At 30.8% G+C, this 72,089-nt stretch overlaps 2 protein-coding genes across 5 annotated transcripts; one reads left to right on the forward strand and one right to left on the reverse strand.

The window, feature by feature from the left end:
* Positions 1 to 9,620: 9,620 nt before the first annotated feature.
* LOC107436425 (insulin-like growth factor 2 mRNA-binding protein 1) lies at positions 9,621 to 59,671 on the forward strand. Of its 4 annotated transcripts, none has more exons than XM_016048154.3 (14): positions 9,621 to 10,009; positions 27,005 to 27,062; positions 41,891 to 41,997; positions 42,076 to 42,139; positions 45,358 to 45,519; positions 45,829 to 45,915; positions 46,410 to 46,452; positions 47,186 to 47,280; positions 49,533 to 49,649; positions 50,487 to 50,916; positions 52,074 to 52,160; positions 53,732 to 53,860; positions 56,175 to 56,288; positions 58,520 to 59,671. In XM_016048154.3, the coding sequence occupies exons 2-14, from the start codon at positions 27,016 to 27,018 to the stop codon at positions 58,628 to 58,630; spliced, it is 1,593 nt and encodes a 530-aa protein (XP_015903640.1). In that variant the 5' UTR covers positions 9,621 to 10,009; positions 27,005 to 27,015; the 3' UTR covers positions 58,631 to 59,671. The 4 variants fall into 4 exon arrangements, with proteins under 4 accessions (XP_015903640.1, XP_015903639.1, XP_015903638.1 ...); XM_016048153.2 differs by lacking the exon at positions 9,621 to 10,009 and adding an exon at positions 17,688 to 17,982; XM_016048152.3 differs by lacking the exon at positions 9,621 to 10,009 and adding an exon at positions 21,678 to 22,064.
* Positions 36,475 to 37,678, reverse strand: LOC139425047 (uncharacterized). Its single transcript, XM_071178042.1, has 2 exons — positions 37,586 to 37,678; positions 36,475 to 37,497 (listed from the first exon to the last, which is right to left on the reverse strand). The coding sequence occupies exons 1-2, from the start codon at positions 37,676 to 37,678 to the stop codon at positions 36,505 to 36,507; spliced, it is 1,086 nt and encodes a 361-aa protein (XP_071034143.1). The 3' UTR covers positions 36,475 to 36,504.
* Positions 59,672 to 72,089: the final 12,418 nt, after the last annotated feature.

Raw genomic sequence — 72,089 nt, forward strand, 5'->3', positions numbered from 1 at the left:
ACAGTGCCATGTCGCAACATTTATAGGACACCCTGTATATTGTAATTAAATATCAATGGCTGAAATGTCTTAATACTAAAAACAAATTGATAAAAATAATTAGTATATGCACAGGTTTCGTTATTCATAACAAAACTTGTGTAAACTTATAATATTTAATTAGTTGCTCCACCATAGAATCGACCATCAAATTCATGGTTACAGATAAAGTTCAGCTAATACTTCTATCGAAATAGAAAGTAATTTGAATGACGGTAAAAATAACAAAAAAAAATTAGTTTAAGATGGTAGTCGGATGAATAATAGCACTGCAGGTGCTATTTAAGTTCGATTCCAGATGCTATCAAAACATGACTTTGATAGAAATGACACGTAAAAATGATTAATTTGTGGAATATAGGCTTAAATAACAGAAAAATAGGAATCGACCATAGAAAAACCCGAAATTCAAAAAACCCGACGTACTCAACGTACCGAAAACAAATGGTGTTATGAGTTAAAACTAACACAAAAACAAAGGAAAAAACAATTAAAATAAAAAGGGAAAACGGTACCATACATGACCCAAACATAAAAATTCTAAAATATATATAGTTAGAAATCAAAAATTCGAAAAAAAGTCTGATTATTTTAACACATATCCCTCTGGCATTATTTGCACCATCATTAACCAAATGACAGCATTTTTTAAAAAAAACTTTCAGTTACGTATTTTTATTGAGAAATAAATAAACCACCTGTATCTGCCGCTATTTATAAATAATCATTGACGTTTCACAAATAGGTATGAAAAATGAAGGGAAAAAATGGTTGCCGCAGACGATTTATTTCTTCTGAATAAAAGGAAGAATTGAAATGTTCTTTACAATCAATGCTTAATAAAACTTAACAAATAACGAATTTTCGTCTTTTGTCTACTCGTGATTGACTGTGAAAAGTATCATTTTCGTCATGATAGATAAGTTAGATTATATCCAATCCAGTTATAATCCAGAAAAAAAAAATTTATAAGTGTACCAAGCATAATTTTGGATGGATTCTAGGAGCCAACAGAGTTTCTTGTAAAAAGTTTATGTTATTTTTTATTTTATTTATTTACTTATTATCGCAGGTCTTAATGTTTAAGTGATTCAGTTATCGATTCGCTGTATCTGTTAATAATACAATTAGTGGTTCATTGATTAACTTATTGTTTCTCTTATTGATTTATTGATTATTAATTGATTCTGTAAGTGATTCATTGGACAAGTTGGGGATTCATTGATCAATTTATTAATTAAATTATAAGTTCAATAGTTAAGGAATTATTAACCATTGATTTATATCAGGCCTGCTGTTATAAATCAATTATTCGACCATTCTAGAAAGAAAGAAATTTTTTATTATTATTTTTAATGTTCCATATTATTATTATATTATTAGTATTATTGTTGTTATTATTTTAGTAATATATTATAGTCAATTATTTTTAAAAAATTTTATTATAATTTTTAATTTGTTTATTTTTGCACCAACAAATAAAATTTATAATAGTATAATCCATATTTTTCTTCGCATGCATCAAAATGCAATTTCATGAAATTATTTCGATAGTATTTTGAAATTATTTTGATACTTTTGATTCTCTAAAAATTTCAGTGATAAATTGCATCGGAATGGCTCCCTATACCTAAATTTATTAACAAATTTTATGTGTGACGTCATTCTGACGCAGCTAATTGCTAAGCATTTCTTATTACCTGATTACAGTGTAAGCCTTTTGGTAACCATAGAAAAACAAATAAAAAATAATAACTCATAAAATGCAACAATTCTAAGTTTTTCTTCAGAAAAGCTGTGAGTTATGCAAAAATAAGCAGTTGAATATGTTTCGCTAAAATACGTTAAACTATTGCTCAAAATTTCGAGGTAAACTTAACATTAAAAAGTAGCCGATACAAAAAAATTTGAATTACTGTCATTGTAATCTGTTATAAAACTGTGCAAATTGCCATTTCCATGATATATTTTCAGATGTCCTTAATTTTTGGTGCAAGCAGTTAGATTTTTTCTAAAATATAAAAACAACAATTAACTTCCTTCCCCCTTCCCCAATTAAATTTTACGTCATCTAAATCGCTGGGGAATTGCGTGTCCCGGTTCATCCGGGCACCAGATCAAATATTGCATAAGAGTCAGGAAAATTTCTCTGCCTCTCCACCTTTTAAGATTCGCTCTTACGAAACCGAAGAAAAGGTTATATGTCAAGTGCCCTTATTTTGTCTCTTTAATAAAGAATATCTCGCCAAATGTGGCGGTCCTTATCTACAAGATTGGCGGGAAAACGACGTACTGTGAACGGAGCGGATTATAGGAGGTGAGAACTTCTAAAAATAGAAACTCCGGATTCTCCCGTTTCCACATTTAGAATTCCGCCCTAGAGATGGGTGAGTAGGGGGAATCGATAGAATCCTGGGTAGGGGCAATCGACTGACCCCGTGACGTCAGAGTTTCATCGCAGCTGATTTCGGGAGCAGCCCGTTTCGGTTTCTCTAAAGCGCAATTTCCGGATGCGGGATTAAAAATGTTAGAAAAGTTTTTCGGTAATGTGCTTGTTAGGGAAAGTTAGTTAACTTTCGTACGTGAACTCGTTTAATATTGTAACGTAAATTCAAGCTAAATAAAACTTTATGATAGTATTGATAATTATGTTAAATTATAACGTTTATTGAACCATTAGGGAACTTTTTATTTGTTTATCAACTTGATTATTTTAATAGAAAAAACGTTATAATGAGCTACTCTAAATCAAAATTCTTCCATGAAAAATTTCGTTATTTGATTTTAAAAATAAATAAATAAAATAGCTTTGAGGCCAATGATGATGTCACGCTTGCGGGGGAGGAGGGAGTTCGTGGAATTGTGACAAGGGAAAGGTTACAGTTTGTGGATGAGTGAGTGACAAGAAGTGTGACAACACATTTCGGTAAAAATAAAAACATTTAAAAAAAGCAGACTAATTATTTTTAAAATTTTTTTATGAAAATAAGTGCAAGTATAATCATTATTATTATTATGCACGCAAATGTCATTTAAGTGTGAATTAAGTGCTTTATTTGTGAAGTACAATTATATTTTTATGTTATATAGCGCGTGTAACATGTGACAAAGGGAAGGAGGAGGGCAACGCTTTGTGTGACAAAGGAAGTGACGAATTTTAAAAATAAATAAATAAATAAAATGAAATAAAAATTGAAAAAAAGTTAGCTTTTATGAGTGCCGTTTTCAAGATTAATTGTAGCAAAAAATAAAATTGTTTACAAATGCTGCGTTCAATGAGAAAATAGATAAAGAAAAGACTAACAATTCTAAACAATTTTGAAGATATTTTGCGTTTAATTACGTTTTGGTTAATACAAATTCGGTCAGGCCGAGATAGCCTGAGTTTCCTTGTCTTCTAGATTGGTTCAAAATTACAAGGCTACGGAGTTGAACATTAGTAGTCGTAAACCCAAAAATTGGGTCAGCTGTTCAACGACGGATATGAAAAATAAAATTAAATACAAATTCGGTTACTAAACATATCCAAATAAATACCACCCAGGCAGAAGCAATAGGAAAAAAAAAATTTTTAAGTGAAATGGGTTTTGTCGAAGTGTAAATATTCGCTTCGCTCTGAAGAATGAAAAATACAACGTGTTTCGTTATTGAAACATGTTTTTTAAACTCCACCTCAAAAATAAAGTTTAAAAAAGTATGCATATTGGGTGTCAAAAATTAATATTTGAAGGGGGAAATAGCAAAAATTGTTATCAAAATCTTTTGCATCACTCGTGAGGAGGGTGGGATGACAATAATGAAAAACAGTTTGATTGCCTGGTGAAACTTGGAAGTGTTTCTAATAACACCTTTCAACCTCTTTTCGTTTTCCCTAACAAGCACCTATCAAACAGCATTTGTTGCAGTGGTGATTCATTTAGTTTTGAAAAATTTTTGTTTTTTCTTATAATTAATTAGTGAAACGTAATACTTAAAACTCTTTAATGCGTTGTTCTTTATTTCATTTTAAACAAAGATTCTAAGAGTTAGGAAGTGCATAAAGGCTATGAAATACCCTGCGTTTAGAATGAATTTCAACCTTTGCCATAGCAATTCACCGTGGAGCCATCTATGGCCAAGAATTCGACTTCTGCCACATCCATACGTCACACCCGTTTATATGGCGGACCCATACATATATCCATTCCTTCGTCCACAGATTGTAATTTTGACCAGAACCAAAGAACGATCAATCTCTAATTCAGTACCCTCAGAGGTATTGATTTGTTATACTGACATGGAGGACTTTGTGACCAGACAAATTTAACTTGCACCAGTCAGCATTAACTGCACGGAAAGTCCTCGGCCGGCTGTATTCGAACTCCCGTTCTTACAAACGTGAGTCCAACGCCCTGCCAACTTGGCTATGTCGGCCATAATTACGAATTGAAAGTAAGAATTAAATTACAAGGATGCGATAGGTTCACCATTATAACTTTGGAAATTTTAGTTTTACCAAACAGCAAGAAACTAATTGATTTAAGCTTCATGAGAAATACGCCTATATGGCAATACTTTGAGCGTTGTGAAATATGCAGCAATATTTACGATCACCACCGGCCACAGGTCAACTATACATGACAAATGGTGTTTAAAGAATTATCTGCCAATCCTCACTCGATCACCACTTTTTCGTTGGTAATGTACGTACCCCATGTGCTTTTTAATTATTTTTTTTAAATAAATTTGGAATTAATATGAATATTTTATAATATTCTGAAAATTGCTTAATATCAGGCCTGTTATTAAAAATTTGCCTTTCTTTAGGAGAAAAAAAACTTAATAATATTTACTATATTTTGAGAAATGATTTCAAAGAAATGTCTTACCTTATTGATATCAAAATTTTTTATGCTTAAAATTTTATATTTTTGAAAAAATAATTACATGTTTTAAAAACTGGCCACTGGCCGGATGCAAAATTTCCTAATTTTGTCCTATAATTTGAAATAATTAACATCTTATACTGAAAACAAATCGTTGAGATCATTTCTTTTATTCGCCTCAATTCTTCTGAGCTTTTAGGAGAGGCTATGATCTCTCCATCAAGAGAGGAACACTGGGTAAGCTGCCAGATTTACTGTCGGAAGTTCATTTCGCTATGGGCTGACAATGGACACAACTGAAATCTATGAAGAAGTTTTCTCTCGTATTAGATCAGTGGTTTTCAACTCAAACTCAAACCACTTTCAATTTTTTTTCTCCAAAGATCATCTTCATTTCATTTTAAAACCGGGGTTTAAAATTAAGGAAATCATTTGGATTAATAATATACAATAATTTGGATTTTCGGTGTTAATTTGAATAGCATTGTAATTTTGAACCCAACCAAGAAGACAAGGGAATTCCAGAATCAAGCATTCGGAAATGTTCGTCTTTGGGAGTACTTTTTGATGGAACTAACTTGCATTTACGCTGCGTGGATAAGAAAACCGCGAAAATCTCTCATAGTTAACCCTATGGCAAGGGGTTACTAACCTTTTATTCGTCAACCTGAGGGGAAATTTTTCATCAATTGAATTCGAATCGACTAGTCATTGCTGGGATCCGAACCTGGGTTGCATCATGGGAAGGTAAGTGCTTTGATCCCCTGAGTCAATGCGGCACTTGATTCTTTGATTGTCGATGATTCATTGATTCCTCCTGATAACTCACTTGCTTAACTTTCCATACTTAGAGTCAGGGGAAGCCCTCAGCAAAGAGGACTTTAACCCATGACCCGTCAACTATTAAAGATATTTTGTGTCAGATCTTTGGTTTGGTGCAAACCTGAAGTAGTATTTGAATCAACCAAATGTCGCCAGGGTTTGAGCTTGTGTTGGTTGATTCTGATCGGAGGTGAGGACTCTGAGCTCTCTCAGCTTCTGTTACCCCTTCAAAATATTTTCATGACTTACAACCAAAAGCGTGAAAAAGATTCTTTCTAATACTTTTCTAGATTAGCCTCCTCAATAGTTCGAGAGTATGTGATGAATATTATGTACCCTATTACATTACAATTTATCTCAAACATAGATTTCACAACGCTTTTGCCCTATTTTTAAACGTTGCTTCGAACTTTTCTCACCAGCTTCATTTTTCCAAATATGTCAGAATTTTTCTTTAATTCCAAGTAAGTTTTTCTAAAAAAAAGTATTTCCAGTAGTTTTTAGTTTCTGACTTTAAAAATAAAATAAAAAGTGAATTTTACTTGAAAGTAACACAATACAAGGCCCAAATGATCCAAAATGGGCACCCATAATGAAATTTTTTCTGTGGTAAATATTATGAAGTAAAAAAAAGGTACATATTAGGTCTCACAAATCAATATGAAGCTGGAAAAAAAATAAACTTGATATCAATATACTTCTTACTTAAATTTCGACCCATTTTATTTTAATTGCCGAAATCCAGTTTTGATATGTACATTTTCGCGTTAATCAGTATAGTTTCGTTAATTTTAAAAGCGTTTTTATTTTGTCTCGCTTCGATATTAATCGCGCTTTTGGTTGTAAGTCATGAAAATATTTTGAAGGGGTAACAGAAGCTGAGAGAGCTCAGAGTCCTCACCTCCGATCAGAATCAACCAACCCAAGCTCAAACCCTGGCGACATTCGGTTGATTCAAATACTACTTCAGGTTTGCACCGAACCAAAGTGCTGACATGAAATATTTTTAAAAGTTGACGGGTCATGGATTAAAGTCCTCTTTGCAGAGGGCTTCCCCTGACTCTAAGTATGGAAAGTTAAACAAGTGAGTTATTAGGAGGAATCAATGAAGTATCGACAATCGAAGAATCAAGTGCCGCATTGACTCAGGAAATTAGAGTACTTGCCATCCAATGATGCAACCCAGGTTCGAATTCCAGCAATGACTAGTCGATTCGAATTCAATTGATGAAAAATTTCCCCTGTGGTTGACGAATAAAAGGTTAGTAACCCCTTGACATAGGGTTAACCATGAGAGATTCTAGCGGTTTTCTTATCTAAGTTAGTTCTAAGTTAGTTCCATCAAGTACTCCAAGTCGACGAGGATTTCCCAATGTTCGATTCAGCAATTCCCTTGTTTTCATTGCTGGGTTCAAAATTACAATGCTATTGAAATTAACACCGAAAAACCAAGTTATCGTATATTATTATTCCATTTGATTTCCTTAATTTAAAACCTGGTTTTAAAATAAAATGAAAATGATCTTCGGAGAAAAAAATTGAAAGTGGTTTAAGTTGAGTTGAAAACCAGTTGATCTAATACGAGAGAAAACTTCTTCATAGATTTCGGTTGTGTCAATAGTCAGCCTATAATGTTTTTAAATGAAATACCGACTGTATAACAGTATTTTATTTTGTCTTGCTTCGATATTAATTAACGACTTCGACTGTTCTTACTATTTTTATACATCATTATTGGTAATTAAGTAACACCTTATTTAAACAGAATTTTTTTTGAGGATATCAAACCGGTTTACTTACTGTAAGCATTTAATAAATGTAACAAAATTGTACAACAAAAAAAAATTTTTGATTAAAAATGTTGAATTCCATTTCATTGAAAAAAATTTTGGCAAAATTAGGAATTATTCACATTTTCTTTCTAGTTTGAAAAAAATATACCTTTTCCAATTTAAGCCTTAACGATTGCATTGAGTTCATAGCTGTTGTATTGGTCGGAATTAATTTGTGTTGGACAAATATGATATGCGGGTTTATAAAGAAAAAAATACCTTTTCTTAAGATGGAAAAACGATGTTTCCTTGAAACACAATGTGCAAAATATTATTTTTAATTGTATTCATCTCCAAAGCCTATATCAACTTAAGAGGTAGCTATATAAATTCTGCTTATCAAAACTTTTTCAACTACACTATAGTGTAGTTGAAATTTAAATAATCAGATAGTCCAAAAGTAAACTATGACGAAATGCTGTTTTTTTTTTTTTTTTTTTTTTTTTTTTTTTTTTTTTTTCAAAATATCAAGTTGCAAACAAATTATGGCGGAATTGGTTATTGCTGTGGAGAGAAAAAGTTGGGAAAAAAATTTCTAAAAAATTTTTTCAGAGCACTTCTTATTCCCTAACCAGAACAACACATAAACATTTTTACTCCAGGCAGTGAAAGAAATTTCATATTTCCTAGATAGATCATCGAATTGAGGCTTTTAAAGATTAGCCTTTCAGGTTTGATGGATAATATAATATTTGAATGCTATTCCAAACAGCTTCTTCCTACGCAAATTCCTACGCATTCCTACTGTATTTTCTCCAAAGATTTTTAGCTTGTGAGTTCGAAGAAAACGCAGAGAATCTAAAGGTTCGAATCCTAGTTTTGACTAATTATTTTTTCCTGACAGATAATAAGGATAGCATAGATATCCTTAGTAATAAACGGATTAAAGGTCAAATTCTATATAATGTCCAGTTGACCATAAAATATGAGATTTCCGCGATATTTCTTTCCATATGGTATTCCAAACAAATTAGTGTTTAAACATTGAAGCTACATTTTACTAGTTACATTGTAGATAGATACTAGTTACATTTAAACGCCAAGATGATTCTGCGACTGGATGAGATTCTAAACTGGATTCAATAATACAAGAGCAGCGAGATGAACTTTCAATAATGCACTACGTGGAAAGTTTGATGATCAACTGTGGCCAAAGTTTAAAATTAGATCGTATCATTGACTTGATTGTATGCAGCCATGGTCCTCATCTCTAGCAAAAAGATTGCTTGTCCAATTCTGAGCATGGCAGATATACATACAGGCGGTTGATAAACATTGAATCTTCTTTGCTGATTATCTTCTTGTTCCCAAGATGGCCCAGGATGGACGAATCCCAGGATGGCTGGTCAATTCGCACTTTGCTCCCGGTTTTTTCCGTCGGGCTAATCGTGGAAGGGTGAGTTGGTACCATCAAAAAGGTCTCCATAAATGTGAGTTCATTCTGATGCTTTATTCAGGAGTTACCTTATTTTCTTAGTAGGTTCAGAATCGCAAAGCTACATAGTTAAACACTGATTGAGCCCCGCTGTGGACTAGACTGTTAAGACACGATTCGAAGCAGATCACCGATGTCAAGCATTATTGTCTGCGTTCAGTGTGCGGGTGGATGACCACTTGGATCAGTCTGTGAAGTGTCCAGGGATGTGCGGTATTGGTGGTCGTTAAACTGTTCTACCGTAAAGTGCTCGACTTCGCGTGCCTGTCATTGAGCTACCGAAGCGAGGGTGCAATCCTCTCTGCAGAGGATCAAAATAATGATGGCATGGTTTATGTTCATCCTCAGGGATGTTCCCCAGACCGTCACCAATAGTCCATTGTGCAGCTCTAGTGTGACGTAAATGAACTACAACAACAACAAACATCGATAGTCGTAAATCTGAAAGCCATCAGCTGTTCAAAACTGAATATAAAATATATAAGTCTGAAGGAGTAATCATCAGCTAAGAAAAGATCACACCAGGATTTCAATTAGGTACGTTGTAGAAATTTCCGGAGACCTTCAACAAGGCAGAAATAAGAGACCGGAAGCATACACTACAACAAACAAATCCATTTAAAAAACGAATATGACTTGATTTCAACAAAATATACTCAAAATAAGATTTTATTTTTATTTGTCTATGCATATTAATTACCTGGTTCTGCGGTGCTCAAGCACTAAACGAAAGTCGCACTGCTTATCTCGTCAAACCTAACGTCACATCCGAATTCTAATTGTTTTTATTTTTCCCTTCAAATGTGTGGCATTAAACTACAAATACGTAATGTTTAGCAGCAAATGTTAAAATGCGTTGCACATCTAGCTTGTTTGTTGAACCGAAGTAACGCATGCGCAATTGACTCGAATTTTATAATGACTACAGAAGACTTCATTCAGTTTTGAAATTCTCATTCTTCTAACAAGCTTTTAAAATCATTTTTCTTAAAGGCAACTAAGTCGTTGTCGAACAGGTAATGATTTAAATTTAATTCTTGTTGCACTTCTCTGTTTAAACGATTATGAGTAAATATTAAATTCCTACCTTCAGAGAATATTTTTTTTTGTTTTTTGGACTACGTAGATATTTAATCTGATAGACATTAAAATAATTTAATAATCTATTTTTTAAGCATAAAATATTTACTATTTTTGTTTCAAAATACTGTTATTGAATAATTGCTATTTATTTGTGTTTTCAATTGTTAAAAGAGAGTTTCATCAATGTTCTAAACACATTGAAAGTTTGCTGGAGGGGGGGGGAAGGAATTTGTAAGTTTTGTCCTAGATAGTTGCTACGAATTGCGAAGATAATTTTTCCTTTAAATTTTCTACTTATTTAAGATCGGTTGGGAAATTTTGATATTCGAAACATTATGCACCTCCGAAAGATCGAAATTTGATGCAATCTACTAATGTTTATGTTATTTAATGTTATTTAGTGTTTGGTTAAGTGTTATGATTCTATTTACTATCGCAAAGTTTGGTAATATTTAAACGCTTTTAAACGAAAAACCGCTTACGTCTATGTGGCATAGATATAGATTTTATGTATTTATTCTTTATTTCTTAATATTAAAAGCATTCTTAGAGGTAAACGGCTTCTTTGTTTATAACTATTAATTTAGAATTAATAGTTATAAACAAATATTGTTCTATAGATCACATTAAATTCTTACCAAACTCGTACACAGTAATCACTGAAACTCAAATATCCGATTTAGCACGACAAATTGGGAATTTTTCTTCAAAAATCGATTAATTGCCTCAATAAATATTTCATATAACTATAGGATATAAAGTTTTCTAACAAAGAAATTGTACTTCAGAATACGCTAATAAAATATTCTCAGTTGGTTAAAACGTATGCTTTTCTAGTGTCTAAAAGGAATAGAAAGTGATACTGTACATCATTATCCGTTTTATGATTAACTTAATGTGTTATTCAAACCAGTAAGAATTTAAGTCTTCGAAACTTAAACCAAATGTTTTAACTAGAGTTAACAACTTTTGTATTTCAAAACTATTTTCTCGTTTTCGCAATAGCAAATATCTATTTTATAAAAATTACATAAATGCGATGGTTTGTTTTTTATTCGGCAGTTACTATGTTTTTATGGTTGATTATTAAAACAGAATAGTTTAGTTTGAACTAAACTATCTTATGCATACTAAATTCATTTTATACCTAATCTGTGCCAATAAAAGTAATTATTGATTACTGGTTTATAACAATAAATATTTTTAAACTGGATTTTTGTCTCATAATTCGGTGGAAATTTTTTTTATACAAAATGAATAAATTAAATAATATTAAAATAATAAATTATGGGAATGGAAACCATCAACAGCTGAACAAAATCTGGAAAACTTTTATTAGAATGCCAACAGAACTTTCTTTTTTTTTTTTTCTATCTCAGCTTCTTCCCAACTAAAAACTTATATTTAACTTCCCTAATAAAATGAATGAATGTGTAACTTGTTGTTTCTATCTTCTCACCCTTCGAATGAAATAAAAGTAGAAGTTTCTAATTTTGAAAAAATTAGTTTAAAATGTACAGTGCGCAAAAGAGAGTTCTTGAATAACTTTTGATCGAAATAATCGAAATTTTATAAGTTACAATACAATCTTAAATGTGCTAATTTATTTGTGAAGAATATTTTTTAAATTACGAAATTAGACGTTTTTTTATTTAGACTGGTTTAGTAACGTAACTGATTTCATTACTCAAAATATCGTCTACAACAAAATATCTACCGCTAATCGTTTAAATATCGTCTGCAGCAAAATATCTACCGCTAATCGTTTAAATATCGTCTGCAGCAAAATATCTACTGCTAATCGTTTAAATATCGTCTGCAACAAAATATCTACTGCTAATCGTTTAAATATCGTCTGCTACCCATCTAAAAAATTAACACTTTACGGAAGAGTTTAGTAACGTTATTAATTTCGTTACTTAACATCATCTGCAAATAAAATTAGCATGTTTAATCTCGAACCATTAAGATTGCATCTTTTTGAAATTCCGATCACTAAATCATAAATAATTCAACTGTTCCATTTTTTTATTTTATGCTCTCTACTTAAATATACTAAAACTGTTATATCTTTTGCCATTTAAAACCGTATTAATTAACTATAACTGAAGAGAATGAATAAATGCTCAATTTTTACATCTGATCATGAAACATTCTTAAACTCAGAAATTCAAATATTTCAATGAATTATTCAAATATATTTTTTTTTCTAAATTTTTCAAATCTAATATTTTCTTAAAATGCAATATAAAGATGTACTTTATTCGAATTCTTCAGTTACTAGCTAGTTTCCTTTGTAAAAGTCTACTTTTTGCATCCCAAATTTCAAGGAAATCCTCATGGTAACACATTATGATAAAAATAATTATTTTCCGAAATCAGACTATTTTTAAAAGAATAACCAAACAATTTTGAATAATATAATAGGTATAATTTTAAGCTTTTTGAGTGCCCTCGAAATTTTTTAAAATTAGTCTGAATTATTATAAACTGAAATGTCTTCCATATATAAACATGAAATTAAAGATATTTTTTTCATTTAGTTTTGAAATAGATGTGTTATTTTTTATGGTATTTTGAAAGTTAAGACTAATAAAAATGTTACTCGTAGAATTTCCCCTTGATTTTCCAGTTTTTTGAAGGTATTACAATAAATCATTACTTGCAGTTATTTTCTAAATATGGTATAAGTTTTTTTGGAAATATCTAATACATCAAAACAATTAAGAAAGATTTTTAGAGATAAAAATTCTCTCATCAAAATGTGCTTTACATTTAAATTGATTTGAATTTTTCTTCTAATTTTTACAAGTTGATAGTATAATATTTTTATGAATTTTTTTTTAAAATTGAAACTAGATCAAAACACTGAGATATGCAAAATTTGCTTACGGATGACTATATATCGCTTCCAAGGGTTCTCATAACTTATCTTATTTAGAAAAAAATAAGAACGCAAAACATTCAGATTCCGATATCTTTATTAATCAAATAAAATACGAAGATTAAAAACAATTTTAATGACAGCGTGCTCTGTTTATTAACTCCAGTATTATATAAAAGCTTTGGTTATTTTATATTTTATCAAAATCAAATATTTAATAATAGCGCAGAAAAAGACTATGATAGGATGATAAAGAACTCTAAGGAACAATTTTTTTTCTGTTGCATGATACTTTTTGACAGATCTCAAATAGTTTCGTATCGCTAATTTCAAATCTGCGATCAGTATCTCTTCCCAAAGCTGAAGTTTTAAGACAATTTTTGTCTAATTTTCGTCGAAATGAGTAAAATTAAAAACGTTACATATAACAGGGGGTCGATAAATGTTGCGAAGAACTCTTAGGGGAGTCTGGGAGCAACATTAGGATTAAAATTGTATTTATTTGTCGTTGTACGCGGCTAGGAGCGCTCTCCCATTGACTGTTTCTTCATGCGCTTCTGAGCAGGTCATAGTAGGGAAGCGCCACTAACCCCGTACTATGACAATTCAGGGCATGGGTTCCTATACAATTTTAATCCTGATGATGTGCCCTAACTCCTAGAAATTTGCAGTGACATTTATGAGATCGCTTGTTGTATACAACTTTTTTAAACCTGTACAGTTTGACAAAAAAATAGAAAAAAATGTTATTTTAAACAAATTTGTATTATTAGGAGTAACAATTAATTTTAGATTTGAAATTTCCACACCCGATTTCGCAAGTTTTATTATTCGTAATAAAGGCACCAAAATATTTGTTCCATAGGGTAATTACAGGCAAATATTGATAAGTAAAGAATATTTTACTGCTAAAAAGTACTTTTATAAATTTTATTAATTTTTTGCTGATGGCAATCAAGGAAACCTAGTTGTTTATTAAGAATCCTATAATACGATTTTTCTGGCCACTAATAATGGAAAATGACAGAAATGAGAAACTGTTTTTGACCATTTTCTTTTTATTTTGTACAGAGATGCATTTAATTCTAACATAATTACGTTTTCGTAAATTACGCGTTTTTTCCCCCAAGAACAATTTGGGGGGGATCAATATTTGATAAGTTCTACTCAGATAAAACATTAAATCTCACTTTAGCGATGTATGCACTTTTGCGAGAGACATAAAAAAAAATTATGTCTCCAGTACAATTTAACATACACTAAAACTTCCACAACATAATATTACAGTAAGCCCACTCCTGAGCAGTCTTGGCTCAGGGAATAGTGTTCGCCTTCCAATGAGGTGTACCTGGTTCGAATTCCAGCAATGGTTGTTCTATACGAATTCTGCATCCGCCTTGCGCTGACCACAGTGCTGCCATGAAATATCCTCAGTGCCGTCAAGCTAACCGTGGGAGGTTCTCGTGGTCTTCCTCTCCATGTAACGCAAATGCAGGTTAGTTCCATCAAAAAGTCCTCCACTAAGGCAAATTTCTCCAAATACCAAATCCAGGAGTTCTCGTGTCTTCTGGATTGGATTCAAAATTACAAGGCTGCGTAGTTGAACATTAGTAGTCGTAAACCCAAAAATTGGGTCGGTTGTTCAACGACTGTTATAAAATATGAAAAAGTAAGCCTACTACTAACTGAAATTGGCATATAAATAGCAATACTACCTAGTAAGTTGATGACAAACGCAATGGGGAACGAAGTCGTTTTATTATAATGTTGTCTTATCTTTTGCCAAAATCTGCTTCAATTGTTATGATTCTTACCAAAGTATCAAATTTATTTGAACACGATGTAGAATGAGGAATTATCTCGAAATGTGAACTCTGGTAAAACTGGGTAAATATGTTCAGAACCTTCATTTGAGCATACAAGTAGTGTGCAAAAATTACCCAGAATTACTTAAAAAATACTGATCAAACATAACAAAGGTTTAAATCTTCTATTGTCTGTATAACCATCTCAAAACACCAGAAACTAAATCTGGTAGAGGACATTCTCTGTTAAAAAGGTATGGTTATTCCGAGAAAGTACGTTTTTGTGTCCGATTTCGTAATTTAAAATATCGTCTGCACATATTAATTAGCATATTTGAGGTCTCCCCCCCCCCGAACCAATAAGATTAAGTCCTCAAATGTGAAGATCCGACCATTAGATCAAAATTTATTAACAGAAGTCCGTTTTTTTTTTTTTTTTTTTTGCGCACTTGTACAATACTATGTTTTAAAAAAATTTGTCTTTGGTGGGGAACGTGATAACAAGATCAGCGGTTGTGTTGCTGTTGTCGGAGTGGGAGCTGGGTGGGGTCTGGTGCGGGAAGCAGCAGTCTTCAAATTTTGAGAACAATTCTCGAAGTTCTCTAGAAGTGCCAAAAAACTTTCAAATTCTTTCAGGATATAAATGTCCTCATCTTAATATAATGAAGTACTTGATTTTTTCCAAAAATATCAAATAATTTTTTATATGCTGTGTAATATCAGAAATCAGAAACGCGAATGTATTTTTAAACAAGATTATTTTCACTCCCGGAAAATGAGAGCGAAAAGTAAAAGAGTACCATTCTAAAACGGAAATTTCTATGGGAAGTCCATACTGAAAATTTAACCGAAATAAAAAAAACTAATGTACTCTATTTTGCAAGGAATATATGCATCTCAAAATCGCTTAGTAATGAAACAAAGTTTGATTATGGTTTTGCATCTGATATTAGTTATTTTTTAAAGAAAGCTTTGTTGCACATGTAAATTTTTTCCATAAACAAATTGGCATCCTCGAATCGTAAAATGTTTCAAGGAGGCTCCTCAAATCATGGTTTAAAAATCTGGTTATCTTAGCTAAACGGAGTTCCTATCTGCCTCTCCAGTATCTGTTCCTATCTGTATCCAGTATCTGTACCTATCTGTCTCATAACAGTAATCATATCAGATCAATAGATGCCCCCACTGGTTAGTGGTATATGTGCGGAACTGAGTGATAGCGCTGCTGTTATTCTGAGATGAAAAATAACTTCTCTTCCAGCTCGTGTAACGACCATGGAGAAGAACTCAAAACATGTATGCTATGGGTAATCTCAATCTATAGGAATTAAGTCTGAAGATTTGACAGGTCAATCCATCCGGCAAAAATATTCCGCGACGCCATGTGCTACAATCCATTCACATGAAATCAGAACCATTTGAATCTCTAAAAATAAGCAAACATAAGAACTTGCTCAGTGGCCCCCATCCCCCTGAAGCTCTTGGGCGCATGTACTTAAAAAAATTCTCTCGTCTAAATTCCCCCCCAAACTATTCGTTTTATTTAGTGTAAAAATCCCCCCCCCCCAAGTTTTAAGTGGGCGCATCGTGCTCCCACCTTCCCCCCTGATTGGGGCCCCTGAACTTGCTGATATTCATACAGGTAACATTGCTTCTTTCAAAGTCTGGGGGAGCGTTCATTCAACATACCTCCTAAACGTTACTTTCTAGACATCGGAAGGCAGGTAGCATGTCACTGATTTATATTTTTATATGATGAGAGACATTGATCTTTTGCCAATCCTCTAATGTCCAAAAACATATTATTGCAAAAGCGAAAGTTTGATATTTTGGGAAAGTATATCAGATGGTTGCACGATGGTTGCCTTTGAAGGAGGCAATATTCGCATATGAGTATCGAGGTGTGTTCTTGGAGTACTATGTTCATTCTTTTCATTCTGTTGGTTCTCGTTTCATTTTAATGGACGACAGTGCGGCAGAATAGACTCCCTCATTTCGACGATTTTCTTAAAGTATGAAAATTGTTGCAAAATGGATTAGTCGGCTTGGTCTCCAGACCTAAATGCAATAGTGTTTCGGGCTACTTTAACAACAAGTTGCTGATTTGAATCTTTATTGTCGTTACACTGAGAACAAGGATAGCACCGTATCTAGTCATCGCTTCCCGTTGCAGTTGCCGACAGCTTATTTGGCATCATTAAAACTTGATTTCACTATTGCATTGCATCTGTACTAACTGATTAGTATATTTGAAATCCCCCTCCCCGAACCAACTATTGACTCCTAGTACATGAAAATCCAATCACTTGACCAAAATATATTTAGTATAGGTTTTTCCCCACACTAACTATTGTAGGGTTTGTGTCTTTAGTTTAACAATTTTTTTACCACATGAACAGCTTGTTAACACCTAAATAAATACCAGTAAATACCTAAATTGCCCAAAAGCAGTCAGAATCACTGGAATGTGAAAGAATAATGTGTAAAGAAATTTGTTTAAAATTAATTTTGAATATTTTTTTATTATTTACATTTATATAACAAGTTATTAATAAATATTAACAATAAAAAATTTGTTGTACAAAAAGTCACAAAATTCGCAGAAATTGTGTCATTATTGAGAATTGAGTCATTGTTTTTCCTAATTGAAATTTAAAAACAGTCAAAATGACTTCCTTGGGCAATCTAGTGTTAAGTACTAGGATTGTTCGGAAGCTTTTTGGATCCATACCCTTGACTTCTGCGAGCAGCAATCCAGCCGTCCTTAATCTCGGTTAACTCAGGCTTTCCTTGTAGCTTGCATTAAAGAAACATGAAATAAGCATCAAAATAAGGTATTCGTAAACCTATAATTTTTCTTTAATAAGTTGGCAACAAAATGAAGTTAATATTTCATGTCCAACCACTGTATATTGTTAAATGCGCATGCGTTGATATTCAGTATTCTTGTCATAGAAGAATTAGTTGTTGAATTTGTGAAATCGAGCGATAGAGTAGGTGGTTGAAACCTTGAGTTGCTCTGAATTAGCGAATCTTTGTTGAGCAAAGATCTTGATGAGCGGCTCAATTTCAAAAGGAGGCCTGAAAATCAAGGATGACAAGGCTTCCTTCTTTCCCTGGTTAAATTCAAATAAAAAAGTGTCCGTACTTTATATACCTGGACTGCTTTGGGAACACGAAAGTTTTTTGTGCGATAGTTCTTTGTTTTCTGCTCTCAGTAAGTTAATTTTCGACCCATTTGTGTTCTGTATTTGCGATTAGCATTTATGTATAAAATATTTTCATAATTTCTTAGGGATTTTCATTTACTTTTATTATTAGTGTATAAAATTTCAATGCAAGATATAAATTTAAATTCTCAGACTGCCACTTAGAGAACTAAAAAGTCGGAGAACTGGATTACTTAAGAAATAAGCATTCTAACAGATGTAAAAATTTGACTAAGGCAGGTTCTTGAAAATTTAATATTTAGGTCACAGACTTAAAAGTTTCAAAATGCATTTATAGTTTATTTGAACAATTTATCACAAACTGGAAGAAAAAAAATTTTGCATTATAAAATTTACAATTTAAATATACATTTCAAAAAAAGTTAAATTTGCAATTTAAATGTACATTTTAAAATTGTGAAATCTGATTATACTGGTTTTTTCTTTTAATTTCTCAACAAAAATTAAACATAATAAATCTGCTAAATTCTGATAGTATCTTATGTTTGAAAACAATTTCGCACCATTTTGATTCAAAAGAAGCAAATTAAAATTGCTGTTCATAAATACGTGTACAATAATCTTGAAAATTTAAATTATCAGTTTAAAAAGTTTAGAGTATTTATTTATTCACGCATATAATATTTGCTCCATTGGGATTTATTTCCTTTGATTCGGAAAATTGAAATTGCTTGAAAATTTTGCTTTCTTTTGAACTGACTATAATTCATGACGCGGAAATTGAAATTTAAACACTAATGATTAAATGCAAATTTACTATATAGTGTAAGTTATTCTTTGCGCATGAAATCAAAGATTTGCACTAAAAAATCAATTTTATTTTAGAAGGTTTTAAAATGCGTCTGTTTAGTAAAAGTATCCTATCTAACATTAACCTTGTGAGCATAGATAGTTGATCAGTTCAGTTCAAAAATTATTGAACAAAAGCATAAATAATTTTAAATGAGTGGTTTAGAAAAAAGCTAATAAAGATGATATAAGTAAAGAATTTATTTTTGCGATTAATATAAACTTCCGTATTTTTTAATTTTATAGTGTAATATTACTTTCTAATTGGACAAGAACTAAACCATTGCGATAACTAAATTTTAAAGCAAGACTAAAATAAACTATTGAAAGGTGTTGAAATTAAAGTTTTTCAAGCCTTTAAACAAAATTATATCCAGAACGATGTTTCAGTCTAAGCTAGATTTGTTTCTTGAAATTTTGAAATCTATTCACTTTTTACAGAATAATTTAGTTTATGTTGCTCTATAGTCAGAAAATAATCCCTAAAAAAAAACCATTAATAATTTCCTGAAAAGATTGATTTTACGTTTAATAAAAATTTTATAAATGCAGGATTTTTCGAATCTTTTTAACTAAATTCTAAATTTTTGCTTCCAGATAAAATGATGACTTTTTGAACACATTTTTTCAAGCAAAAATTCGGAATATTTAGCACAGTTCAAAAAGAAAAATTTAAGCTTATATTATAATTTCCTTTTAAACTTTCCTGTAAACTATAAAATAAGTCTAGTTTTAACCTATCTCTTAATATAACATACATGATGTTTTTCTAGTTTAAAAAATGTAACACAATCACAATCTGTCATTTCGTAAAAGTAAACAAATTTTGCTATATCTCAGATACAAAGATATATAAATGCCTAATTTTTCTATACATCAACATTAGACTGCTGCCTTAAAATGAAAATAAAATCTGTTGCAGAATTACATTTTTAATCAAATAATCACAATTTTAGATCTAAATCAGTGATAAAGATCTTTATTAGCCTGTAAACTTTTTACTTTCACATTAATATTTCGAATCTCTCAGATCTAACAGTGACTAATTTTTTCGTAAGTTACGATGTCGCTATGTGCAAATTTACTTGGTCTTTAATTCTGGTTTTTGACATGTCTAAATTGTTTTCATGTCTTAGTGACTCCCCGCCCTTTTTTGCTTCTATTTTTTAAACTGAGTTTCTAGCGTTTATTTTAGTGTGTAAAATAGTATGGTGGTTTATAATAACCGGCTTTTATATAATTAAGGGAAATTAGCTTTGGATATTACTGTGGTTTCTTTAATACCACTCTTTTCCTTTTAAAATATTCCTTATGCAGAGCTGTTAACTTAAGCTTTCAGCTGAGCCTTTTCCACAAGTAATTAAATTCGTTATTATATTTGCTTTATCATTTTATTGATTCAATAAATTTCATTTAAAATTATTTTGGTCATCTTTCCCATTCCACATTTCCATTCATCAACAGGACATGCTTCCTGAAAGGGCGATATTAGCTTAGCACTGGTGCACTTCAATTTAAGAAACCGAATTTCTTAGTTTATATTATTTATGATTAGATCTTAAAAGCTTACATTTAAATGCTCATGAAAAAAGCATATATATTTTCTGAAATATGAAATAAAAATGCATTTAATTAGGTCTTTAGCTTTTGAATCTTTCTTTTTTTAAAGTAGTTATTGAATTTTCTAGTATTTTATCCTTTTTTTATATATACGGAATGATTTTATGCTGGAAGGAAAGCTTATAAGTAAAGTGTAATAAATTTCTCAGTTCTCATTTTTGCGCAAATTCACTTCTCTTAGGAAATAAATTCCTACTTGAAAAAGCAAAATTCCTCAACATAAAGAATTAATTTGTAAGTGGTCCAATTTCTTTTATTTAATAAACTTTTTAAGCAGTCTAATATTCTATTTTAATTATCAGTATCATTTATTTTGTTTTAGAATAAAGCATCGGCAAATGCAAATAAACGTACTTTGAAAAAGATACATTCATTTGCTTTGACTCAGAGCTTGGATGGAGGGCCCTTAGGCTATTTAACTTGGGACCCCATTCTTGTTAGTCTGGCCCTGCCTTAATATTGTATATGAATATTCTTAACTATGCATATTATGCATGTGCATGCATGATATTCACTATTAGCTTCATTGCGCTTAAACTAATTATTAATGAATTGAAAATGACTATAATATCTACTAAACTTCAGTCCACTGCTGTACTGATCTATTTAAACTCTTGAAAGGTAAAATAAAAATAATTAATCCCTTTACAAATATTTAGCATATTTAAAAATTATTTTTTGTTATGAGGGAAATTTAGAGTGAAAGTGTGACTGTATATTTTAATTTCGTCCTCCTCAAAAATTGGATACCTGCGACGCCCATCCGAAATCTCAACTGGTTGGCTGTGTAAATTGAACTTGCAGCTACATGTCAGTAAAGTAACACATGAAACTATCTACTCTTACATTTTTTAATCACTGGGCATAAACTCAGAAGCTTATCTCCATATGAACATTGTTTCAGTGCTTTATTGTCGATCCAGTTTTACCTTAAAATAGCTTGCGGAACTGCGTTACTTTCTTCACGATATTCCTCTATAAATTTGTCAAAATAAAGAAATTTGCCATTTGTAGATTGTTCAAGGGTTGCAAAGGGTGCAATAATTCAGTACAAATATTAGAGAACAAATTGTAGAGTACAAATACAAGATTTCTTTTTTGAATTTGTTTCAAATGTTCTGTCTTAAAATACAATGCAAACAGCAAATTGTAATTATTTTATATAAATGAAACTGACATAAAATCAGTGTTGTTACTTTTAATTTAAATGTAATTTTTCCATTAAGTTTACAAAGTTTAAAATCAATGCGATTTTTTTTATTTATTTATTATTATTTCCTTTTTAAAGGAATGGTGACATTAAGCCGGCTCAGCGGAAGTCACGTGATTGACGTTGAACACGTGGGAAAAATATAGCGTGTCGGTCGGACGAGTTGGGCGTTTGTCCTTTTCCTTTTAAAGTCCTTTTTTGTTTACATTTGTTTTTGTTCTTTTAAAGTATATTTAAGTTTTTAAATCCACCATCTTTAGTTTAATATGACTAACAACAGCAGAATATACGTAGGAAACTTACCATCAGAAGCGCATGAAGAAGTTTTGAAAGATGTTTTCCAGCAACAAACGGGCGTTCCGCCTAAAAATATGTTTCTAAACAAAAATTATGCCTTAATTGACTTACCAGAATCCATACCTGTAGAAAAAGCTATCGAAGTTTTGAACGGTAAATAAATATATGTTTTCAATTTTGATTCCTGATTGACTACTCTGATAAGTATTCATATGTTTTCTTCCTGATATCATAAATCGTGTGAACTGCGATAAAAGCTAATCCTTACAATTTTGTTTCAATTCTGTTTTCCTATAAAAGTTTCCGATCCAAAATTATACCTTGACTTACCACACTCCGTACCTCTAGAGAAAGCGATAGAAGCGGTAAATAAAAATATATATTTTAATTTCTGATGCTAGATTGAATAAATTGATAAATATTCACCACATGTGCTTGTACTTGATATCGTAACTCATGTGAACTGTGATAAGAAATGTTCCTAAGTTTTTTTTGTTTTCAATCTCTTAATTTTAATTCTGATTACCTAGAAATGTTTCTAAACATCAGAATAATTGTATTCTTTAATTGACTTACCAGATATTGGTTGAGTTATATCTAAAAAAAAGCTTTGGTTTTAAACGATAAACAAATAAAAATTTATTTTTCAGTTCTGATGCGTAACTGAATATTATAAACATTGATCATATGCTTACAACTGAGGAGCTATGATGAAAACTGTTCTTACAATTTTGTTTTAAATCTGTTCTTGATTTCTAACTTTTGTTTCATTACTTACATTAATGTCAGGGTTATATCTATTGTGGTAAATAAGGGACTGAATTTCAGTTTCCTTAATTATGTAGATATCTGCAACATTCCAAGACTGGTTTATACCTACAGTTTTGCTTAGATATTTCCGTATTATGTTATGTGGCAGAATAATTGTCATATATCTTAACTGGAATGAAATCTTAAACTATAAATAGCAGTTTCTAAGACTGAAACTTAATTTTACCTTCTAGTCAAATAGCTACTGTTAGTTTATTATTACTATTAAATTTTTTAAATAGTTTCTGTTATCAAAAATATGCATATAAAAATTTTTGCTCATCTTTATTTACTTTAAAAAAAATAAAGCGTATATTTTCTCATTCTGGTTGCTTAGTCTGTGTTATTGCCAAGGTTATGACAATTATTACTTGGTTGGCTGGCAATCAATATGAAAAAAAATGACTGGCTAAGCAAGGAACTGGTAGAGGGTTTTCTGTGATGCAAAAAAATCAAAACCCGGATATTTTCTTCTGTTTTAATTTTTTGTTGAACCGAGTATATGGTAAGGTTTCTATATTCGATAGTTACGCCAAAATAATCGCTAAGTTTTGGGGATATCTGGGCAGAAAAAAACTAACTATAAGAGTATAATTAGTAAATATACCCCGAGCAAACCGCTAGGTTTTTAAAATTTTTTCAAGTTGAAAATTTGTTTACTGCTTTTGCAATTGTAATTAACTGAAGCAGTTAGTTATTAATAAGGAAATATCCTAGAACAGGGATAGCGAACCAATGGCACGCGACACAATATTTTGGGCACTCCACCGATCACAATTGTTACACTATGAATTGTTATTACACAAATGTTATTACGCTATGAAGCATGTGTAACAATTAAATTAAAATTCACAAACAAACAAAATAATAAACAATTATTAATGAAAAAATTAATACTAAAAAACGATAACATTTAAAAAACAAGCTAACAATAAATAACTCGCAAAAAAATCAACACTCCTGCTTAAACTAACATCTTACAACCTAATATAAGTCATTGGTCATCTAATCTGCAACAACAGAAGTCACACTGATGTTACTTTAAGTTGAATTACTTGTATAACTGAGACATTGCAAAATGTATTTTTTTTTATGTAAATAGTTTTGAGTTGATAGTATTTAGTATTATTATTTTCCCAATAATCAAGAAGTCAAAATTATTTGTTGGCACGTCTATGACCTCATTAAGCAATTTTTTAGAGAAAATGGCACATTGGTGTATAAAGGTTCGCCACCCCTGTCCTAGAATATAGTTGAATTTGATAAGTTTTATTTATAATCTTTGACTCTGCCCTGTTAATTCTAAACAATATGGCAGAACTGTTTCTTTTGTCATTGCCTATTTACGACCTCATAATTTTTTATGTGCAACATTACTATTTAAATGCTGTGTTTTATTTTGAACTTTATGAATTTATAGTCAATTCCTATTGATAGCTTTTAATTTTAAATCAAAAACAGTTAAGAACTGTGATTTGTGGTAAAACAAGTATTTAGAGTTTTAACTATTTTTGTATAGTTACTTATTTTTGTTTTCGTTTCATACGTTATTATATTTACTAATTAAAGTTTCCAATTTTTGTTAAATTTATTTAAGGAATTTACCTAATGAGATTTTTTTTTAATGGTACAGAGCATTCGTAAATGCGAATTATTGCATTTATATACTTTTGCTCCTTGGACTTTTATGTTATAAGTAGTAAGTATATTAAAGTGCACCATTTTGGGAGAAGACTGGTTCCGTGTTTTGACCCTCCTTTCTTTTCGTCTACTCAGTTTTATGGGAATGTAGTAACTAAAATATTTTCCCTTCCATAATATTTTTTTTATTGTGAGAAATATTTTTTAAAATTTGTTCACTCTTTTTTAAAGAACTATGCTTAATCCGATTTTGAGTTTCCTATAATTTCCAAAATTATGTTCTTTGCGTTTTTGTCAATGTGTTTTTTTTTTTTTTTTCCTTCATACAAGTAATTTACTTCATGCAAAGTACAGAAAATAAAATCAATAAATACACAGTAATACTTAATTATTTGTCACCCTTCTCAGTGATTTTAGATATTAATTGAAAGCGTTTTTGGATGTTTTATTTATCAAACTAAAAATGCTAGGCACTAAGAATTAGTAATGTAACTGATTTTGGCGGAATGCTGAATGTTCGGCCAAATATCAATGGAAATAATCATTATCGAAGAATAATCAAAATTTAGCTGTATTATTGGTATGGAGTAAAGGGAAAAAGAACTTTAATATAAAAATGTTTAAGAAGATAACTGGATATTAAGATAATTAGAAATATTTCAGGTTAAAAAAAAAGTAACAGATGTAAAAGAAAAAACTAAAGTTGAAAAAATATTCTTTTAATTCTTAAAACAAAGCTTGAATGTTAAAAATATTTTCTGGGGGGGGGGGGAAATTATCCCAGAAGGACTTTTAAAAATGCAAAATTATGATAAGACCTTTATATTACAAAAATTACATACAAAAGCAAAAAAAATTTTTTAGAAAGAAAATTTTAAAGCTAAGCGTTTCAGTTTTCTAATTACCGTATTTTCAGGAACCGTATTTCAGACCTATTAGCATCATAATAAAGTCTATAAAATCATTTTTAATTTTTAAATGATAGCATAAGGCTAAAAATCTCACTTTTCTTAAAATCTAACTTTTTCACATTGCTGTATTTTTTGAAAAGAATGATCATAAAGGAATAATGTTCACTAGAAACTTTCTTAACTCATAAAAAAAAGGTTTTTGTAAAAAGCTAAAATGAGAAACAAAAAGTGTTCTTAACATTGAGAATCGCAATATTCTATGTTGTATCACACAGGAAAATAGTGACAATATGTGACAATAGCAAATATGTGTAAAAAGTATTTCTTATTATGTATAGTAAAAAAAAAAAAATTTGATTTCAGATTATTCTTTATTAAATCTATTAAAAATTCTCCCAAAAAATCTTAGTCTAAAGATAATTTTCCAAATAATATTTTGCCGAACATTCGGCAAAATATTCGGCCTACCCGATATCTAGCCAAATGGCTGATTAGTGGCCATATATCCCTTACATCCCTGCTAAGAATTATGCTAATGCAGAGTTCTCACTAGGAGTAAAGTGCAGGGTGCTTCACAAAAAAGGGCACTTATTTAACATAGTAAAAATTTATAAAATGTGTAATATTATATAATAACTGAATTTGATCCTCAACCATTTTTAAATTACCCTCTTACACTGTTTTGTGTTTCAAGATGAGATTGTGAGATCAAAATAAGATAATATTGTTGCTTTTAATGTACGGACATCACTGTGGCGAAGATTTTTAAAAAAAAAGTAAACTGAGGAAATTGATAGACTATAATTTAACGGAAATTTTTACGACATTTTAAATGTGCATTTTTTTAAAAACTAAATTTATTTAAAAAAAAATTTAAGATCACTCAAATTCATTACTCTCTCCCCAGAAAAAGAAATTTGTACAAATTTAACCTGTTGAGAATTAACTAACAAAATTAATATTTGCAATAGTAATCAGAATTGAACCCTATGGCTCAGATTTTACCATAGTGTAATTATTTAAATAGTCATTTTTTTTAAAAGAAGAATGCGACTAAATAGAATGGTGGCTATTTTTACAAAAAGGACATAGAGGGTTCTGTAAAGGGCAGGAAAGGCGGTCTGCCATTCGAAAAACTTTTAGGGAAAACACTGGCTTATGTTCAGTAAAGCTGCCAAGTTATGGTTTAGATCAGTGGTTATCAACTGGCGGCCCGCAGACCTCATCCAGTTCGCGAAGCCTTTTTTGTGGCCCGCGAACCAAAATATAATAGTTGTCTTTTTTTTTTGGTCAATTTTCGTTGAAAATCTATGTAACTAAAATATTTTCCCTTCCATAATATTTTTTTTATTGTGAGAAATATTTNGTAGATTTAAAAATTTTCGCAAACTTTTGACCGGTAGTGTAAGTTTTATATTTTAACAATTATTTCATCCAAGCAATATTTATAATTTTCATAAAAATTATTAATTGTCAATTTAAATTTTCAACACCAAAAATATTTAATTTTCATGGTCCCCTTTAAATTGCAATAAGTATTTTCCTTATGGCTGGTTTAAATATAGTATTTGGTTAAAAAGGCTTAAAAAATATACTGCGGTTAAAAAAAAAAGACTAAAGTATCTAATAGAAATTTTTAGATTTCTGGGGAGCTGTAAAACGTTTTCTTAGAATTAATTTCTTGCTCTACTAATAGTATGTTGATATTTATATTTACTTTTTATTTTCTAGGTTTTGAGATAATGGGTTCCCAGTTATTGGTTGAGCCTTCATTAAATCAGAATCGGAGGTATGTTTTATACATTTATTTTTTTTCATTTAAAAGTGTTTAAAAAAATATGTAGAAGCATAATAATTTTCCTATTAGCACGTTGAATGCCATGGGGGTCACCTGTGACCGGCACTGAGTTTGTTCGTGGCGCCACGGGGGTCAACTGCGGCTGGCGAAGCCAAGATTATTAGAAATATATAATTCGAATAAATTTTTAATGCTTTTAATTTTTTTATATTGTTACTAAAATGGTTTGACGAAATTTATGCAATGCATACTGAGAAAATCATTTTGGCCTCACGGGCAAGCCATGTAAAATTAGCGTGGCATTCAGCGTGTTTAGGGATTTTCAAAATTTATTTTTTACTGTAAAATTTAAAACTAAATTTTGTGTTTAATACATTTGCAAAAGAGAAAATGTAATCAAAATTAACTAATTCTCAAGTTGTTACTCATAATTGAAAAATTAAATGCAGATCTTACTTTTTTAAAATTAAAATAGCTAATTAGAATTAACTGAAAAAAATTTTGTATTTTGAAATTGTAAGAATGCAATAACGGTGTAATTTTATAAATGCGGCTAGACTACTTGCTTAATGTTAATTTGTGTGTATATAGAATTCAGAATATTTATTTTAGATGATACAAGTTAATCAAATTGGGTAAATACCTAATTTTTACTAATTCTACCTAATCAAAAAAAAAAATTTTCCCCAACAGATTCTCTAACTTTTTATTTATTTTCAAGCATAAAAATAAATTTAAATCAAGCATCCACACCTTATTTTCTGTAGTCTAGCACATGTTAGAGATAGTATGTATTTTAAGCACCATGGTGTTTGGATTTTAAACACAAAGCTTCTAAAATCCAAACTTTAATATAGTCTCTATCTAGCATATTGAACATCTCCTTTGGCTTTCACTACTATGAAATTTTATCGGCTATTGTTACAGTGGAAAACATCAATCTTTTCCTTGATTGGAAAAATGTCACTAATTTTTTATTTATTTATTTATTTATTTATTTTTAATCCCTTAAAGTAGTTTTTTGAAGACTACTGCTTAGAAGAAACGTAAACTCTGGTACAAATTATACTATACTGGAATTGCTTCTCGTTGTTGAAAACATTTTTGATCTAATGATTTAATTTTTATGTATGTGCAATTTTAATGGTTCAAGGAAATGACCTAAAACATACTGTTTATAAATGTACCTATTTTTTTTAACACATTGAAATTGTCTGTAAAAACTAGGTATCTGTCATCTGTTCAGAAGAGGAGCTAATTCAATCTTAATTTCTCTTATTGTGGAATATATCAGCAATTTTTTAAGCTGATCTAAAAGTCTTTTGCTGTATTTATGAAACTGCATGTACTGCAGATTAATCTGCATGTAAAATAATTTCATTTTAAAGACTGAAAATTTTTGAATTCTAAGATATGCATTTTTGCATCTCTTATGTTATGTAAATTCTACAATTTAGATAACTTAAATTTTTAAAAAAATTGCCAATATGTGGGTAATGAAAATCTCAAAATTAAGGCTATTTTGTGATGGATTTTTTTTTTCTTTTAATTTTGAAGAATCCAATTAGAATTTACATTTTTGAATTCTAATTTCACAACTATAATCTATTACAAACCAAGTAATTTCTAAGATTACTTTTTGAAACTTCTTAACCCAGAAATGTATTTAACAGGAATTTTGTATAACTATAAAAATCAATGAAAACTTGAAACAATCTCATTAAATGAATTATAAATTAAATTCAGTATTTTTTTTGTGTTTGTGATTTAGTAAAATTAACTGCTAACCATTGGTAGGTTTTGACGTCAAAAACTCATTTTTGTCACGACGTTTCAAAACCTGTCAGTGTCAAACTTGGGGAGGAGTTTATTATTGGTTATTGGGGACATTTTATTAGAGGTCACGCTTCATAATAGTTTAAATCATACACAATATTTTCATTATAATTAATAAATATCATTAAAAATGTAGCCAAAATTGTAACTGTTAACTGCTTTTTCAAAAAAACAAAAATGGGACTATTTATCTTTTAAGTGTATTCTTTGGAATAATATAACTATTCAGTTAATTGTTATCAATCTAAATACTGATCTTAATTATTTTATGCCGCGATTTAAGCAGATTTTTTAATTAAAAGTAAAACTTAAGTGGTCAGTGATATTCTTTTTGATTTCAATATTTGTAGTTAATGTTTTTATTTACAGTGAGTTCATGAGGCATCTGCAGTCTGTATTTTAAGCTACGAAATCAAGCAAAAACTTACTTTCTCTGAATTAACATAACTTTTTTTTCTCTGCGAATTTGGATTCCTATGATATCAGTGTTTTCACTACAGCGCTAGAATCTCGCATATTTTTTTCTTTTCTCGCATTAAAAAATAATTACCGCGAGAAATTTGCGCATTTTATAAACCAATTTCAAAATTAGCGAATTTCTCGCATTTTGAAAAAAATTTCTCATTGCGCCATTTAGAATAAAATCCGTTTCACTTTTCTTAATGGATCTCTCATTATTTTCAACAACTGCCCCATTATCTAGCTTCCCTATTTACCAGTATTGTTCAGAACCTTTAAGAACAACAGAACACCATCCCTCCGAACCACGGAACCTCTTTCAGAACGCATTTCTCTGCAACCACGTGTTTACCGTAGGTAAGGTTTCTTCATGTAAGACGTTCAAATTTTTTGCTCGTTAATGTAAGATGGACAAATACCTTGTAAAGCCAATATCTTCTACTCCGAAACGGACAAATGAAAATGAAACAAATGTGGGTAGAAACGATCAAAACGAAACAAATACGCATTTGGGCAACCTAATGAGAATAGCTGATGAAAAAGTAGGTGTAGAGCATTTTCCATATGATGATGCAGCAAAAATATTCAATGCTTTAAAAATTAGAAGATGTTAAAAATGCATTATAATTAAAGAATTAAAGAAATGATTTTTTTTCAAGTCTGTTTTTTTTTTTTTTTTTTTTTTTTTTTTTTTTTTTTTTTTTTTTTNGTTTTTGAGAAAGGGTGAGAAATTCTCACCCATTTTTTTTCTACGATGAAAACACTGTATAGGAAGTAGCCGCAATCTGTGCAATATGATTGTCCCCACTCCTCGGTTGGTTTAATCAGGAGAGCAACCCAAAGTTGGACTAAGTTAATTTTACTTTTTTCGTATTTCGCTCTCAAGGGAATTTGAAGAAAAAAAAATTTATGCAATTATAAAATTCGTTTATGCAAAGATGATTCGATGAGAAAAATAATAATTTTTTATGTAATTTGATTATAGGGAAAAAAAAATTTTAATTTGTAAGCTATGCAAATTAAATAAATTTAAAAAATTTAAATTTATATGGCAAAATACAAAATTTGAACGAAATATATTTGGTCAAACAGTTCCTAAGAAATCTAATTTTAATATCTGACTTTTTTAAAATTTAATTTCTCAAGAATTATTCAACCTATTTTGTTCAAATTTTGAATTCAATATCATAGACGTCTAGAATAGATTGCTTTTTTCTTAAACAGAATAGTACCATTTCTCTTTTTGGTTCACAGCTCATTGCAATTTGTATAATATACCAAAATTTGTATATTTTTACCCCGTTAGTCTATCATAGTATGGTAATTCACCACAGTTACCTTATAAGAATGAGTAAATTTTCTCCAATATTTCTTATTTTAGTTAAATCATTACCGAATGTAATTGAGCATCATTGTCGTCAATAATAGTAAGGGAATTTTTTTACGTTTCTCTTATACGAATTCGAATTAGTACAGTTTCTCTGTTAATTTTTATTTTTAAATTTATTGAATAACGTGAATTCTTGTAAATTCACGTTTTAAAAGTATAACTATGAATAAAATGAACGTGATTTCAAACAACTATAGAAATACTTAGCATATGTACTTAATTTCAAAATGAATATTTTCGTTTTGATAATTTAAAATTGTTATACTCATGTCAATCTCCAATGTACTATTATGAAAACGCAATTCAATAAAAATTTCGACAAATACCCCATTGTACTTGCATATAATTCCGTCGACTATTATCGCCAAATCTGGAAATTTTAGAAATGATTATTTTTATTTCTTTGTATGTAATAAGTTATATTTATATTTTGTCTATTTCTTTATAATCAATTACTACGTAAAAATAAATTTGGAAGATATCAAAATGACCTAAACGCAGTGTTGGCTGTCTTCGACAAATTAAGACATTTCAAGTTCTGTGCACAGTTTACTAATTTTATAAAAGTTATGTGTAGACAGGGGTCTGTCCAGACATTTTGTGAAAGATTCGTTGTTGGAAAATTGTGAAAAAATAACTAATTTGTGAATATAAAATAAGCGTTAAGTCACCTTTCAACCAGGGTCCTGCTTTTGTGAATTTGTGCAAATAGGGTCCTGTCATTGCAAAAACTTTTTTCAATGAGTTTTTAAATTGCAAATTGATACAAGATTATGCTCAACACTGTAAAATTATTATTAAAATAAATTTTAAATTTTCAAAAATGAACAGTAATTGCCGCTACTAAATTAGATGCAACATACAAATATTTGGTTTTTAGTCTGTACTGCTGAAGGCAGAATATTCATTTCGGACGAATAACGGAAGAAGCGTCTGCCGAAGTCAAAACTTGTTCGTTTACATCAGTCTTTCTTTTTTTTTCCCCTGGGAAGCGTTTATTCGATTAACAAAACAATAATAAAGATAAACAAATTTGTGAAGGGTCCGTTAACGGACCCAAATTTCTTCTAAGCAGACCACTGTTCTGTTTCACATACAGATCTGAATATGCACCGATGGACTAATAGTGTCTAGATTTTCTAATATTGATCCTTTATAGGGCCAATATCGACCAACATAGGGCCTATAGTGGTTGAATAATGAATATAAAATATCGGGTGAATCTGACAATTCTATATATGACCCATGTCGGAAGATAACTACCCTTTTAAACATTTTGGAGCCAATATTCGTGAATATTGGTCCTGTGTTTGCTGCTAGGGATATACGCGATAAATGCGAACTTTTCGACAACCACATACCAGCAGAGACCGAAAGATGAATGAGAAAGCTAAAAAGGAAGGTTGGAGAGGGCAAAGGTCCTAGTTTGTGTAGTTTTGGAAACGGAGGGGGGTTTATGCCCATAATTCCGGTACATTTCCAAAAACTAAGGAGTGTGAAGGATGGGGTGTCATATGGCAAGAGGCAGTGACGAATGATAGTAATTTTTTTTTGGGGGGGGGCACATTATTTTTTAATCACCAAGGAGCTATGATTTTTTTTTTTTGCTTTTAGCATGACAGTAACACTGAATATAAAGCCGTCAAAAACTTGGCAACCCTGCTGCTAACCAACTTTTTAATATATTAAGCATACTCTTAAAGCCAAAATGTAAATGCTCTCATTCAACAGGAAAAAAAGCCACTTTCTGTATTCGTATAAGGGAGATTTTTTCCTCACACTGGGAAAAGTAAAACTCTTTCTGAAATAGAACCGTTCGAGCATTCTTCCTGCCTAAGATAAAAACATCAAAAGTGAAAGATTAATTCGTCTTATTACCATGGTGCGTAGCATTTTTAAAAAGTGCTTAAAGGTGCTTCTTTTCGATTTTTGTTTTGTAAAAGACCTTAAAGGTGCTTTTTTTCATTTGGTGCTTTTAGAAAGTACTTAATTTTCCTTTTTTTAAAATGAGATTTTTCCTTTACAATGTTTATTTTCGTTACAAATTATGCAAAAAGACAGTTCACATTGTTCTAACGTTTTCACAATTAATTCAACCCCAATCTATTTCGGTGTATTGTCAGTCCGTAGCACGTGAAAACGGCGTTAGTTTTACATGTTTCTAAATATCATGATTTTTGACAATTGTCAAAAACAATGCCAAAAGGTTTTTTTTTTTTTTTTTTGACATGACGGTTAAAACAAGATAAAACCATCAATTGTCAAAAACCTTCCAATCCTGCCTGATTATGATATTTTTTTAAAGTGCTTAAAAATATTTTGGAGTGCTTGGAAAGTGCTTATTTTTTGTTGAATAATTTGGCTACGCACCCTGATTACGCTTCATCTATAGATATTCCTGAAATTTGTCTAAATAGTAATTTTAGTTATTTCCTCCCAATTTGCCCCCTGATTTTAATCAAAATAACAACCAAACTGGCATGTCAAACTTTTAAATATTTATCGTTAGTTAGATTATTTCCAAGTATTTCCGTTTCCCTTTTAATTATTTTACTCTAAAACTGACCTGTTAGTTATAATTGCCCTTTGTTTTCCACATAATTTTTAAGATTCGCCCTTAATTTCGGCGTGACCTTTCCTCACCGCGTTTTTTCTTCCAGGACCCTCTGCTGACATTTACTCAGTTTCTTCGGCATTTCTTCAGCGCAACTTTACTCTTTGTTTGGGGTAAGAAGTGTGGAGGGCGAAACCAACTTTCCAGGCAGTTAGAGAAGTAAAAACTGAACCGCGCGCGCTTCTACGTCCCTGTTGCGTCGATTGCTGACGTCACGTTGTCATGGTAATGACTGGGCCACCTCCAAAATGCCAAACGTCACCGAACCCCGCCGCTGAGGCTCAGATGGCGGACCGACTTGCGCTCGGTAGATCCAACTGTGCCGGATTGATGTGCCGCGGCACCGTGCAAACTATTTAAAAAGTTTGTTTTTAAATTCTAATTGCATATTTGATTTGCATTATCCATAGTTCGGTGCTTTTTTTTAATTCGTGTGTGAATTGTTATCTTCCACAGTGGACACTTCAGATTTAAGGCAGTCACCGTAAGTTGTTTAGTTTTTAATTTAAAATAATTTCTTTTAAGCACCATAAAACTTTTAGTAAGATAATTTTGCTAGCAAATATTTCGATTGATTTTTTCCATCGATGTGTTTGGTTATTTGCATCGTTTTGTATTAAAAACTAAAACTTTTTCGCCTTTTTTTTAAGTTTGCTTTTATGTGGCATTTAATTAGTTTATTTGCAAGTATCAAATCGCATTGTTAAATGTGCTTTTTATTTAATACTTAAGTTATGTTTTGTCGGAGTTTCCTTTGGTTCTATTTTTTAAACATGTAAGCAGTTGAGGGTAGGGAACACTTTTTTTTCAAAGCTTATCAAAATGTAAGTTTATGGAATAATTAAACTTCTTTAGGCTAGTTTCTAATTGTGTTTTATTAATTTTAATAGCTAATTTCACTTTACGATTGGGTGAGGTTTTTCCTGGTAATGACATCCTTTATGTATAATAGTCACAAGTGCGGAAGTTAAGTATGAAAATAATCAAATCGGTTAGATTGCTTGATGTAACTTTGAGGTGTTTCTGATAATGCTCAACTTTTTTTTTCCGGTAGCAAAGTCTTTGTTCTCAGTCTCCCCTTCCTCAGTAGTGGTGACTTGTATTTTCCCCACTTAAATAAAAAATTGAAACTCCTTGTCGGGTGTACTTTTTTGACAAATGCTCTGACGTATTAGATGGTCACTACGGAACATCTTGCATAAAGTTTTTTTTTTTTTTTTTTAATAAAACAACTAACAGCGCTTTCAGAAATAATTTAGTCGACACCCATCTGATCTGTTTACGCTGTGTACGTGTATCTAAGAATCCATAAGCATGCTTTTGACAATTTTGTACTAATTTGCAAAGTTACGAAAATCGTGCTGCTACCTACTTATGTGCAACTTTTGCTACTTGGGGGAAAGAAAAAAAAATTTATTAATTAGCTGGAGAAAATAATGAATTTGACTGAGTTATTTTGACTCTTCGTGATCATAATTGTCAGCTTAAACCTGTTAAAGATTGCAGTTTATTCTTAAATATGCTAAGGTTTTCTATAATCACTGCAAAGTGAATACGCTGAATTATTTTTAATTTAATGATCGGATTTTCAGTATTTAATCTCAATCTGGTTCGAGAGCTTAACTCTTTGCTAATTACCGACGTTATTCTAAATTACGAGATAGGACACAAAGCGTATTTTCTCTGAATACGCATACCTTTTTCTCCCGACGTATTTTGATTCTTGACCAATCGTGTGGAGTAGCTGCAATTTGAAGAATATGGGCCACTTAAGTCAAAAGACCCCTTTATGTTTAATTGCTTTTTGCTTAGTTCGCTATAACACTAAACCTTTGTAAGCAAATCGAAAAAATTTTGAAAACTATTATGAAATTCGATAAATCTAAGTTAGTTCAATTTTAATTTTATTTTGAATTGTAAAGTATACCATAATTTTTAAGTATGTAATTTTAAATGGCAGTGCAAAATTAGAGCAAAGATAGTTTGAGTTTCCAAAAAAAATTTTATAAAAAGAATAAAAAATGATTTAAGAATTTGTACTAACTTAGTAAAACAATAGCAAATAATTATTAAATTTTATAATTTTGTGAGAATATTTTTCGATTAGGGCACAACTTTTCAAGTTCAAACGAAGTACGCAAAAAAGTGAAAATTAACATTAAAGGATCCTAACTTTCGTCTACTCGTATTACTACTCCATTGGGACAATAGTGGGCCCTCGTACTATTTATTATAATTGAGCACGTGGAAACCCGATAAAAGTTACGCTTTTTTGCGCACTTAACGCTAGTACAACTTTTCTATTGTTTGTTCTCTAAACTTTTTTGCTTCTGGAAAAAAAATTACATTTGTCTTATGCTCTCCCTAATAAATAAGAAAAATAATTATTTTTTGGAAACGTTGATGCTATCCGGTACTTTGTATCACGTTGTATTTGTAACTCTAAACTTTGAGTTTAGCGCAGTGTAGCTGCACCTGTATTTTGTAATTTTATACTCTTTTACTTTATTTCTTGCTCTGTGAAATGTAACTTGGTGTATTTTGAATGGCTAGTTTTAGTAAAAATGTTTGACATTTTTACTTCTTTTTTTTTTTAAATATGGCCCAGCGGGAGATTCTGCCCACGACTGTTTACTAGGACGATTGCATAAATGAAGTAAAATTCATTGTCTTTTTCTCTCGCAAAATTTATGCTGCTATATCATTGCTTCATGTATTTGCTGATTTGTCTACTTGATTGTCATGAAAAAATTTCGTTGCATTCAACATTTTGGTAAACAATTTGATAAAAGATGATAGTTGAGAAAGACTGAAGTTTTAGGCCTTAGAATAGCAATAAGAAGACTTTATTGTAATAGTGTGCAATGACTTTTGACACTCATGGTTGATTTCAATAATCTGTCAAGAAGAGAAATGAAGGAAGGGACTTAGTAGATATGTTGTCGAAAAAAAACTCATTAAAAAAAATGGCTGATTTTATTTTTAAGGATTAAGATATTTTAGCCGGTGGTCGTCCTCGTGTTCGCATTTGCAACATAAAAGAAGGAAATAAAGTTAAATTATGTTCGTTTTTCACTTTTCTGCATTGATACCAAATCTGTTGTTGTTGCTAATTCCCATCTGGTCTGACGGGGTCAGACCAGATCAATGAATCCGTTGACATTCAGAAAATCCGAAACCAGAATGGGAGAGGAATGAATGTCATTCCAGTCCAGCCCTAAACAGTTCAAGATGTGCTCAGGTGATGCCTGGTTTTGTTGGCATTTAGGGCAAAGAGGAAAGACTTTTTGATTTGCAGAAAATGTGAGACATTTCAGGTGTCCACTGGCCAGTCGGGATAAGCAGGTGTTGGTTTGCCTGTCACCAGGGAGAGATAGAGAGAGTCCTGGTCTTTTTGCTTTATACCAGTAGTGAATAGGTGGAAGCAGCCACTTTTGTTTGTTCTGGGCCTTTTGCCTTGCAAAAAGTTCAAGGTATGTAAGCTCTGAGGTGGAGGGGACTGGATGGTCTAGTCCCTTCTTTGCAAGAGTGTCAGCCAACTCGTTGCCGTGGATATCGACGTGGGACGGGATCCATTGAAAGTGGACCTCATGCTGTTGGGAAATGAGCTTTACTTTTTGTAAGATCGAAAAACTGGTTTTATCTCCAATGAGGGCCCAATTTTTGAGGTGTTGAATTGAACTACGGCTGTCAGATAGTATCCAAGTATTTCCAAGGTGCCCTTCACTCAAGATTTTCTCTAGTCCCCTGTCGATTGCAATTAGTTCGCTTCGAAAGACGGAGCAGAAATCGGGGTTTCGTTGATGAAGAGTGTAGTTCTCTCGAGGTGTTTCAATAAATACCCCACTGCCAGTCTGTCTATCTATTTTACTGCCATCAGAGAATATTTTGATGTCGTTTGGAGGGATTTTATTGATGATTTCCAGGGACAATTGTCTGAGGAAGTCAGGCACACAGTCTTTCTTGTCAAGCATGGTAGGGAGGCTTTCATGGAAACTAACATTGGAAAGATCCAAGCAAGTACTAAGATTGCTATGAAGATAACCTCCAGATGGTGTTCCTGCCTTGACGGGGCGGTGAGGCTTGAGCGCACCAATGACCCGGAGGGCTATGCCGGAGGTAGCTTGCTACTGGTAGGGTCTCCCAAGCCGGACAGGCCGAAGGGTAGGTGCCAGACTAAAAAGAACACCACCAGGAGCCAAGACAGTCTTCTACCTCACGGTGCTCCGGTCTTTGGACAACAGAAGCTGCATACCCCCTCCCATGAATCAGTTGACAAATGATACCAGATCTAAATAAATGTAGCATTTTTCTCTTTTTCCTGTAATTTTGCTTGCTTTTAATCAGCAGATAAATAGATTTCCTTCAAAATTGTAACGATAACGGATAAGGCTACAATTTTTAACTTCCAATAAACAAAATTTTTGTTTTGTTTATGTATTAGTATTTGGCGGGGACTTGGAAATTTTGTCGTTATAGCGGACTTCACGCACTATACCGTACTCGTTACACCGAGCTTTTACTGTACCATTATTTGCTTGTTATTATACTTTTGCCGGTGACGCCCATGACATTCAACGTATTAAAAAAAAATAGTTTAAGACGTCTTTAATTTGTAATTTTAAACTAAAACCCTTTTTAACTCCTTGTCCTGAGACGCCCAAACTCGGTTCAGGCAACGTTAATGTGCCAATTTTGGAATGCTAGACCGGAGCTCTTGTAAGAGAAAAATAGGTGCTTCAATTCCGTAAAGCCCGGGGTCCGTTCGTCTAATTTGTGATATGTAATTTACCATTTTCCCAATAAATGGCAATAACTTGTTTTTAAATTTTCCCGCAAAAAGTTCGGTAGTTTCGCTCTATTTTTCGGATTTTTGGAATTAGTCGGAAAATTAAAAGATTAGTGAAACATAGAATTCATGGCACTTAATATAAGTAATATTGTATTAGTTTAGTTTATTTATCTTAAACTCGATCATTTCATTTATTTTGCTATAATTCGAGCAAAAATCACTCTAATCCACCCGTTAACATTTCTCATGTATGTGAAAACATTAAATATTGTTTCGTTTTAATTTTTTTTTTAAATCTGTTTCTAACATTTTTAATAACGGATAAAGTTAGAGAAAATAAATAACATTTTGCTACATTTTTCTGAAATATATTCCACTGGCAAAGGTTATTTTTGAAGAGAAAAACTCTACTTTTGCCCTGTTTCTTAAAACATTCTTTTTACTACGTTTTCATTTTAACTTTGCTTATGTTTTTGTAAGGGTGATATTTTATGCAAATTTTAATTAACAAGCAATGATTTATCCATATTTCGAATTGCTAGTGTTAACTATTCTAAAACTGCTGGATGACAATAAGTTTAAATAATCCAAATTCACTTTCTTAAAATATTAAAATTAATTTCAAAGATTTCCTCCTATAGATCATGATGCGTAGCGTTTTTAAAAAGTGCTTTAAATTTGTTTATTTTCGATACATTTTTTTCCTTTAAAAAGCCCTAAAGGTGCTTTTTTTTGGGGGGGGGGGAGTTTTTAAAAAGTGCTTAATTTTCACTTTTCAAAAATGAGATTTCTTTCTTTACAGTGTCTTTTTTCGCCACGTATTATGCAAAGGCGTGGTTTTCACATTCTATGAAATGTCTTTACAATTCGTTCAAACATTATGCACCGTCGGTCCGTAGCGTATGAAAGTGCCAATCATTGTACATGTTTGATGAAACACTTGCGGGTTCGCATGTGCGTCTACTGAGCTGGGTTTGGTGGGATTCTTGCACTCTCATGTGCAACTCTGCTGCAGTTAGCAAGATATTCTCAATTTCAGGCTTCATTTTTCACCCTCTGAAATTTAACTGAAAATATCGATCTTTTTAGGGTGGCTACTATAATCAAGAAAAAAGTTCTTTGTCAAAAACTAGTTATTTTGTCATTTTCATGTAAAGTCTAAAAATTATTTTGCAGTTTGTTAATGTATGTAGTCCTTTAAAATATTTTTAATGCTTAAGAAGTGTTTATTTTTTGTTGAAAGATTTTGCTACGCAACCTGTAGATATTTTATTTTTAGCTTCGAAATATTAGACTACTTTTTCAAGCTACCTATACATTTCATTAAAGCTGATTTTCAATATATGAACTAATTTGATTCTAACTAAGTGATTTAAACTATAATATAGTTTAAATCACTATTTGCTAAAAATGCAAAATTGACTTACGAGATATAATCAACATTCGAGTGTTTGTAATGGCGATTTGACTAATAAAAATCTATACCTTTGCAATTGAATTTTTGTGTATTTGATTGATTTCAATGAGAAACTATGCGTTCATAATGAACAAAAACGTTTCTCTACTAATTGAAGGCATATTTGTTTTCAAAACATGCTGAATGCTTTAATGTATTTATCAAATTAATTTAGTTCTAAAATATATAACAATTGATAATGAATTATCATAATTCGTTTCATTTATATAATTTTGTTCCAATTTATTCAATTCTAATTTTGTTTAAATGACCAGAAAAAATCTAAGACTACTGACAGACCTATCACTTTTTTTTTTAAAGTTATTTTTTTGTTAAAACAGGTCATTCTTAAATTCTTTTTAAAAAGCGAAATCGAAAATGATAAACATTTTAAAAAATATTTGAAGTTTTACGAGATGTCCTTAATCTAGATATCAAAACAAATATTTTTGAAAAGTTTCATAGTCTGAAAAGAGATATGCTCTCTTTTTTCAGTTATAAAATTAAAATGTATTGCTTGCAGTTAAAATTTAATTATCAACAAAACGTTAATTGCTAACAAACATTCATTTACATTGTTGTGCTTCCTTTTAGTCTTTCAAAACCGCTTAATTTATTAGTGTTAAATTTCGATAATTTTTAGCGTAATTGACGATGTAGTAAGTGTTATGTGGTAGGTGAGCTATTCGCGTAAGCGGAATATATTAATATTTAAGCGAAAATATGAAGTGGAAATACCATTCATCGCTAAAGATGAGTTCGGACTCGCTTTTGGAGGTCCGAGCCTAAACAATTTGAATCTAAGTCCACCAGAGTCCGAGATAAGTGTCGGATGAAGTCCGAATTTCGCTGTCTCGCTGGGAAGCCTTTTTATAATTTAATAAGTTATAAATTTTTATTCTTAATTATACTATACGTTCGTATGAAAGTAGGTGTTCCGCTGCATTCGTTTAATCTTAATGTGGTAGATGAGCTTGTTGCTTATTACACTATTTTTTAAATCTGGTCTCTATATAGCACAATTATAAAAATAAAGCTTTATTTAGCTACACGAATGTTTTTACTTTTTATCGTGGCATTTGTTATGCAGAACAATTAACTGCTGAAAAACCAGCTTTGCACTGGTATGAAGTAGTGAAGAGAATGAGAACCCTTAACTTTTCATCTAGTGCAAAATGCTATTTTTAAGTTCAATTAGTAAACTGAGACAACTAAATATATGAAGAGGCGATTAAAAATTTTAATTTAAATATTTAATTTTTGGAAAAAGAGGCCACTGTTAAAAATGCTATAACTAGCCAGTAACAAAATATTCTAATTTTGCCCTGCACTGACTCTAGACACAAAACTATTGGAAGAATAATTGTGGACTCATTTTCACTTAGTGATGCACACTTAAGGCACAGTTATCCATTACTATTAACATAATTCTTATTTTAACCCAATTCTAAATTGTTTTATTTGACATAAAGCCTAGGGCCAGTTTAAATTTTACCCCTGTTTTGTTGTTAGAGTGACCTTATATTTTGAAATATTTTTAAAATAAAAGTTGGGAATCATATGCATATTAAAAATTTTTAGAAGAAGAAATCAAATCTTGTATAATAGAAATCAGTTGCTTAAAATATTTTCATATATCTTTGTACAATTTATTTAAAAGGATTTTGATTCAATTATTCATTGCCAAATATTTTCCAATCTGACAATATTTTTTCTCATTACAATTTTTTTAACCGCATTACAATTTTAAACGAGCCTGTTTTAAAAAATTCTCTCGTTATTTTAAAGTTGCTTGATTTGCGAATGGCAGGTGCATGTCTGCCAACTGGACTGGATTTTACAGTATACTGCTGGATTATGCCGGTTTTTTCTGGTTTGGTTTAATAAAAATCCCGACTTTTGTACATTTTAGAAAATTCCCTAAAATTGAGTTTCCTTAAAGTAAATTCCTATTAAAGTAGAATTTTTGTACAGATTATTGCATGCTTGAATATTTAAATAAGTGTCACTAATGCATACTATAGTAAGCCTCATTTATTATTCAGTTAATTGTCTTTGATGAATTTAATGCATAATATCTTAAGATCATTCAATGTGAAATCATAACTGGAAAATATTTAGTATATATTTTGAAACAATTATCATGAAATTGAGATTTCATAAAATCTACTGGATTTTTTCCTTTCCTTGTTTTTAGCTATGTAGGGTATCCCTTTCTATGGGACCTTTTTGTAGGTATGTTTATATATAATTGTTTCTTTGTTTTTTGCAGAAACAGAAGTAATGCAATTCATATAAGTAATATACCAGAACAATATCAATGGGATGAATTTGTCGGTTTTTTATCTAATTTGTGTGATTTTCAAGAATGTGAAAAAGGTAAACAACTTGAACACTCTTATTGAATATCTAAGTGACTGGGTGATGCTTTATTAAGTTTTTTAATTTTGCTATCAGGTGGATCCAAACAAAATACTTACAATGCAATAGTTACTTATGAAAACCAAGAAGAAGCTCAACAGTAAGTTTAGTTTTTTTTTAAATATATACATATACATTTCTGAAATCTATTTGATGTATTTCTTGTTATGTAGTAAAGTAGCAGGTGTAATCAAATAAGTAAACTGAAGCATAATTAAATAAGTAAACAAGAATTTCTGAGGTTGACTTTATCATTTTCTTACTTTTGTATGTGGGGGGGGGGGGGGNGGGGGGTAACTTTTAAATATTAAGAACTTATCACGCTTTCTAAGGAACCCCCTGATTTTTTTATTTATTTTTTTTATCAATTTTTACTTGAATCCTTTCCTGGCACATTGTGCCTTGTCTGCGATAGTCTGTTTAAAAAAAATTATGAATCATTTAAAAATATAAATATTTGCTTCTAAACATGTGCTTATTAGTGTTTTAGCTACATAATTTTAAGTGAATTTAATTAGAATCTATTATTTTTATATGTTGTAGTTAATGTGATATTTGATTAAAATTTTAAATATCCGGAGCTGATAACTAATCATATCAGCAATTTCTGTTATACTTGAAAAAAGTATCCTGTGATTCCATTAGGAAGTCACTTGAGTTACTAGAGCCATACTGTTTTAAGTATTTGTTTTTGAAACTTTTAACAATAATTAATATTACATTAATTATCTATCTTTTAATATATTGGTTATTTTTATTAAATTTCAGTGAAAAAAATAAAAATTTAAAAAAATTTATAAGAACGTAGCTATGCTAATTACATTATATTAAAATTGGTTTGAATAGTTCCTGTATTTTAACATTGTGTAAGAAATGTCTCTTGTGTGTGAAAATTTCTAACAGTTACATTTCTTTGTTTACATTTGAACAAAAACCGTAATTCAGCTTACTTTATTGATTTTTTTTTCCTTCTATATTTACATATCAAATACTAGTCTGGAAAATGCTCCAGACTTGCAAATTTAACTGTCCAACTTAAATAAATAGTAATTTTCTTTAGTGAAATTCACAAAGGCGAATACATTTTATTTATGTAGTTGGGGCTTCCACGTAATTTCTCATTAAGACTTAACTGTAGGGCCTTATCTAAGAAAAGCATGATATCAGTTTTTTGCTTTACCATTAGTATGCTACTATCTATGTCTGTGCGCTTGTCTCCAAGGGAACATTACTGCTTTTTACTGATATGTATTATGTTATTACGGCAGGGAGATAGTTTGTTCCCCTTAACTATTTTAGTTAAACTACAGTACCTCAAATTATTTCACTCTATAAAGAAATTCCACTTAATAGCAAGTTTCTTGTTTGTGGACTCTTAACTCGTTGGGCAGAATTTCCTTCAAATGTGCCACGCTACAATGTTAAACATAGACATTTAAAATTCTCAGCCTCCATAATTGAGTCCCTCTCTTAAAGTTAAGATTCTCAGTCTCCATAATGCATGTTTCTGAAATTTATATGTATTATATAAAAAATAAAAAAAATTGCTCTACACCTTTGCTTAACATGTTAATATCCAACTGGCACCATATACTTTGTTAAACATTTTCTCAGTTTATTTTATTCAGAAATTATCAGATTAAAAAGCAAATTTTGTAAAATGCTCAGTGAATTAATGAGTTGTGATCCTTAAACACTAAATAAGGACAAATTTACGTTCATTAAGAATAATTATTTTATCTTTCAATCTTGAAATTGATCCCTTTGTGTAGATGTTTCTAGTTTTTTTTAATTGTAAAATAAAATGTAAATTTTTTCTTGTTTATATAATTTCTTTTAGAGGGGGTAGAAACAAATTTGGCATTGTGTCAATGCAATTGGCAGTCTTTTAGAACTTGTCATACAACTTGCTTTTGGCAAAGGTGTTTAATTTCCTTTTGTTCAGAAGAATACGAAGATTACTTAACTGTTAATAAGATTACTTTTATCTGTTACAAGTTATTTAAATTATTTTGCAGTAATTTTTCCTTCATTCTCATATTTGATCAACTCATTGGAAACTTTTCTTTAACTAAATCATATTCTCTATTAGAGAAGGCTTTTGAAGTAAATCAGATTTACCTCTCCATTATTTTTCATTATATATCCTTATATTTTTTACATCAATTAAAGTTGGATTAGTGCTGCCATTTAGGATTTTCTTCATTACTCTTAATTAAAAATTATTTTGCTAAAATATGTTGAGACCAAATACTACTTGAAAATTACAAAAAAATCAAAGCATCTATGGATCCGTAATGAAAGAGACTGGCGAATCTACATTTTCACAAATAAAAATAACTTTTGTCAATTTTTTGCATTTTAATTTTTGAGTCTAGTTTTGTTTGCTGGACTTGCTTTTTTTGATCTTATAAAACCTAAAATTGTGTTTGTGTTTAATATTTCAAGTGGTTTTATGTGTTGGATAAATTTTGTGGTCCCTAAAGCTGTCTGGATCAATTCACTTTTAATCCTATAATAAATTGAGTGATTGAAAGCATCTTGCTTCTAACGTTGGCATGCTGTTATATTTAACATAAAAGGATGTAGAAAAAGTTTTTAAAAATAATTTTTGATACTATTTGCTAACATAAATTGATCTGATTTGGGCTTGGGAAATAGCATGTCTTTCTCTGTTTGTTGTCAACAAAAATCATAGTTGAAATTATTGAAACAAATTTTATCTTTTTTTTTTCTACAAATGAACAACCCAGACTGCTGGTCTCAAAACCGCTCAGGGGATAGTGTTCGCCTTCCAACGAGGCGAACCGGGTTCGCACCTCCGTCAATACGAATTCCGCATCCAGGCTTGCACCAACCACAGTGCTGACTTGAAATATCCTCAGTGGTAGACGAATCATGGGTTAGTCTCCTTGCTGTCAGGCTAACCGTGGGAGGTTCTCGTGGTTTTCCTCTCCATGTTGCGCAAATACGCGTTAGCTCCATCAAAAAGTCCTCCACGACGGCAAATTTCTCCCAATAGTCGATCCAGGAGTTCCCTTGTCTTCTGGATTGGGTTCAAAATTACAAGGCTACGGAGTTGAACATTAGTAGTCGTAAACTCATAAAACTGAATAGGCTGTTCAGCGACGGTTATTAAAATTTTAGAAAATTAACAACTCATTACCAATTAAAAGTTTTAAAATTGACCAGAAAAAAAAAGTTTTTAAAATTTCCTGATTACAACAATAGTCTCAGCAGTTTAAATAAAATTTATATAGTAATTATTATTTTCTTATCTGAATTATTTCTTATTAATTCCATAAATCTTTAAATCAGGGCTTTACAGCAGCTCAACAATTACCAACTGCAACCTGGTACATTTCTTAAAGCTGAATACCTGATGGATGCAGGTAGAGGAAGGGGTGGACCTAGAGGAAGAGCTGGCTCACGTCCTTTCAACAATTCTGGAATGTATAGATCAAACGACTTTCCTCTTAGGTATCATCAATTTTTATATACTTACTTTGGATCTAAGTATTTGTCAGTGAAACTTTATCTTAAACTAAAATCAGTGTTATATTGTATTTTTCACACATTTATGTTTAAATCTATATTAAAGTTTGAATCCTTTTTAATGTTTATTTTTATTTATTTATTTATTTTATTTTATTTTTTTTATTCTTGTTTCTAAATTTCTATTGCATGAGTTTTTTTATTTTCAACATATTTGTACGATACTTATTTCACTAAATTTAGTTCTTGTTTTAATGTTATATTGGTATTTACCTTTTTTCTGTTTATTTGTAGAATTCTTGTTTTGAGTGATATGGTTGGTGCTATCATTGGTCGAGCAGGAGGAACCATTAGACAAATAACTCAGCAATCTAGAGCGAGGTAAAATGAATTTTGCTTGAATTCCATGTGTTTTTTAATCCATTTTTCTGATACTAATTTTAGTTTTTAATAATATGAAATAATTAAGTTTTAACATTGTGGTATAAAAGATATATTAAAATTTGAGTTTCATTTTTCTATTAAATTAAAACTAAGCATGTTATAATTTCCCTAATTATGGCAAAATATTGAATGTTTATTTCAAATACTTAGATTGTAAATGCAAGTACGGGAAGGATATTTTTATATCTGCAATGCTCACAAAGCTTATAATCTTGAATGAATTGCCTTTAAAATTGAAATATATATTTGCCACCCAGAAGGCTGAGTGGTCAGTGTGCCAGACTACAAAGCCTGCTCCTTTATGTAAAGAACAATCTGACATTTCAGCCAGTTATTCAGTGTTTTAATAACTACAGTGTATTTTTCCATCTTTTTGGGATATTAATGTAAAAAACATAACATTATTTTACAAAATATTATTTTTATTGCAGGGTAGATGTGCATCGTAAGGAAAATGCTGGTTCTCCTGAAAAGGTTGGTTGTCAATATCGTTTTCTGTATTTTTGTTTATGCACATTTTTTATCAGTACATCGGGGTGGCAACAAAACAGGAAAATCAGAGTACAAGAATGGTCACAATAATAAAGGAAAAGTCTACCCATAGAGTTTATGCTGCTTTTTTTGTTTTTCCCTTAAATTTATCAGTCCTTGATTTTACATTTAACTGGACTAAAATTTTTATTCCTTAAACTGGGTGATTCATTATATCAGGAACTGAAGAATTCCAGCTTTTTCCTTTATAAGCAAATGTACAAAAATACATATTTCAAATTTTTTTTTTCCTTTGAAATTTTAAAGCTTGCACTGAGAAACTGTCATGATTTCCTTGATTTTAGACTCAAAAAAAGTTCTTTCTCTAATTTATAATAAAAAGAAAATGCTTTGTTGTTAATATTCTGGGGTATTTCTTTCATAGTTTCGAAAGAAAGCAAAACATTAGAAGTAGTAAGTTTTAATGGAAATTTTATCTATTTCTGAAACTTGAGTTCTACGAAGTTCAGTTCTTTAGTTCTACTGTCTGTCATCTCATATTTGAAGTTGATCTTTATCTGGTTACTATAGTCAGTAAGATGGTTATTGTAGTCATTTGAAAAATCCAATGTTTTCATCTAATATATTCAGTCAAAAAATTATTTGCCTGTTAATAGTGTTTGTCTGTAAAATCTTAGTTAATTAAAAAGGATTGCCAATTTATTATTTTTTACAGGTAATCACCATTTATGGTACTCCAGATAATTGTTCCACAGCTTGCCAAAAAATAATGGAAATTATGCAACAAGAAGCTAACACTACAAATAGGGGGTAATTATACTATTCTTATTGAATTCATTTGATTAAACTGTTTCTTCACCTGCATTAATGTGGACTGTTTTTAGTAATTTTATGTTTCATGAGGTTTTTTTTTTATCATAGCCTTTAACTTTAGCTTGTGTTGATCTAAATTTCAATTACTACATTCAAATTCATTACAATTAGAAACTCAACAAAAATATAACAAAAAAAGTTGTAGTCTTTTCATGGCTAGATACTCTGCGCCAAATCCCAACATCCCTGCTATGGAAATCTAACCAATGTAATCTATGCAAAACTCCAGCGAACAATGTTTTCAATACTTCGTATAACTTAATATAGTTCTTATTCACAAACTTGTTTTGCATTGTTGGCTTAAAAGAAATAGACTTTAGTCATAGCCATAAAAGTATTGTGTGTTTACTTTTTAAAGCAGAATGTGAACTATGAATTTTCTGAAAACTTAAAGGTTCCAATTTAACTTTTTTTTTCCCAACGATTTCTTATTTTCTGTAATGAATCAATCTATAGATAAAAGTTTTCCAGTTTTAAACAATTTTTTATCAACTGATTATTTTTCTTGATATATTTGAATAAGTTTATTGATTAATAAATATAATTTATGGTATCTCAGCTAAATTCATGTTAATATTACAATAGGAAATGTATGAAATTATATAGATTACTGTGAAGGGGGATGTTGCTAAAAACATTGCTACAGTATCTGATATAAAATGGTTCAACATGTTCACATTACAGCTTAAAGCTGTTAATAAAGTAAATCTGGAACTAATAAACAAGGTTTTACTGTACGAATATGTGAAATTTATTAGTTTCCAGTGAATATCATCTAAATTCAAGCTATATTTTAAAACAAATGATAGTAAAAAGTATTATTGGAACAATAATTAGCAAAAAAATTCTCTATTTATTTGCTATATTTATCAGGGGTCTGTCCAAGCCAAATTTACTACCGCTTAGGGGTACCTTCACAAATTCAACTTTAGGAAAAACTGTAGTTTCACAAAATACTTTTTCCTAAAATTTTATTTTTGTGTCTCGCAAGAAGCAATAAATCCATATTTTTGTGTTGATTTTTTAAGATAATTTTTAATTTCCACAAGATAGGTACCTCTCAGAAAAACCTAGACTGACCCCTGTTTATTTAAAGTTAGAGAAAAATTCTTTCTAGTATAGCTGACAAAGGAGAAGCAGTAAATTAGATTAAATGCTTGTCTTTCATCTGATATGTGAATTTAATTTTTTTAATGTTCTAATGGTTATTATTAAAAAATTCTTCACTGATACATTTGTGGGGAACTATTAGAGATAACTCTTTAAGTATGCATGCATTTTTCAGTTAAATTTTATTGGGTTCCTTTTCTAGCATAATATCTTTCATTGAATGTAAACATTCAAATCCTTAAGGAAACACTGGCTTGCCAATAGAAACACAGATTAAAGATCTAATTACAATTAAATTTTAAGAAAGATTCTAAAAACATTTCAAAGGTTTAACTTCTTGGATTGATTGTGAATATATAACATTAATTGCTGCTAATTTAATACTGCTATAACACTGCTAATTTAAATTATGTTTGTCCAATAAACTCTTTAATTCTCCTGTTAACACGTTGACTGCCACTCGCATTTACAGTGAAATCTAATTCAGGCCACAAGTACTGCTATATGAAGCATATTCTACTAAGTACTCCCAATCTTTTAAAAATGAGTCTCAAGTGGTCACAAGAATAATATCTCGCTCCATTTGTTTCCATGGTATCATGTCTGTTTATTTGTGTTCGTTGTTTTGCATCTGTTTCTCATCTCACCACTTTACACGAACTTTACTGAATCTTTGAGTAAGGAGGAGTAAAACTTAAAAATCTTTACCCTAGTTCGTTGAAATTTTGAAAAGAAAAATGGAAATCTTATTTCTTAGTGAGTCAAATAGTAGTGAACAAGAGAGCTTTTACAAGGTTCGCAATTTTTTTTAATAAATAATTGTTGTATTACGTTTATAACAATTCAATAGTTTTGTCACTTCCTGTGAAATCTTTTTTCAAATGCATACAAATATCTTTCGCCAGTATTCAAATAAGCGTCATCCAAATTTGGGTGACGCGTCTCGGTTAGAAACTTTGCTGTCACACGAATATGCATGACGCAGCAGTCAACGTGTTAAACAAAATTGTCTTATTTGGATTTTTTTTTTAAAGTTTGAAGTTCCTCTTTTCCTTTTATAAATGAAGTATTTATTTTAGGGAAATACCATTAAAGATCTTAGCCCATAATAATCTTATTGGAAGGATAATTGGCAAGAATGGCAGCACCATTAAAAGAATCATGGAACAGACAGAAACAAAAGTTGCTGTATCTAGGTAAATTTACAGCTTTACTTTAATAATCAATATATTTCTATAATATTTAATATTTTATCTTTGTCTACAAACTGGAGATTCAAATTTATATTTCTTTTTCTATTATGCTACATATTTAGTTAACTTATTCTAGTGCCATAAATGTAAGCAAATTTGTTCTTCACTGTATTATTCAATATCTAAATATTGTGTAATATTAAAACTTCATCAATTTGTACCATTATAAGTTGCCTTTGTCAATGTAGAAATGGAACTTAGTCTAGTTTGCCAATAGAATTGTTAAAAAGTTATTGCATTTAACATTTATTTTAAATTGCCGGGCTCACACGGATCAGGGAGAACAGGGAAATCCTGTAATTGTCAGGGAAAGTTGCAATTTTCTTACAAAAACCTGGAAAATTCCTTCATTATTACTGGAAAAAACCAGTCTTAAAATTGTCAGTTATTGAGGTTCGAATTAAATAATTCTAACATCTAATACAATTATTTATTGTAAAAATTTTACATTTTAGACATACTGAAATGCTTCCATTCTCATATAATATTTATTTTACACAAAAGGTCTGATACTTGGCATAACAAATAAAAGAATCCAAATTTTCTGATGAAAAATTTCGTAGTATAGATAAAATGTGGTATGGATTTTCATTGAAATTTACCTGGAAAAGTCGGGGAATTTTTTTCTGAAATTGAGTGAATCCTTTTTCACTTTTACAATAGTGTATCTTCTAAAATTTCCAATAAAATTATTTAAATTGCCTATTTTTTGTGGGTAGGGACTCGTTAACTTATCGGTCAATGCTTAACCTGCCATAACATCATGAATTTTCTTTTTAGTAACATACATGACGTAAGCAGCTTTAACCTGGAACGTGTCATCACAGTTAAAGGAAAACTTGAGAACATGAGTAAATCCGAGCGGATGATAAGTTCGAAACTACGACAAAGTTACGAAAATGATCTTGCAGCTATGGCTTCCCAAACGTACATGTATCCTGGTGTTCATCCAATGGCTATGATGTCTACTACGTGTGCTCCAGGGATTGTGCCACCTCCTAGGGGAAGTCCTCCTGGTGGCTCCTATGGAATGTACGGACCTCCACCCTGTATGCCATTAGGGTATAATCAGAGTTCCTTGCCACCTTCATTTGATTTACAGAAAGAAACAGTCTATATATACGTACCCAGCACTGCTGTTGGAGCAATAATTGGAACTGGCGGAAGTACTATTAGAGACATGATTAGCTCTTCAGGAGCTAGCATAAAGGTACTATTATGAAACTAAAAATCTTTATTTAAGCACATCTTAAAACATATAGTAACTTAGTATTTGCACCAGTTTAATTTTCTTTTTTTCTTTAAAAGGAATGTACCAGATTTTTTTCCCATTAGTACGATCTTGAGGCTTAATTCCATAAATTTTATCAATTAATTTTATTTCCATTAATTTTCAAGTACAATTTATTGAACAAGAGTTAATTATTTTCATAATTTCTATATTTATCTACTAGTGATCTTCGTAACTAAACTAGAGCTAAGTTACAAAGAAATTTAGAATGGGCTTTTAATTGGCGGTTTGTATAATTCAAACTAGTTTTATAGCAAAAGTATTTTCAGCTATCTCCTAAGTATTGCTATCACCTGTTAACTTGTATCAAGACTAGTCAACTTATTTTAATTTCTCTCTACCGCAAATATCGAAGCTTTGTTTTTTTTTATAACTGATATAGTGGAATACTAATTAAACATTGCAATCTTTATTCAGAGCAGCGTACTCGGAAACTCTAGCTCCTCGTGTTATTTAAAGTGGAACTTAAATAATTTAATTAAAAAAAATCTTAGTTTCGTCATCAAATACTATACTTCTTGCTTTTGTTGCTAGGTGTTTTAAGTTTTCATATAGTGTGGTGGTCCAATCTTTTTAAATATTGTGTAAGAATTTCCAGCTAAATGCCAGACGTTAATTACAGTGCCCTTTCAATGGGCAACTTAAATTGCTCTAGTGTGTTGGCAATTCATGTAATTGTGAGGTGTCTGTGATGGTATTTAAGTCATTATTTTTCTTATTTTACTTGTTCCATGTTGGGAGCCTTGGACATCATATTACATTGCAAACACTCAGTCTTTTAACTAATATGAATCGTAAAATAAATTAAACTAGGTCAGCTAATATTAAAAAATCTTACTAATTTCGTCTTTTGCTGTCCTAATTTTTGCTCTTAAGATTCTTTTAAATATAAGTTTAAATTGCACAAAAAAAGAATATAGTTGAATAGTTTTAACACTTGGTCACTTCCAAAAAATATCTATTTTTAAAACTGCATAAATTTTTATTAGGGAAATTATTGATTTATACATTTTTAAATTGATAAGGGTGATATGATAATTACATTCTGTTTGTTTTGTAAATATTTATTCTCTTAGGTGATCCAACCAGGAAAGGATGAACCTTTAGAAAAACAGTCTGAAAGAAAAGTCTGTATAATTGGAACATCAGATTCTCAATGGAAGGTAATACTTGATATATTACGACCAATAATTGATTTTGTTTATGTCTAAGTTCGAAACAATTGAAAACATGTTGAAAAGTGAAGAAAATTAAATTCTGTTAAGTTGGAATTAAAATATGAAATGTACTTTTCTTTTTTGTACAGTAAAAAAAAAAAAAAATAGTGCAAAATATTATTATTGAAATAAGCAGTTTAAAGTATTTGAACTAAAGTAAATTTCCTGAATTAAATGTTGTGTATGATTGACAAAAACTAGGTTTAATTCTATTTTTCAACTTTTTTCTTACTATTGTACCATTGTTTAAATAGTGTAATATGATTTTCTTCAAACTTTCCTTTTTCCATTTTTTTCCCCTGCTGTGTTGCTTTTAATGCAGATCATTGACTAGTTAGTAACTGTAAATTTATTAATGCAAGGGCTGCATTATGTGCATCAATGTAAGGTTCAAATTATTTATATTTAACCAAACAGCTGTTTTAAAATCAGTTTTCAAAGAGTTTTGCAAATTGTTGATCATATGTGAGCACAAGATTAAACTAGAATTATTAAGGCTGAATGGAAATACCTAGTGTGTAAGAATTTTACTTACCATATTTTCCAGTGTTATGGGGCAATCTTATAAATATGTTACCAGTTTTTTTATTCAAATTGGTATAGTTTGTGTCTTAACTAACAATTGCTGTTCTGGTCTTGTTCTAATTCTAATAAATTCTTGTATGTTCTATCTGTTTGAAGAATTCAACTTAAGAATTAATTTTACTTTTTTTAATGGTACCTTACAGCGGGCATGAGGTTTGTCTAACAATTTGGCAATGGAATTTGGCTAATTGTCCAATCCAATTTGGATTGGACAATTAGCCAAATTTAACAGAATATAACAAATTGAATACTTTTTTTTTTTTTTTTTTTTGCAATTTCATGATCTCCAATTGTGAAAATCTAAAAAAAAGTGAGGGTTTTTTTTAAAATTTTATTTAAAGAAAAAATTTACATTGAATTATTACATTGGAGAACAATTACATTGAAGAATATACAATCAATTTATCTTCCCTCATCCCTTTAAGGCTGTTTTTGAAAGGATTTTTTCCAACATGAAGCAAAAATAGTTTTGTCAAAATAAAAATCATAGTTGGCTTTTTCATCTGGTGAAAAAAATTTGCAAAAATATTTCTACTTTTTTTTTATATATATGTATTATTCTCTTTAATCACGATTTGTGTATACAATTAAAGTTTTTTGAACTATGTACACTGAAAATTTTTTTTAATAATCTTAATGTTTTCTTTTTGGGCAAAATAGTTTTGTGGGCTTTTATTTTTCTATGATTCAAGTTGATAAGTATTTTCAGACTTTTTATTCCCACTTTTGTGTTTCATAAAGAATTTTTTTTTTCTTCTACTCAGCATCAGATTTTGAGAGAAAATTTGTCCAAATGTTTTGTTGGTGTGAAGTAAATTGACCAGAAAAAATTTCCTTTCCATTTAAAAAAATTTTAAACTTGCAACCAGAAACATTATTTTTAATTGCATTATTGACAACAACAAAAAATTGAGTTTTAACATTTATTTTAGGCCCAATTTATGATCTTCAAGAAAGTTGGCTTTGAAGGTTATCCTGGACCCCAAGAAGCTACTTTAAAAGTAGAAATGTTTGTACCCACAAATCAAGTTGGACGCATCATTGGCAAAGGTGGTCAAACTGTAAGTTTTTCTTTCTTTTTTTCCATTTATTTTAACTTAACTACAAATCTTAATGTTTTAAAATGTTAGTAAATAATGTAAACCTTTAAAACTAAATTCTAAATTGCCAATAAAATATTTTGTTCTAATAAGTTTAATTTTGTTTTAACTTATGTAAACCACTTACCTATTTAAACCTGATGTCAAAATTTAAATCTGTGGCTAATATTTTAAGAAGTCTGAATAAAAAAAAAATATAAATTTATGTATTAAATTAAAAATATTTTGCTTTGAGTTATTGATAAATTCCAAAAGTTCTGTTTCTTATTTCTGTCCTTTTCTAACTTCCCATATCTAGTAATCCTTAAATTGTGATTGGTTAAGAATATGTGATACACTAATTTAATAAACATCATGGTTTATAATTTGCCCACTGAAACTTCTTTGAACCTATAGTCTGTTCAACGAGAACTGATAGTGGAAGTAAACATAAGGGTTGCTGTTAGATCGCCAACGTTTGCCACTTCAACGGTTTCTTCGCTGAATTGGCGATTTCGTTTGAATCAACAGAGCTTTCGCTTTCATAGAAAAACGAAAGCGATATTCAGTTTTTGATACCTTAAAATTAGGTAAGAAAGTGCAAAATTAAAATATTTGCATGAATATATGTTTCTAATTATTTCAGCAAACACATAATTTTATTTTGAAAATAGTTAAAAGTATTCTTTTTAAAGTTAAAATTAAATTAGCTTTAATATATTTTGCATAAATATCTATGCAAAATATAACTTTTATAATTCCATCGTAAAAGTCGTATAGAATTGAAAGAATATGTTTAAAAAAATAATTTTTATTTTCATTATTACAATTTTTTTTTAAAATTTATTAAAAGTTGAATAATATTTAAAATAGTTTTATGTTTCACCGATTGATTTAAAAATACTCGTATATTTGAAGGAACTGCATTTATTTCTATTTTTAAACTGTTATCTTTATTTTTCTAAGGGAAGTATTACGAAAATAATTACACTAAAAGAAACTTGGAACTTTCTTATATGTCTCACAAAATCTTTAGTTAAGAAAAATATACCCACTTATAAAAAAAAAAAAGCAGTTTGTAAGCTTCGATTCAATAGGTTTTTGAAAATGGAATGAAGTATCAAAATTATTTAATTTTAAGTAGCATTTGAATTTTTGTAATTAATTAATAACTGTACTGAAAACAAAAATAATTATATTAAACTACGCAGAAAAGAACAAAATTTTAAGAATTACTGTATTAAGAATGAAATCAATTATGGATAATAACGAATCATTATATCATTAAAAAGTAAAAATAAAATTAGGTAGATTTTTGATGTTTGAAGCCTAATTTTTTTAACAGGGAATAAAATGTTGTTCTTTTAAAGTTTGGTAATTCAGAATTATTATTCACAGCTTTGAGAACTTTGTTTTTTGTCGGAATTCCGTTACGGCGGAAAAAATCATGAACTTTTCTTCTTACAGCATTTTTGTAGAAATCGTCAATGTCATCCAAAAAAGTTTTACGAAATTTAGTCGTCTTCAGTGAATGTAATATACCATCCCTTTTATATTCTTTAATAATTCTGAAAACAGAAGCTGTGCTAACTCCCGATGCAGAAGCCGCATCATGATTGGAACATCTGGTTTTTAATGCACTTCTGTTTTATAAATGTTCAATATTATTTCCATCTCAGTTTCCTGCCGTTTTATAGGAGGACTTAAAAGCATCACTTTATTTTCCATATTGCTCATGAAACACCTGCAAAAAGACCACGGCGAAACAAACAACCCTTTAAGATAGTGTTTCCCAAAGTGTGGTACGCGTACCCCCATGGGTACGGGAGCAGTTTAGTGGGGGTATGCGTTCTTATGAGAAATATCTTGTAACAAACAAAAATTTCAAAAAAGTTTATTTAAAAGCAAAGCTAGCCATGAAAATTTACGATTACGTATTTTTCTGTTGAATATTTTTTGCAGAGTTAACAGTTAAAAATTAGTAGTGTCAACAGCTAGTTGTGATTTTTAACTTTTGTTTATAGTAAAAAATACATTCATTTTTTTATTAATGGTACACAGCGATACAGAAAATTTAGAAAGGGGTACACAAAAGACACAAGTTTGGGAAACACTGCTCTAAGAAATAAAAGTTTTTGCTGACTGATAGGCGCTATTTGTCATTATTCCGGCACCAAATAGCACTCCGCTTTGTTTACTTTCACTATCAGTTCTCGTTGAACAGACTATAGTTAACCATTCTTCAGTTGTGCTATTGTAAAGTAATTGCTATTTAAAGGTTTATTGTGTTTTGTAGGTAAGAGATTTGCAGCGAGTAACACATGCTCTTATAAAATTCCCTGAAGATGCTAGAACCCAAGAATCTGATGAGACATCCGTCCACATTATTGGTGATTTTTATTGCACACAAGTGAGTCTTTAATTATATTTGATGCATATTGATTGAATTACAGAGTAAAGTTACAAGGGATGTCTACACATTTTTTGGATCTTTAGTTTGGTTTCTTAAACTGTATGGGGGGGGGACTTTTAACTACTTGAAGAGGTTCAATAGAAACTTAGCTGGGCATTATGGGATTTTTTTTTTAAATTATTTATTAGAGCATGCATTTTTACTGAAAAAGAACAGAATAGTGTTTGAGTCTAAATCAATCAGAGCAAATTTGTCATTGCTCCCCTAATTTTTTTAAGGCAATATTGTTATGGATTCTTGTGCCACCGCACAGAAATTGATGGCAAGCCTGTTGATCAAGTCATAAACTAAATGCAAATATCTAGTCATTTTTATTATTGAATATTTTTTTCAATTAGGTCTAAAGTTGTCACTGTGTATGTTGCTGTAGTGTAATAACAAATGTGTATGTAGGCTTATTTAAAGTATCGTATAACCCTGTGTAGAAGTCTGCTTCCTGAAATCCTGCTTCATTGAAATGTCGCAAATAGCCTTCATCCACCAATTTTTTTATTATAAAGAATCTTAAAATACGGTAGAATATTACCCAAACCTTTTTTATACAAACATTTCTGTTAGCCTAAGTAGATTTCAGTTTTTTTTCTCCTTTACATAAGCCTTAAATAAGTTTTCTCAATTTAATTTGAACAACATTGTCATAATTCAGCTGTACAAAATAAGCAGTGTATACTAAACTTCCTAAAAATGTTCATTTTATGTGAGCAACAAGCTTTTTGTTGTTTGAAAAAGTTGGTTGGGATTTTGCTAAAGAATGCTCTTAGATTTCATTGCCGAAAATTTAATTGTTACTAGTTTGTTTAGTTATGTGCAAGAAAATTTAACATTATGGTGCAAATAGAATCAGGAAGGGGGAATCCTACAGTATTTGCAAAGGAGTATAATTCTAATCAACTTTTCAAAGTTAAGTGCTGCTTTGTACAAACAAATGATTCCTTCAAAAAAAGGAGCATGTAAGTATTGTCTACGGCAATAGTTCAAAATATCTTCATATTTTATAAGTCATTGTTTTAATTTATATCTAATGTAGATTTGTTACTAATTACTACAAATAATAAAGATTCTGTTTTAAAATTGTCTGGTCACTAAGACTTGTCTTGATTCTGAAAAGGAAAGATGGGCATACATTTAAGAGACAGCTGTAGTTCGTTCACCAGGAGTTGGCACTTGACTCCGCCTTCATCCCATAGTATCCTACTATACGATTTCGCTATTTTTTGGGAGAAGGATATGAACAATGTTGGGTTTTCTTTTTTCAATCGTATGACAAAAATATTTATTTCGCAATCTTTATGCACATTTTTTACATAAATTTGATATTTCTCTTTTGAGTGAATAGTTTATCCTTTTTGAGACATTTTGCTGAGGTAACAGCAGTTTTTAAATTTAAAATATATTTAATTAGCTAGAGTAACATAAAGTATAATAGCAGAGGATAAAGCGAAGTAAGTGACTGAAAAATAAATCACTGTTTGCGTTTGGCTCGCATTAATGGTTGTCTCAATTTGAAGCTCGGAGACGTTCCTCCACTTACTCCCACGGTGATATGAACTCTTCGGCCAAGGAGGTGGACAAGGCTGATTGTGCTCCAGAAAAAATTCGGGCTTCCAGATTTTTCGCTAACAGTGATCCGGAAGTTTCCGGAGATCGAAGGTCCAGATGTTTCAAACAAATCATTGGTCGCAGAAATTTCCGAAAATCACATTTTCAAAGGTGGAACTTAAAAACACAATTTATTTTATTTGTTTGTAAGGGAGAGCCAGATAATTTACAAACTTATATTCATGGTTAATATTCATTTTTTTTCCATCAGCAAATAGTTATTATGATTGTTAACTCAAGAAAGAAAGATATATTTGTAAACTTTAATTACTTCTCCAGGTCATCATAGGTATGTGTAAATGGTATAGGAATGTGTAAAATTTGAAATATATTTTAAGTAAACCAAGAAATATTTAGAAAAAGGAAGAAAAAAACTTGCTTAAATTTATTTCTAATTTTTCAATTCAAACTGTTTTTTTTTTAATCCCAAAAATGTTCCGGAATTTTGAATTGGGCTCACAATCACCCCTGGGTGGAGCAAAGTGCCAACTCTTGGTGAGCGAACTATATGCCACTTATTAGAATTTTTTCTTTCCTTTGTTGTAATTCTTGCTTTCTTTTTTTCTTAGGCTGCCCAGCGGCAGATAAGAGCTCTTGTATACAAGAGCAATGGTTTTCAACCACAACAGCAACCACGACGACGAATGTCTCAACCTACACTACAAACTGTAACTAAATAAATTTAAAAAACTGTACAAAACCTCTGTACCTATCTCTGTGATGCTTACAATGTTGTATTATACATTTAAATTGACTTTCCAAAAATGACAGAAAAATTAACATAATGATTATTCTATTTATCACAAATAATTTTTAAAAAAAAAAATCTGCAGAGTTTAATTGTGCAGAGGTATTTGTAGGAGTTTTGCGAACAAATCAACTGAGATGTTATTAAAAGTTATATAAATGCCAATATTTAGTTAGTACAAAACTTTTAAGAAAAAAAAGACCACTGTTTCTGTGGCTGCTTGTTTCCTTTCTTTATTTGTAAATGAAATATATTTATGAAAAGTTTATTTTTGATAACTTGTTGGAGGAACACTTCCGTTAAATTTTATTGTGGATTTTTTTATGCATGTGATAAAGGCGGTCCAAAGAATTTAAAAAATAAGTTTCTCCTTCAAGAATAACGATCTATCTCTATGGTCAGTGCAATTGTTATAAAACTATGCAATATTGGACATAAAATGAAAAAGTAATTTTGAGCTTGGTGCTCTATTTGGAATCCTATTCTAGTCTGTGCTACATTTTGCTAGCTGGTGCTGGATTCCAATATTTTTATTTATAAATTTTCGAGCGTTAAGTTTATTTTCTACCTCATTGAACATAAAACGTGCTAGTCGCTGTATTTCTTTTGCCCTTCTTGAATTTGTTGTAATATGTATTGTTATGACACAAAATTGTTTGGAAAAATGGCCAGAAAAATTGTGCAATGTTGAGTTTCAGTTTATAGCATTATGTCATTGTATACTCTGGAATTTTTAATTATGGTTTTGAGACTAAAAATAAAGATGTGGCTCATCTGTTTTGTTTAATTACCTTGAAATTGTCTAAATTTCTTCTAAAGATATCGCAATAAACATATACAAATAAAATGCTTCTCAATGGATATGTGAAACTTCTAAAGGTTTATTGTATTCAAGTACAAATAAATGCATTTTCAAATCAAATATTTTTGCCAAACTGCCATTTAACAAAAAATAAACTTTTTTCAATTCTTATATGTGTGATTTCTTTGTGTAAATTTTTATAATTTCTAAGTATAGAAAGATAGAATTGGTGGCTTTTTTTAATTATTTAGAAAATGGTAGTTATATTTTAAACTAAGGGATTACATTGTTTGTTGAGCTTGCAAAACCTAACTTTATATGGATTACTGATTGTTCTCTCTTTAACATAAAATTCAAAAGTTATACAATTTGTAAAAGGATTAATTCTTGTAAATTTTGGGAGCATATAAAAATTAAAAATAAATTTACCACAGTATCAATATTAGTATGCATATAATATTACCTAATATACAGTACTAAATGTTACCACAATTAAGCATCTAAAGTAGTATTTTACAGATTTATTTTTAGAACTCTCGAAACAGTACCAGCATTACATTTTTTTTTTTTTAATTTAAAAAAAATGCAGGTACTGTTTAAAGTTAATTTGCATGCATTAGTTAAGAAAAATGTAAACAAAAGTTTTAATTAGAATGTAAGCAGTGTCATTCAATTCAACTAACATGAAAGCAATTCTTCCCTTGAATTCCCTTGAAAATGCAAGTTTAAGGATAAAACAGGATTTAATCAAAAAACTAATCAATCACACACTAGAAAGAGATACTTAAAAACTGATTCATCTAATTTTGTCCCAGTGTCATTTAAGATCACAAAGGCAGATGATTTCAATTATTTCGAACTTTTCAAATTAGATGTTTTTTCTTCATTGTGTGTATTTTTCTAAAACTAGGCTTTTTGTCAAAATGAAAGAAACAGTGGAACGTAGATAAACTGGTGCATTCGAATTAGTTTTTAGTATGCCAAAAATACTTTGCAAGCGAAGTTTCAATAAAGATAGGAAGATCTAGATGTGTACAATTTTTCACTTTATTGATTGAAAAGTTCAGTGGTAGATTTTGAATCTTATTTGGGGACCACAATGTGCACTACTTGGTGCAAAATGTCGTCGAGTCTAGTTTCCAGTCTCGATGTTCCTGGATCAAAATCTAGAATGTAGCTGTGGGATTATAGTTCAGAAAGTATTGTTCTTTCAGGTTTGCTCCAAACTCACTATTCCTATGCAAGCTTTTGTGCTCAATGCATAAAACGACATAAATCAAATTGAGGAACAGATCTAATAAATTTCAAAAAAGCACAAAGATGCAAACTTCTGAAAGTTTTAAAGAAAGGACAATACCCTCGCCCACTAATATCCTTGAAATTTCGCCAAATAATTCACTGTTAAGGGGAAATTTTCATCTACTCCTTTTTGCTTGGCTACTTAGAAGAATATTTTTTGATTTTTCCTTGTTTATATAATATCACCCATGGTTTCTAAAGCCATGAACTGTGTGAAAAGAATATTTCACAGAACGGTCTTTAACTTTTCTCGTTGAAACTTATTCTCTAATTTTATCAGGGTTGAATACACGAAAAAATGTTCTTTGAATTTGTCAATACTGTCAGTGAGATTTGGAAGATGAAGAAAAAGGTTATTACTTAAGATGTCAACTAATAGAACCGAGCTCTTTCATATATTCAATGTAATACTGTATATAAATTAAATGTAATGTTCTGTATGCAGTACAATAAATACTGCTGGGCTAAGGGGACGAAAAGGTTTCGCCGAATGGTCTGTAGCGAGTTTTAAATCCAGCCATTACAATGCATGAAGTGCTTAAAGGTACTTATTTTCGTTTTTTAAAAGCCCTTAAAGGTGTTTTTTTTAAAAGTGCCTAATTTTCCTGTTGCGAAAATGAGATTTTTTTGCTTTACCTTGTCGATTTTCGCTGCGTGTTCTATTAAACGTTTTCACCATTCAACCGCAATCCATTTCGGCGTGCCGTCGGTCCGTATCGTATGATAGCGCCAATCATGTTACGTGTTTGATGAAATACTTAGCAGTGACTACTGAGCTCAGTCCGGTGAGATTCTTGCACTTTCATATGCAGCTCTGCTACATTTAGCAAGATATTCTCAATTTCCGCCTTCATTTTTCTTCCCTCTGAAATCGAACCAAATTCAGAGAGTTCGAAGAAATCCCCATTTTTTTTTATGGTGTCTATAATATAATCAAGAAAAAGAGTTCCTTTGTATGGAACTAAATATTTTTAGTGCTTAAAAAGTTCCTACCCAGAAGACGTAGGAATTTGTTCCAAGCGTTTGGTCAAACTAACCTATGCGGAGAATTTTTGATTGAACTGACCTGCGCTTGCGTTTCGGGGAAAGGAAATACTTCCTAGGTTGACCTGACAGCAATGTTACTCTAACACGTGATCTGTTTACCACTGAGGATGTTTTACCTCGGCATTGTGATTGTTGCAAGCCACGTGCGGAATTCGTATCGACCAACCATTACTGGTACTCGAACCTGGCTGACGTCATTGGAAGGCGAACGCTCTATCCTCTGAGCCGCCACTGTTGATTACGAATTTAGCCCTGCATGTATGTGCGTAACAATAATTAAAATAACCCCAATGAAGCGTCAAATTTGTCTAGTTTTTTGTTATTGTAGAATATAGACAAGCTTTTTTCGTTAACATGTGTTTCCATTGATGAGGTTTGAGAAAGAGAATATTCAGTGGTGCCATTTAAGGCCACGAATACGACATATTGTCACATCCCGTTTTACAGGAAGGACACATTCGCGCACCATTCATTCGCATATCCTAATCTTGACCTCAACCACAGAACAATCAATTACCGATCTAGAGTCCCGATCGTTAAGACACGGTTCCCAGCAGATCACCGAAGTCAAGCATCACTGGCTACGGTCAGTGTGCGGGTGGGTGACCACTTGGATCAGCCTGCGTGTGGACCGAGGGTGCGCGGTATTGGTCCTCGTTAAACTGTTCTACCGTAAAGTGCTCGACTTCACGCGCAGGTCGTCGGCTGATCGTTAAGACACGGTTCCCAGCAGATCGTCGGGCTACCGAAGCGGCTGATCGTTAAGACACGGTTCCCAGCAGATCGTCGGGCTACCGAAGCGGAGGTGCCATCCCCTCCGCAGAGGATCAAAATTGTGATGGCATGTCTTCGGATCTTCCTCCGGGATGTTTCCCAGACCGTCGCTAATAGCCCATTGTGCAGCTCTAGTGCGACGTAAATTAACAACAACAACAACCGATCTAGTACCCCCAGAGGTATTGATTAGTTTTGAAAACTTGGATGACTTAATGTCATATTTAGCGTTCACCAGTAATCATTTTGTACAAGAGAAGTCGAACTCCTTAACAGCCAGGCTATCCCTTTCTTTTATTTATTGTTTCTTATGCTAAATATGACATTAAGTCATCCAAGTTTCCAAAACTAATCAATACCTCTGGGAGATTGCATGCTTCTGTGCTCACTTCAAATACGGCTTATAAGCCCTTGTTAATGTGAAGAACAAATAGTACAAGTTAAAGTAAGCTGACCTCGGAAAATTTATCAGCTGGTGGTGAAATTTCTAAACGAACTCGCAGTGGGCTGATCGTTAAGACACGGTTCCCAGCAGATCACCGAAGTCAAGCATCACTGGCTACGGTCAGTGTGCGGGTGGGGGACCACTTGGATCAGCCTGCGTGTGGACCGAGGGTGCGCGGTATTGGTCCTCGTTAAACTGTTCTACCGTAAAGTGCTCGACTTCGCATGCAGGTCGTCGGGCTACCGAAGCGGGGGTGCCATACCTTCTGCAGAGGATCAAAATTGTGATGGCATGTCTTCAGATCATCTTCAGGGTTATTTCCCGGACCATCGCCAATAGCCCATTGTGCAGCTCTAGTGCGACGTAAATGAACAACAACTCTTAGAGAATTATTTAATAATTGTAAAAGCAAATGCGTGAGTTTTTCGAATGTTGTTTTAGTCTTTTTGTTTTTTGAGGACACTGGTCATCTTAAGTTAGAGAAAGACAACACAGATACATCCAGAGTTAAAACAATATTCGTATCCGCTATCTCCAATCTACGGAGCGTTTAGCAGAACGAGAAAATCGCTCTGTGAGGGAGTCTGATCAACACCTACTAGAAGGTGTTGGTCAGGTGGTTATGATCTGACTGACTTAGACTAACTCTGACCTCGACAGTCACGAAGATTCGCAAATTGACCGAATAAACTCAATGTGGAGGTGGCAGGTTCGAATCCCACCGTAACTCTGGACTTATTCTTTGTTATGCCCCTATCTAAATTGTTCTATCTTTCTTCTACTTGACAAAGGCTTATAAGCCTAAATTGAGCAAACAAACCTGCTAATGTATGTTATTGCAATTAAGCAATAAACAAACTCAATTAGCCCAACGGTGTTTACGTTTCATCCAGGCTGGTTTCGCTTGAAATGGTGTAGAAAACATTCTGCAAAAGATTGTAGCAAGGAAATTTTCTGGTTGCATCTGGTAATTTCTAATTTTTTTAATATTTATAAATTAACTTTTTGATTTTTTCTTAAATATTTTGAGTGTTGTTAAATGGCGTTTGTGATGTTCAAATCTCGATCATTGTTTTTGAGTTTTTAAAAGAATACTATAATATTAAAAAAATAGCAATAAAATTGCCTTATTGAAAAAAATTTTACCTTTAGTAAATGAGACTATTTAATTTAAACATTTTAAATGTGAAGCTTTGCTCTTCAAATTTGACTTTTAGGTGTGTTATTGTGAACATGCTGATAATAATTTCAAATCTTTCTGAAATAAGTTTCTTGCGAAAATATAAATATTAATTTGTGTAAATCAGTTTCATTTTTTGATTAGATATTAATTTAAATACTCAGTTTTATTTTACATTTATATCATTTTGCACTTTTATTATTTTGTTCTTTAAAAATATTTAGTTTTTGATCTTAATCTCCGTTCCGTTACTTTTAATTGAATTCAGAAAACTTGCAATTCAGTAAAATTTTTATTGAAAATAAATTACTACATATTTGTTTAAGAGGGTACTATACAGTGGGGCATGACAAATTCTGTTCAACCTCTGCAGGTAATTAAAAATTTACAGTACAGAAAACCGTGATTTCAGGTAATATCAGAGAAAGCCTAAGTGTCAAATGCTAAAAATTGTTTTTTAAAATGCAAACAAATTATGGCAGTATTACTTCCTTACTGTGTAACCCGCCATAATTTGTTTGCATTTTGATATTTTGAAGGGGGGGGGGAGGAAATTTCAGCAACTTCATGGTTTACTTTTTTCTAAACTTTAAGTTTTAAATCACGTTATTCAGAATTTTCCGTAAATCATTTAGACCGCGGTATAGAGTCTTATCATGTAAGCGGTATTAGATGTTTTATGTAGCACGCATTGCATGGCAATATATAATTTATTCTATTTATTTTATTACAAATTATAATCAGAGAGGAGCTATGGGTCATGAGATAGAGCGTTTTCTTCCCAACTACATGGCACAGGTTCGAATTCCTGAGGTGACTGGTTAATACGAATTCTGCTGCCGGTTTGCATCGACCACAGTTCTGACGTAAAGTACCCTCGGTGTTAAAAAGGATCATGGGTTAGAATCCCTTGTCGTTGTGATAACTATAAAAGTTTTTCATGGTTTTCCTTTCTGTATAACGCAAATTGAGTTCGTTTCATCAAAAATTCCTCGGCGAAGGCTAGCTTGTCCCAATATAGTAGAGCGCGATTATCCGAACTGCTCGGGAGCGAACGTGGTTCAGTTAATGAAAAGTTCGAATAATTGGAAAGTTGTTTAAAATCTAGTTTAAATGATTATTATTTATGTACTAGCTTCCCTTCACTCTTTTTCCAGGTTTAGGACTGGGAGTACTATTTAGAATAGCTCTGTTTAAAAGTTTTTTTTTTTTTTTTCAATTTTTAAATATTTTTTACTTATTTGTTTTTTACTTGTCTTCATATTGAATTTTTTTTTTATCATATTTCAGCATTTTATAATTTTTTTTGTCAATTACTGATTTTACCACATTTTTCCTTATTTTCTATTGCAAAAGAAATCCAGCAAAGACTTTTGTTTCAAAGAAGATGCTCTTTTTTGAGCAATCATATTCCTTATTCTTTTTTTAATAAATCCGCTGAACTGAATCAACTTCATTTTGACGTTCTAGCCAATTCATTACAATATCTAATGAATTGCATTTTTCTATATGAGAAGGTCCAGTATCTTGAACTTGATCACCTACTTCGTCTGCTTTGTCTGTGGAGTTCCAATTTTCATTCAAAATTTCAGCAACAATTTTATAATCATTTAAAGTTTGAGATCCTGGGACTTTTCAGTGTCTCGACACCAATCTTCTATTTCTTCTGCTGCATGACCTGGCATATTTTCAGTCGGGAGGTCTACTGGCTCAGAAATTTAGAAAAATTTTTGATAAGTTAAAAAGTATTCTAAACTTTAAAAAAAAATGAATTCAGACATAGTTCGAATAATAAGGGTTCGGATACTCGGCGCTCTACTGTACTTGATTCAACAGTTCCCTTGTCTTGTGGATTGGGTATGAAATTAAGTGGCTACGGAGTTGATCATTGATGGTCATTAACGTAGAATGGGGTCTGCTATTCAACACTGGTTATGAAATAAAATACAATCAGAACTGTAAATTATTCGCTAATGAATATAAATAAGAGTGATCACTATTATTATTTTTATTACACGAGCTTGCAGTCAAACAAGTAAGAAATCATTAACTGATTCCAATAGATTTTGGAAGCTGATTTCAGGAAAATTATTGAAAATTTATTACCACTTACTATTTTTTTCACAAATTGAAAATTTCGATTTTTTTGCAGTCTAATTCATTGTATAGTAACAAAGAAAGGTATAAGCATTTAGTACAATAAGTCGCCTGTAGATATTAAGCCTACTTTGTGGTTCGAATAAATAAAGAACAAACTTTTAAATAATAACATGTATCGTGCGTAAAAATGTCGTGTATTTAAAATTCGATTTCTTTGGAATTATTCAACGATATAACCTCTAGTGCGACGTAAATTAACTACAACAACACAACAAAACAGAAAAATGTTTATTTTTTAACTCCTTTTCAAAAACTACTGATTTCAAAACTGAATCGGTATAATTTTGTTAGAAGAAATTAAAAAAGAATCAAAATGACAGCACGCTTTATACCTGAAGTCCTGAATAGGTGGCAGCCTTGTATTTTACACGTATCGAAGAATACTGCCGGATGTAGAAAATATTTAACTATTTGTGAAAATTAAATGGGGAAAATTAAATATATATTTAGAGAATTCCCCCACCCCACCCCACCATTTCGACATTGTGCTTATTTCTTACGTGCTTTTTTTTTTTATACTGAGTCCAATAATATCAAAATAAAGTAAATAGAACTAATATTTCAGAAGAATTGTTTTTATGAATGAAAATTATAATTTTGATTCAATACCAGTCTACTCATAAAAGCTGTATAGTTTCGAAAATATAAGTTTTATTAATTTAATTTTCATGTTTCGAATTTTGCATGAAGCAATGCAGCATATACCATACCCCATGTAGCGATTTTAGAAGTGTAAATATATATAAATATGGAATTGTTTTTTTAATGCATAGAAACTGCTATAATTTTTAAACTTTGTCCCATCGACTTTCGATATTTTCCAGTTCCAATGAAAATCCCATTTAAGAATTTATATCCAAGGAGAGAAAAGTGGTTTCTTAATCCCTTATAGGCCCTCTTTTACATTATTATGTTAAAATATTTTTGGAATTAAGATAGATTTATAAAAAGAAATTCATTTAACTTGTCTAAAATTAGATTTTTGCGATTTTTTTTCTTTTCTTGAATGGTCAAAATTCAACTTCTACGCTTATATAAATTTTTTGTTTACAAATACAAATAAACTCAATCTGAATCGAATTCTAGAGAAAATAGTTCCCCAGTGTTGCGCTCTTTTCTTTGACCCCATGCAAAACTTTACTGTTACTCACATCCCCTCCTCCTCTAAAGTTATCAGCATATGGTCGTACAAATCATAAATGGGAAAGTAGCTTCCCATCAATGTATCAAAATTAAAAAATTGATGGGAAGTATACTTCCCCCCGGCCTTACACTGTGGTTATTTTCTGCTGATTCTGTTATAGTTGGAAATGATAGCTCAATTATTCGTATTGCGTTTTCTAACGATTTTGGCCATTCACAAACGTTCTGTTGTTAAAAAAATAAAAGAATATGTTGTTAACTTGAAAAAAAAATCTGTTGTTTGAAAATGAACCACGTTTGAAAAAGAATAAATTAACCCATGCCCTCGTATGCAGAATTTTCGTAGTTTTAAAAAATATTTTTCCTAGTTTTAGCAAAGGTGTTGTATCTACACTGCTCAAAATTTTTGGGGAAAGCATGGATTTAACGAAATTACGCAAATATTTCTTAAATTTTCTATCTAATAAATAAAGTAAAGGGTTCCATTGCAAAAAAAAGTGTAAAGCAAAGTAAAAACTAATGCATTAAAGCAAAACGAAAATTGGTAAAGAAAAGTTTGAATTATAGAGTAATGAGTAAATTAAGAAGTTATGTTAAAAATGAAGTAAAGAGTAAAATCAAGTGCAGCTTTAATGAATGCAAAGCGTAATTTTATGTATCGCATAAAGTAGATTATATATATATATATATATATATATATATANTATGATTTTTTGTCCACTTTACTATTTCTGGAACGATACAGTAAAAGAAACAATTTCTCTTCTAATACTGTATTCTAGATATTGCCATGATGTCGAAAATTATATTTTATGAACTATATATATATATATATATATATAGTTCCTAATTAATACGATATTGTTCATCTTTAACAATAAGAGAAAACGAAACAATTAAAATTTTAAAAGTTATTGTTCAAAATTTTTTTTTATAAATTTAAAGAAGAAAACTCATCTAAGTACTTTGTTCCAATCTATTGTTGAGATATAATTGATATAAAATATAATAGGTTTGTTGGCTTAAGTTCTTTCGTAATTTGACATCCTAAAGTTTGCGTTCGATTAGATTTGAGAAACAACTATCCAACGTCACCCATAAAATGGTTAAACATTTCCTGGAAATCCCAGTTTTATTTGCAATAGCATGTTGCTTAGTCCTCGCATCTTCTTCAGATAATTTGAAATGGCACGGATTCTCACTCGCGATTGTCTCCTATTTGGTATTAGTCTTGTGGAAAGAAGAGTTTAAAAAAAGCTGGAAAGGAGAGAATATCATCGAGACACGCAGTGAGAGTTCCAACAATTTGAGTTGCCAGTCTTCCAAATTCAATGATGAGTCAACTTTTGATGCAGGAATTAAAAGTTTTAATTTTACTAAGTATGATGGGGAGACAAGATTGGAAATCGAAGAATGTGGTCTACCAGAGACTTTGATGCCAATTACAATATGCTGTCAATGGATGCAAAATAGGGACCATTTCACGCCAGATGCTGAAGAGATTGTCAACGAAACAGAAGATCCAGTCTATGCTGAAGAAAATTTGCCGCACCATCAAGCAAACTATTTTGTTCTCAAAAATGTAACATCAAGCATGACTGAAACTGCGCCTGAGTCTGATATCCCTTCACAATTACATCTAGATGAAGGTGTTGCAGACAATTTCGAGGTAGATGATTATTCAGCAGAGGAGTCAATATCGTTGGAATGGAGCAACAGCAGAACGGCTTTAGTGCAGAAGCGGAAAAAATCACCACGTTTTAGACGCTTGAGACGAGCGTTCCGAGCTGTTGGCAGTTCTATTTTGCGTTCCATGATGTGCGGTGGAAATTGCAATGGGGCTTAAACCTTCTGTTTTCACCTTGTACATATTTGTTGTTATTTTAAAAGAAAAGCAGGAAAGTGTATATAATTGCAAAATTTATGGATGAACTAGAATGTGTGCAGAACTGATTTGGTTTGGGTTTAAGAAAGGATATGTCTGGTGCAAATGGAACTGAAATCGAATGATGGCTTGGTTAAAACTGAGCCAAATGACAGTGATTTGAAGGTAAGAGAAAAGTGTACTTAAGGCAACAAAACAATAGAAACTAAATTTTCCTTAAAAAACATTGGCTTAAATAGTAATACTGAACTTTTATTCTAAATTACCGTTAAGTACCACACCTGGCATCAAAAATATTTTTAATTAACTACTTAACTATTGCAATAATTTAAATTTTCGTCAATTTATTTCTTCTGACATCGAATTTACTATGTCAAAGTACATAGTATATTTGCATTTAATTTTAAGTCTGCTTGCATGAAAATACATATAAAATATATGTAAAAAGAGTAAATGATATAAAAATTGGCATGTAAGGGTACATAAAATTTTATTTATGTAAGTATGAATGGAAGTATGAATGATTTAAGATAATGAACAAAGTTACAAACCTTAACAACATCACTAAATAATTTTTCGAAAATGGTGTCAAAATTCATTTTAAGATTGATGAAATTTTAATTTGTTGTTAAAGTTCTGCTATTATAATCTTAAAATTCAATGAATGTAAATGAGTCAGGTAAGGGTATTACATTTGCCTTAAGTCGCTTTTCTCTTAGAGTGTTGTTAACATCCTTGTGTCAAAAGAGAAAGGTATAAGAATGTTCAGATGTTGGTTTTGTTGAAAGATTAAAGAATGATATGATGTTGGTGCTGGAGAAGGAAATATGATTGGAAAAGATGTCGGAACTTAAGAGACTGGATTAGGGTTGTTGAGATGTCGGAATCATGAAAGTATTATGAACTGGTCAAATCTTGTTTTTATCCTGCTTTTCATCTTGCTTTAGAATCTTATTATTTATGGTGTTTTTGGAGAAAAATTTTGAATTGAGAGCTGGAGTTCAAGTACTCAATGATTTATATAAATGTTTGGCAAATAAAATCAAAATTTTTAAAAACAGTGCTTTTTTGTTTTGATATATACTATTAATTTCCTCACATAAAATCTCTGATAACTTATTTTTAATTTTAAACAAAATCACATCACTTATTTAAGGCGATTTCTCTCAATGTTATAAAAAGTAAGACCGCTGTTTCGAAAGTGCAACTTAATGTTACATTTTATTTTGTTACGCGAAAACTATAAGACTTAAAAACTTGAAATTACAAAGGTGTTTAGGAAAATGTTACAAGAAAAGTGGTAAAATAAAAAAAAAAAAACTTTAATAGGTAGTGACTGTTAAATGAGAAGTAAAAAAAATACCACGTGAACTGCTCTGTAATCCATAGAAATGCAATTACTGAGTTGAAATTGGACGTTGTGAAAGGGTATTTTATATTAATGAACTTAACGCGCTTTTGTCATTTCGTCTCAAAATTATAATTCAAATGTAACTTCTTACGGTAAAATATCAAACTGAAGCAAAATCGGTCGAATTAAAGTTTTAAAGAAGTTCTATGCATATAATTCAATTTTTTCAGGAACTATTTGACCGAATACATTCACATTGTGTATTTTACCTTATATCTATTTTGCATTTTGCCTTTAATTCATTGGAATGATGCTAAAATTTGCGTGCCTTATAATTGACTAATTATTATACAAAATAATAAAAGATTATAATTAATAATTAAGAATAGTTTCTTGCATCGGAATTCTCTTTGAATAAACGAATTTTATATTCGTGTACAAAAATTTTTCAATTCGCTTAAAAAATTCCCAAAATATGGTAAAATACACAAAAAGTAAAGTAAACAAGGACCCCAAACTGGACCGCTTACCTCACCAAACTATTGAGACCACGTTTAAGTAGCAACGAAACCCTTTTATTTTGAGGTTCACAATTCCAAAGGGGAAAAAAAAGGGGATTATTATTCAGAAAAAGTACGTTTTTTGTGTCAGATTTGTGCCTACTCGTACTAATTAACTTACTTGAAGTCACCCCCTCGAACTATAAATAATTAATCCTAGTTTGCGAAAATTCAATCATTATATCAAAAGTAATACAGGGTAGTTCGTTTTCTTGTTTTAATTTTTTTTCCGCACTGTACTGTAGACAAAAAAAAAAAAAAAAAAAAAAAAAAAAAAAAAAAAAAAAAAAAAAAAAAAAANAAAAAAAAAAAAACAATATTACACCGAATAACTTTTGTTCTACTGATCGGATTTTTGCGTACTAAGTGTCAATCTTAATGGTTCCTGGGGGTGACCTCAATTATACAAATTATTTAGTGCTAACTATTAACTAAGTTACGAAATCGGACACAAAAACGTACATTCTTTAAATAAACATATATATATGGGAATGGAATCTTAACCTTCAAAATAAAGGGGGGTAGCCGCAGTCTGGGTCCCAATAATTTGGTCAGGAAAGCGAGCCAAATTTTGGACCCTCTAATGTTAATTCTAATTATTGTGCTATCGAAAAAAAAGTATGTTTATTCAGAGTAAGTGCCTTTTTGTGTCTGATTCCATAATTTAAAATATCGTCTGCACTAATTAATTAACAAAATTGAGGTCACCCTCTTAAGTCATTAAAATTGAGTCCAAGAACGTGGA

This window comes from Parasteatoda tepidariorum, chromosome 2, assembly GCF_043381705.1.
Source record: "Parasteatoda tepidariorum isolate YZ-2023 chromosome 2, CAS_Ptep_4.0, whole genome shotgun sequence".
Taxonomy (NCBI): domain Eukaryota; kingdom Metazoa; phylum Arthropoda; class Arachnida; order Araneae; family Theridiidae; genus Parasteatoda; species Parasteatoda tepidariorum.

Coding starts and splice junctions, on each gene's coding strand:
- LOC107436425 (XM_016048152.3), top strand. CDS start 21,881: ATGACTAACAACAGCAGAATATACGTAGGAAACTTACCATCAGAAGCG. Junction 22,065..27,004: donor AGCTATCGAAGTTTTGAACG/GTAAATAAATAT, acceptor TTTATTTTCTAG/GTTTTGAGATAATGGGTTCC. Junction 50,917..52,073: donor CTTCAGGAGCTAGCATAAAG/GTACTATTATGA, acceptor TTATTCTCTTAG/GTGATCCAACCAGGAAAGGA.
- LOC139425047 (XM_071178042.1), bottom strand. CDS start 37,678: ATGCTACATTTATTTAGATCTGGTATCATTTGTCAACTGATTCATGGG. Junction 37,498..37,585: donor AAAGACCGGAGCACCGTGAG/GTAGAAGACTGT, acceptor CCCTACCAGTAG/CAAGCTACCTCCGGCATAGC.